General features: G+C 37.3%; 6 protein-coding genes across 10 annotated transcripts; 2 read left to right on the forward strand and 4 right to left on the reverse strand.

The window, feature by feature from the left end:
• Positions 1–11,577: 11,577 nt before the first annotated feature.
• DCL1 (dicer-like 1) lies at positions 11,578–20,443 on the forward strand. Its single transcript, XM_089611232.1, has 20 exons — positions 11,578–12,763; positions 12,859–12,972; positions 13,242–13,452; positions 13,554–13,948; positions 14,040–14,268; positions 14,533–14,705; positions 14,809–14,931; positions 15,044–15,204; positions 15,331–15,564; positions 15,647–15,797; positions 16,059–16,241; positions 16,546–16,704; positions 16,777–16,872; positions 16,954–17,573; positions 17,671–17,771; positions 17,867–18,057; positions 18,295–19,218; positions 19,326–19,490; positions 19,577–19,947; positions 20,047–20,443. The coding sequence occupies exons 1-20, from the start codon at positions 11,918–11,920 to the stop codon at positions 20,222–20,224; spliced, it is 5,625 nt and encodes a 1,874-aa protein (XP_089467358.1). The 5' UTR covers positions 11,578–11,917; the 3' UTR covers positions 20,225–20,443.
• A 1,782-nt stretch (positions 20,444–22,225) lies between these two features.
• Positions 22,226–24,656, reverse strand: PPA1 (pyrophosphorylase 1). Of its 2 annotated transcripts, none has more exons than XM_089611782.1 (9): positions 24,489–24,656; positions 23,956–24,085; positions 23,841–23,869; positions 23,601–23,666; positions 23,360–23,467; positions 23,217–23,282; positions 22,937–23,057; positions 22,707–22,788; positions 22,226–22,604 (listed from the first exon to the last, which is right to left on the reverse strand). In XM_089611782.1, the coding sequence occupies exons 2-9, from the start codon at positions 24,080–24,082 to the stop codon at positions 22,562–22,564; spliced, it is 642 nt and encodes a 213-aa protein (XP_089467908.1). In that variant the 5' UTR covers positions 24,083–24,085; positions 24,489–24,656; the 3' UTR covers positions 22,226–22,561. The 2 variants fall into 2 exon arrangements, with proteins under 2 accessions (XP_089467908.1, XP_089467909.1); XM_089611783.1 differs by having other exon boundaries at positions 23,956–24,099; positions 24,489–24,642.
• Positions 24,657–26,994: 2,338 nt separating this feature from the next.
• LOC149400226 (Protein kinase superfamily protein) lies at positions 26,995–30,314 on the reverse strand. Its single transcript, XM_089613407.1, has 4 exons — positions 29,561–30,314; positions 29,020–29,109; positions 28,321–28,953; positions 26,995–27,666 (listed from the first exon to the last, which is right to left on the reverse strand). Exons 1-4 carry the CDS (start codon positions 30,312–30,314, stop codon positions 27,245–27,247), a joined length of 1,899 nt encoding a protein of 632 aa, XP_089469533.1. The 3' UTR covers positions 26,995–27,244.
• Positions 30,315–34,121: 3,807 nt separating this feature from the next.
• On the forward strand, positions 34,122–39,051 carry LOC149400227 (Protein kinase superfamily protein). Its single transcript, XM_089613110.1, has 13 exons — positions 34,122–34,695; positions 34,784–34,901; positions 35,104–35,162; positions 35,549–35,613; positions 36,017–36,110; positions 36,214–36,294; positions 36,414–36,525; positions 36,771–36,825; positions 36,942–37,078; positions 37,179–37,528; positions 37,999–38,272; positions 38,355–38,425; positions 38,516–39,051. The coding sequence occupies exons 1-13, from the start codon at positions 34,450–34,452 to the stop codon at positions 38,747–38,749; spliced, it is 1,896 nt and encodes a 631-aa protein (XP_089469236.1). The 5' UTR covers positions 34,122–34,449; the 3' UTR covers positions 38,750–39,051.
• A 780-nt stretch (positions 39,052–39,831) lies between these two features.
• On the reverse strand, positions 39,832–46,456 carry LOC149400228 (protein LATE ELONGATED HYPOCOTYL-like). Of its 4 annotated transcripts, none has more exons than XM_089613026.1 (8): positions 46,216–46,455; positions 45,786–45,811; positions 45,339–45,527; positions 44,957–45,068; positions 44,607–44,668; positions 42,009–42,233; positions 40,553–41,884; positions 39,832–40,470 (listed from the first exon to the last, which is right to left on the reverse strand). In XM_089613026.1, the coding sequence occupies exons 3-8, from the start codon at positions 45,375–45,377 to the stop codon at positions 40,096–40,098; spliced, it is 2,145 nt and encodes a 714-aa protein (XP_089469152.1). In that variant the 5' UTR covers positions 45,378–45,527; positions 45,786–45,811; positions 46,216–46,455; the 3' UTR covers positions 39,832–40,095. The 4 variants fall into 4 exon arrangements, with proteins under 4 accessions (XP_089469152.1, XP_089469151.1, XP_089469150.1 ...); XM_089613025.1 differs by having other exon boundaries at positions 45,339–45,660; XM_089613024.1 differs by having other exon boundaries at positions 45,339–45,663.
• An 8,622-nt stretch (positions 46,457–55,078) lies between these two features.
• LOC149400229 (importin subunit beta-1-like) lies at positions 55,079–59,707 on the reverse strand. The gene is made up of 3 exons (XM_089611317.1): positions 59,494–59,707; positions 56,490–58,908; positions 55,079–56,399 (listed from the first exon to the last, which is right to left on the reverse strand). The coding sequence occupies exons 2-3, from the start codon at positions 58,901–58,903 to the stop codon at positions 56,201–56,203; spliced, it is 2,613 nt and encodes an 870-aa protein (XP_089467443.1). The 5' UTR covers positions 58,904–58,908; positions 59,494–59,707; the 3' UTR covers positions 55,079–56,200.
• Positions 59,708–70,938: the final 11,231 nt, after the last annotated feature.

Raw genomic sequence — 70,938 nt, forward strand, 5'->3', positions numbered from 1 at the left:
AATTTTTTTTTTTTTTATATTAAAGGTTAAATATGAAGAATAATTTTATTATTATGTGTTGTATGTGAGTTACATTTCTATTATAATTACATATATAATTTGAGAGTCAATAAGACCAAGTCTTACCGGCGTCTCCGAATAAAGTGAGACATTGTTTAAAGATAAAATCATATTATTTATTTTTAAATCCAAATAAATATTAGAATATTTGTTGTATATATGTGTTTGTATATATGTATATGAAATTAATGTAAATAGTTGTCTCCACTGTTACGGTTAATTAGTTATCAAAATAAATGATATACATATGTCTATTGATGTTTATATATATATATATATATATATATATATATATATATATATATATATAACGTATACATATGTATTCTGTTAGGTGTGTTACGTTTTTTGTGCCGATATACTTTCTTCAAAATTATATTTATGACTAGTTTTTAGACTTTTTGTTAAGTGATGAATATATATATATATATATATATATATATATATATATATAGTAAGAAATATACAGAGAAGAATTAGCGGCTTTCTTCCGAGAAGGTATATTGTGTATATAATATTGTACGTAATTAGAGATCATAAAGTAAATCTTCTTTAAAAAGAAAGCCGTAACATCTGCGTGTTAATCTAGCAATATTGTTGAAAATTTCTAATTTTCAAGAAATTTTCAAGTTACGGGATAATAAATATATTCTCAATATATATATATATATATATATATATATATATATATATATATATAATAATTCGCACTTCCTCACTCAGTTAATCTCCAAGCCTCTCTCGTCTTTTAAAAAAAATGCCCTAGAAAACAAGCCTCTCTTTTCTCTCTCACGATTTGCCACACATCCCCAGGTATGCTTACCCAAATTTTAAAAAAATAGCTATACATTTCAGTTTAGGTTGAAATTTCAATACGCTATTCATGATTATGTCTTAGATGTTGGTAAACATTCATAACCCTATGATTAGTTTTTTTTTTTTTTTGTTCGCAATAAATTTTACAAAATCGGCTGATGTTCTTAAACTCGGATTTCCTTGATCGGGTAGTTTTTAACAAAAAAAATAAAAGATAGTATACATCTCTGATTAAGAGGTAATTATAGTATGTTTGACTTCGCCATGTAAGGCATCTACTACTTTAATTTCTTAGTTGTATGACAAATTTTCAGATTGGAATGAAATTTTACAAAAGAAGTCGTGATCTAGAATTTGAAATTTGCACTGCTTGTTTTTTTTTTCGCCATGTTTTAAAATAGTAAATCATCTCCGATTAATCCCAAATTTTTTTTATATGTTATTGGGTGAAGAGTTTAAAATTCGTTCTCTTGGATTTTATTTTATTTTATACAGAGCTTGTACTTTTTTTTTTTTATATAAAATCCTCGCGTGGTCACATTATATTGTTTATTTCTTATTAATACTTCGATGAGGGTTTGGCAGTGTTTTTATCAGAACAAAATGATCAAAATGTTTCATTCTATTTAGTGGAATTTTGGCTGAGCAATTTTAGTCAAAATATTTCTAGTTTGAAAGAATTTTCGTGTATTTTGTAAAACGTCATATTTTATGTAGCTACGAATATTATTTTAATATGAGATATTTATGTACGAATATTCAAGATGTTTTTGAAAAACGTGTTTAAAATTATGAAATTTTTAGATGAACGGTTTTTATTTTAAAAATCATATACAATCGATCCGCAGACCAGTTTTTCACAAGTTTTTAAAGTAAGATGTTATATTTGTTTTATTATTAATAAATAGTTCTGATTTTCTTTTAGCCGTGGTGCCTTAACAAAACTTCTCAAAATCACATTTTATAGTTACTGGAATTTTCACAATAGTTTCACCAGAGTTTTAGTTTTTCCCCGAAACCCTAATAGCGAAGGGTGTTTTCGTAATTTCACGTCGTATCTCGTTCGGAAAATTTCCAGAAATCTAAAATATGTCTTGAATCATTCCATTAGCTGATCCCCGGTAGCATTTTATCTCAATTAGGTTCCGAGTCGTTTTGAGCGTCCAATTCCTTCGACGATGTACGATCGTAACCTCCGATATCCAGGTGAGAATAATCTCACTGCAACACAGATTAGTTCAAAATAAAATACGATAAGTATATGATCTGAATGAGTTAATAATATTTTTATATTGTTATTATGTGATTGTTTACATATGTGTGGTATTGTATGATATGATAAATTATGAATGATATGTTATGTATGCGGAGTTTATGATATGATATGGTATAGTATGATATGTAATGATATGATATGATATGGTATGGTATGATAAATTATGAACAATGTGTTATGATATGCTGAGTTTATGATATGATATGGGATGTTATGCTATGTGATGGTATGATATGTTATAAATTAGAATGCTTATATCATGTTCTTTTTCTAGTCATGTTATCATGTATATTTTATGTCATACGTCATTCGTGCATGTAACGAAAATAAAAAAAGTGAAAAGATAAAGATAAGCAAGGGAGTCGTACCGCCTCGAGCTACGGAGGTCTTAAGGAGAATTTCTCGAGCCGACTTACGGGCCCAAATGGAGAAATTTCTCGGGCCGAGGCCCTAATATGTTTATTAGATGGAGCGAAGTGTGGGACCTTGCAACCTCATATCTTCGTCTCTAAAGTGCGCACTGAAATAGGTACGACTACCCTAGGGGCACCCCGAACTAAAAGTTGATAGAATCAAGAAAAGAAAGATCAAGTCACGAATTAGTTTTAAAATACTAATAACCGGTTCATGCATTGGATTACTCTTTTTTTTGTGAGCTTTATATTTTTCTCGCTGAGCGTAAGCTCATCTCTTCGAAAAAAAATATACGTCTGTGTTGTAGGTAAACAACTTGCAAGGAACTGAGCAGGGCGGACAAGCGGCGTCGATAGCGAGAGGGTTGGGTCATGGTTTCCATTCACGAATTAAGTCTTCCGCTACAAGTTATTAAGAAATAAAGTTTAAAGTTTTGTTTTCGTTATTAGGAAATAAGTCTTCCGCTACGAGTTTTTAAGAAATAATTTTTAAAGGTTTTTATTTTCATTTACTTCGAAGTTTCAAAGAGTTATCTATTTTAGTTAAGACTTAGAATATGGATTATGTTTTAGTATTTTTTTGCCGTTATATTTAGTTTCAAATTCGTATTTTCAATTTTGGTTAAGTACTTCTCAGGAAGTGTTCAATATGCAATCTTCATATTTTTCTTAAATGCTTTTGTTTCTTTTTAAGATCTTTAAAATTTTAGTCCGCCTTGATTTGATGTGTTTTAAAAAAAAAAATTCCACCAAGTTTTCTAAAGAATTTTCTAAAGTTTAAAAATAAGATAAGTAAGACGGTCCGAAAAGTCGGGTCGTCACAGTTGGTATCAGAGCAACGAACCTATGACCCCCTTCGCTATTCGATTGCACGGCTGCCCCCTACTCAAGTAAGTTAGTAAAAAAAAATTTTTGTTTATACGTTAGGTATTTTTTTTTTTTTTACTTAGATGGAAAACTTTCAATCTACTCGTGGACGTGGTAGAGGAGGAGCACGAGGCCGAGGTAGAGGAAGAGACAGAGTTGCCACGGAGGTTCCAGTGCAAGATGTTCCTCATGCTGCTCCATATCCCGAATAAGATGGCGCACATAATCCCCATGGTCCCGCCCATGTACCTCAACCAGCAGCCCAACTTGACCTGGCGGCGCTACTTACTACACTGCTGCATTGTATCGAAGCTCAAGGAGCTGAGATACAAGAGTTGAGGAACCAAATTCCCCAAGTGAATGAAAATTTGGACGAAGGTCAACAAGCACCAGCAGCACCTCCTCAGGATGTACCTCGTGTGGGACAAGTCATTGTGATGGATGATCTCTTCGAGAAGTTCAGGAGGATGAGAGCCTCGAATTTTGAAGGATCGACTGATCCTTTGGTTGCCGATGAGTGGATGTTAGAGATTAAGATGATCTTCGACTTCATGAACATATCGGAGACCGAGAAGGTGATATGCGCTTCATTTGTCATGAAGGAAGATGCACGCTATTGGTAGGAGACAGTAGCTATGAGAAGAGACACAGGCGCTATGTCGTGGGATGACTTTGTCGAGGAGTTCAATAAGAAGTATTTCAACATGCGCGCGATGAACACTCAACAAAAGGATTTTACAGAGTTAAAGCAAGGCACGATGACTGTGACTGAAGCAGTGAGGAAGTTCAACCAGCTGGCAAGATTTTGTCCCAACCTGGTTCCGACCGAGTCAGAAAGAGTTCGGAGGATGATGAGAATGTTCCGACCGGAACTGGCTCTAGCTATTGATAGTGGAAGTCATCCATCATCCACTATTGCAGACTGTCTCGAACGTGCAATGCGTTCTGAATACCATTTGGTTCAAGTGGAAGAGGAGCGAGATATGTACTTCAAAGCACGAAATGAAGAGAAAACTCAAAGTAGAGGACTAGACAACAATAAGAAGCCGATCAACAAACCTATCACCAGCCTCCCCACAACCAAGTCGGCAGTGCGCATTATCCCGATAGTGAAAACAGGAAGAAAATGAGTCATCTTGAAAATGCTGGTAACGCCAATAACAAAGTCAATACAGAAGGAACAACCTTTCCAATATGCAAAACTTGTGGAAAGATGCACCGTGGAGAATGCCGAAGGGGAATCATGTCATGCTTCAAGTGTGGTCAGCTTGGTCATTTCCTTAAGGACTGTCCAAAATAGAATTATGCTCATAATGGACAGTATCAACAGCAGTAGAGTCAGAATGGACGACTCAACTACATGCCAACCACACTAGATGGGCCGCAAATCTCATTGGGTCAATTGGAATAACCTCCAACCACCCAAATGCCAACACCACATACAGCTCCTATCTACACCTACACCAACGTTGATGCACTAAGCAACTCTTCGAATGTGGTAACAAGTCAGCTTTCCTTAGCTCTTTTTGACGGTTTAGTATTGTTGACTCTGCTACTGCGCATTTTTTTTTTTAAACTAGATAGGAAATTAGGCGATAATGTAGTGAAAACTCAGAAGGTTTTCATGATAGCATTATCTCTTGATGATGTGCTGTTATCATATTAGAGTCTAGAAGGAGTATCGATAATAGTTAATGGTATGGAGTTAGGAATCAATTTCATCGTTTTGGGATACCTGTTTTGGATGCTATTTTGGGACCGAAAGGAACACACGAGAACTCAATCTCTCAAGTTTTTAGAGAAACTTAGTATGTCCAAGTAGGAGTTTTTATGACAACCCTTGACATTCTTATTAATTTTCGGGACGAAAATTTCAATAAATAGGGGAGATTGTAAAATCCCAACTTATTAGAAAATTTAATTTTTTTTTTTTATATATTAAAGGTTAAATATGAAGAATAATTTTATTATTATGTGTTGTATGTGAGTTACATTTCTATTATAATTACATATATAATTTGAGAGTCAATAAGACCAAGTCTTACCGGCGTCTCCGAATAAAGTGAGACATTGTTTAAAGATAAAATCATATTATTTATTTTTAAATCCAAATAAATATTAGAATATTTGTTGTATATATGTGTGTGTATATATGTATATGAAATTAATGTAAATAGTTGTCTCCACTGTTACGGTTAATTAGTTATCAAAATAAATGATATACATATGTCTATTGATGTTTATATATATATATATATATATATATATATATATATATATATATATATATATATATATATATATAACGTATACATATGTATTCTGTTAGGTGTGTTACGTTTTTTGTGCCGATATACTTTCTTCAAAATTATATTTATGACTAGTTTTTAGACTTTTTGTTAAGTGATGAATATATATATATATATATATATATATATATATATATATATATATATATATATATATATATATATAGTAAGAAATATACAGAGAAGAATTAGCGGCTTTCTTCCGAGAAGGTATATTGTGTATATAATATTGTACGTAATTAGAGATCATAAAGTAAATCTTCTTTAAAAAGAAAGCCGTAACATCTGCGTGTTAATCTAGCAATATTGTTGAAAATTTCTAATTTTCAAGAAATTTTCAAGTTACGGGATAATAAATATATTCTCAATATATATATATATATATATATATATATATATATATATATATATATAATAATTCGCACTTCCTCACTCAGTTAATCTCCAAGCCTCTCTCGTCTTTTAAAAAAAATGCCCTAGAAAACAAGCCTCTCTTTTCTCTCTCACGATTTGCCACACATCCCCAGGTATGCTTACCCAAATTTTAAAAAAATAGCTATACATTTCAGTTTAGGTTGAAATTTCAATCCGCTATTCATGATTATGTCTTAGATGTTGGTAAACATTCATAACCCTATGATTAGTTTTTTTTTTTTTTGTTCGCAATAAATTTTACAAAATCGGCTGATGTTCTTAAACTCGGATTTCCTTGATCGGGTAGTTTTTAACAAAAAAAATAAAAGATAGTATACATCTCTGATTAAGAGGTAATTATAGTATGTTTGACTTCGCCATGTAAGGCATCTACTACTTTAATTTCTTAGTTGTATGACAAATTTTCAGATTGGAATGAAATTTTACAAAAGAAGTCGTGATCTAGAATTTGAAATTTGCACTGCTTGTTTTTTTTTTCGCCATGTTTTAAAATAGTAAATCATCTCCGATTAATCCCAAATTTTTTTTATATGTTATTGGGTGAAGAGTTTAAAATTCGTTCTCTTGGATTTTATTTTATTTTATACAGAGCTTGTACTTTTTTTTTTTATATAAAATCCTCGCGTGGTCACATTATATTGTTTATTTCTTATTAATACTTCGATGAGGGTTTGGCAGTGTTTTTATCAGAACAAAATGATCAAAATGTTTCATTCTATTTAGTGGAATTTTGGCTGAGCAATTTTAGTCAAAATATTTCTAGTTTGAAAGAATTTTCGTGTATTTTGTAAAACGTCATATTTTATGTAGCTACGAATATTATTTTAATATGAGATATTTATGTACGAATATTCAAGATGTTTTTGAAAAACGTGTTTAAAATTATGAAATTTTTAGATGAACGGTTTTTATTTTAAAAATCATATACAATCGATCCGCAGACCAGTTTTTCACAAGTTTTTAAAGTAAGATGTTATATTTGTTTTATTATTAATAAATAGTTCTGATTTTCTTTTAGCCGTGGTGCCTTAACAAAACTTCTCAAAATCACATTTTATAGTTACTGGAATTTTCACAATAGTTTCACCAGAGTTTTAGTTTTTCCCCGAAACCCTAATAGCGAAGGGTGTTTTCGTAATTTCACGTCGTATCTCGTTCGGAAAATTTCCAGAAATCTAAAATATGTCTTGAATCATTCCATTAGCTGATCCCCGGTAGCATTTTATCTCAATTAGGTTCCGAGTCGTTTTGAGCGTCCAATTCCTTCGACGATGTACGATCGTAACCTCCGATATCCAGGTGAGAATAATCTCACTGCAACACAGATTAGTTCAAAATAAAATACGATAAGTATATGATCTGAATGAGTTAATAATATTTTTATATTGTTATTATGTGATTGTTTACATATGTGTGGTATTGTATGATATGATAAATTATGAATGATATGTTATGTATGCGGAGTTTATGATATGATATGGTATAGTATGATATGTAATGATATGATATGATATGGTATGGTATGATAAATTATGAACAATGTGTTATGATATGCTGAGTTTATGATATGATATGGGATGTTATGCTATGTGATGGTATGATATGTTATAAATTAGAATGCTTATATCATGTTCTTTTTCTAGTCATGTTATCATGTATATTTTATGTCATACGTCATTCGTGCATGTAACGAAAATAAAAAAAGTGAAAAGATAAAGATAAGCAAGGGAGTCGTACCGCCTCGAGCTACGGAGGTCTTAAGGAGAATTTCTCGAGCCGACTTACGGGCCCAAATGGAGAAATTTCTCGGGCCGAGGCCCTAATATGTTTATTAGATGGAGCGAAGTGTGGGACCTTGCAACCCCATATCTTCGTCTCTAAAGTGCGCACTGAAATAGGTACGACTACCCTAGGGGCACCCCGAACTAAAAGTTGATAGAATCAAGAAAAGAAAGATCAAGTCACGAATTAGTTTTAAAATACTAATAACCGGTTCATGCATTGGATTACTCTTTTTTTTGTGAGCTTTATATTTTTCTCGCTGAGCATAAGCTCATCTCTTCGAAAAAAAATATACGTCTGTGTTGTAGGTAAACAACTTGCAGGGAACTGAACAGGGCGGACAAGCGGCGTCGATAGCGAGAGGGTTGGGTCATGGTTTCCATTCACGAATTAAGTCTTCCGCTACAAGTTATTAAGAAATAAAGTTTAAAGTTTTGTTTTCGTTATTAGGAAATAAGTCTTCCGCTACGAGTTTTTAAGAAATAATTTTTAAAGGTTTTTATTTTCATTTACTTCGAAGTTTCAAAGAGTTATCTATTTTAGTTAAGACTTAGAATATGGATTATGTTTTAGTATTTTTTTGCCGTTATATTTAGTTTCAAATTCGTATTTTCAATTTTGGTTAAGTACTTCTCAGGAAGTGTTCAATATGCAATCTTCATATTTTTCTTAAATGCTTTTGTTTCTTTTTAAGATCTTTAAAATTTTAGTCCGCCTTGATTTGATGTGTTTTAAAAAAAAAAATTCCACCAAGTTTTCTAAAGAATTTTCTAAAGTTTAAAAATAAGATAAGTAAGACGGTCCGAAAAGTCGGGTCGTCACACTATTAATTTGTTATGTAAATAATAATCTTATTAAATAGTATATTATTTTTCTATATCAATAATATCAAATTAATTTATAGTAATACTAAATACTATGTTAATACTAAATACTATAAAATTAATATATAAAAAATCACCCTAAAAAAGCAAAGGGGTAATAGTTATAGAATAAAGATTACATCAACATTATATTTCATACGTAAGTTTAATATGTATTTCATACTACTAAATAATAGTTTTTTCAAGTAATTTGTATTTTTATTTGATTATGCATGCACTTGTATTTTTTTTTCTTTCTATTATGTCGTGTTTGGTAAGTTTAATTTTTATTAAGATTATATTTTATTAGTATAATATGTATCGTGTTTAATTAAGGAAAAATGATATGAACTAGCCAATTCCAAACTATTGCTTTTGCGAAATAGCCATAGTTTCATTTGTTTGGTAAAATAGCCATCTCTCAAAAACTTTAACCAGATGATTGAATTGGCTTCGTCCTCATCGACGGAACCGGCTTCACTCTCGCCGCCGGGGGAATCGACTTCGTCCTCATCGGCGGAATCGGCTTCGTCCTCCTCGACCACCACTCCCTCCGCGATCTCGCCGCCCTCGCCGTCTCCGTCATCGCCGCCTCCGGTGACGACGTTGTTCGGAGAATCGTCTTCGAAGAAGGCGCCCTAAGACCGTCGAGTCTTCTCCCGCAGCGATCCGGTTTCGCCGCCGCCGTCGGAGCGATCGGGAACATCGCGAGCGTCGAGGACACAATAATCGTGTCGCCGAAGAAGGAGATGTTTCGGTTCTGCTTCAGATCCTCGATTTCCAGATTGTCATTAAATTTAATTCTGCCTCGATTAATTTTAATCCAGCCGTCATAAACCTTACATTATGTCTTTATAATTCGTTGGGATTAAATTTAATCTAACCTAAATTAATCTTACTTTGGCTAGTTTGCTTATAATTGACAAACTATGGCTATTTTGCAAAAGTTTAAGTTCTATTTGGCTATATAGCCGTTTGACCATTTAATTAATGAAATTTGTAAATTATTAGCCCATTCCAAACATCACGTTTGAGATAACGTTTGAAAACTTTTTGAAAAATAACCCAACATATGAGGTGACACTTGAATAAGCCAGCCAAATTTCCTATTTTGTCATTCCAATCGTTTTTTTTGCTACACTGATTTGTCACTTTCTCTCTCATACAATTTTTTTTTTTGGCATCAAAATTTAAAAAACCCATATCTTCCTCATATGAACTCGAAATTGAGTGATTCTAAATCCTACGGATTCGTAGCGAGAAGAGCTTCAAAAATAGACTCATTGTGTTGGATGAAAAATCATGTCTACTACTGTAGATTTCCACCGGAGTTCACCATTAGTACATTAATTGTCATTAATCGTCGAAATTTTAAATTATTTACATTTTTTTTGTTAATTATAATATAAGGATATTTAAGTCAAATATAATTGCCATTGGCTATTTTTCTAAAAGTTTGCAAACGTTGGTTACATCCCAATTTTATAGTTTAGTTTTGACTATAAATCTACAACGCCCTTAATTAATTCTATGTATTTTATTAATGTTATCTTATTTACTCTTTTGTATTATTATTGATAAGCAAAATGTTTTTATAAATGATTTAAATAGGGTTAAAACTATAAATTAATATTTGTTTGGAGATGAATTAAAAATTAAAAATTTTGTTGCACCAAAATGGTGTGAATGAATAGTGTAACATCAAATTTAGTGATACACTATTCATCATACCATTTTTTACACCACTATTTTGGTGCAAAAAGTAATGTGGATTGGAGCAAAACACACACTATAAACACCACTTCTCACATAAAAATAGTGCGAGTTGAAGATGCTATAAGAGAGAAAACACAACAACAAGAAAACGAATGCTAAAGGGAAAAGTATAAATACAAGACAAAGATAGAAAATTTTAAAAAATTTAAGAGATCGGTCACAAATCCAAATAAGTTCATGAATAAATAAATTTTGTCAAACATGATATATATATATATATATATACATATATACTATTTTAAAACAACAATTTTGATATATTTTAAAATAACGGTTATTTTATAAAGTTTTCAATTTTCGTTCTATTCTATTCTATTATAGAGGACAAATTTAGTCCACTTTAGCTTATTTATAGAATTGGAAAAATATCAACAATATTCACAGTATTTAATCGAAATGCATGATTTATTCCCCAATTTTCAAAAATATAATTGACACATACCTCCCATAAAAATATGTTATATCGTAAATATCAATTTTTTCGTTTATTTTTTACATAAAAAAATAGCTCCTTAAAATGTCATTAATAAAATAAATATTTATTTACTATTTTGTTAACAAAAAAAAAATCAAAATCTCTCTTTATAAAAAAAATTGATTTAATTTTTTGATATATAAAATAGAAAATCACGAGTTATTTTATAAATGGTATTTTGAGGAGTTCAAAAATAATTTTTTGTAAAACAAACAAAATAGTGATATTTAGAATATAATATATTTTAAAAAGAGATATGTGTTATTTATATTAAATTAAAAATAGATGTATGATATTTTTGAAAATTGATGGAATAAATCACGATTATACACGTGACATAACATTTTCCCATATAGAATTTAGTTCACTTTAGCTTAGTTGACTATAACATAAAAATTTGATAAAAAAAACCCCATAAAAATAGAATTAAAGAAAAGGAGGAAAGCACAAAAAAGGCATTTTTATTTCATATAAAATGAAAACAAAACCCAAAGAATCTGAAAGACAAGAAGAGACGAGGCTGGACGCTTGTCTTGATGTTGTGAGCTGAGAACTTCCCGGTCGTCGAAGATCAAAGAATATAATTTTTCTTTCAATCATATTAAATAACGCCTTCGATAGACCGTGGAATCTAATCTCAGTCTCACCAAACCGACCAACCAGATTTTAGGGTTTTAGTCCAGTTTCCTCTTCTTCAAAAGCTCTACACTTTCCACTTTCGCAAAGCTCTAAGTTTCTACCAGAAAATTCTTTGAAATATTAAAGAATACAACTTTTTTCTTTTCTTTCTATATACAATTATAAATTGTTTATTTATTTATTCTTCGTATTTTTTAGAGTAGAGAATGGAAGGTGTTTCTAGGGCTTCTCTGCGATCGCCGGCGGTGGACGAGGTCAGGGTGTCCTCGTACTGGCTGGACGCGTGCGAGGACATCGGCGACCTCGTCGAGCTCGGCGGCGGCCACGACGACGAAGGAGGCCTCGCCGCCGCCGGCGACTTCTTCGGCGGGATCGACCACATTCTCGACAGCTTCAAGAGCGGCGACGGTCTTCCTCGCCCGGCCGGCGTTTCCGGCGCGGAGGCGAGCAACGGTCCGGCTCCGGCGCGGGCCGGGCCGGCCCATTGCTCGGGTCCGGCGCCGGCGAAGAGGCCTCGGGTGGGGGATCGGAGGCAGCCGTACCAGGGCAGAGAGAGGATCGGCGGGCCCCGGAAGAGGGGCCGGGACTGGGACGAGGGTGATCGGAGATTCAGGGACTGCGTTCGGAGGAAAGACCACCGTTCCGGGAACGGAACATTCCGGAGGGACCGCGAGCCCAATGGGTATTGGGAGCGGGACAAGGCGGGGTCGAGCGAGATGGTGTTCCGCCACGGGGCGTACGAGGCCAGAGACCCGAGAGGTGGGACCGGGAGCGAGAGAGGAGGACGGGATTTCGATGGGAAACAAGAGGGCAACAAGGCCGAGGAGGCGAAAGAGAGGGCGGCGGGGCCGCCGGAGGAAAAAGTCCGGCAATACCAGCTGGATGTTCTTGAGCAGGCCAAGCAGAAGAACACGATCGCATTCCTCGAGACTGGGGCGGGGAAGACTCTCATCGCCGTTCTACTGATCAAGAGCCTTAACGACGATTTGCAGAAGCAGGGCAAGAAGTTGCTCTCCGTTTTTCTCGTCCCCAAGGTTCCTCTTGTTTATCAGGTGAGAGTTCAAGACCTGGAATGTTTTTGGTTATGGATGAGTGCGTGTTGAGCCTTTTTTATTTGGTGTTTTTTTTTCGCTGTTTGGTTTCTCAGCAAGCCGAGGCTATTCGAGAGAGAACTGGTTACCAGGTGGGTCATTACTGTAGCGAGATGGGTCAAGATTTCTGGGATGCTCGAAGATGGCAACGGGAGTTCGAATCGAAACAGGTGGTCTTTAATGTTTCTGTTTGTCCCTTTTTGATATAATGCTACATCCTTTTTTATGTTTTGTCCTTTCAAGTTTCCTCTGGCAGTATTCAGTTCTTTTTAATATCTGAAATTTTGCCCTATGTTTGGTGGAGGTTGGAGATTTCAAGATTGGTTTAATACGCTCTGATGTTTAGAGAGTTGAGACTGGAAAATGTAGATTCGGACAGCATAAATGTTGTTATTGTTGCTTAATTTGTATTTTTCTTGTCCGACATTCTATCTGGCAGGTTCTCGTAATGACAGCCCAAATTCTCTTGAACATTCTGAGGCACAGTATCATAAAAATGGAAGCAATAAATCTTTTGATTCTGGACGAGTGTCATCATGCTGTGAAGAAACATCCGTATTCTTTGGTAATGTCTGAGTTTTATCATACAACATCAAAGGAGAAGAGACCGTCTGTTTTTGGAATGACCGCTTCTCCTGTTAACTTAAAAGGTAGTATTGTTTCCTTCACAATCTTTTTGCTTTTCTTGGCAACATCTTGATCACATCGTATTACGTAATCTTCTGTTTTTTAATTTTTTTTTTTAATTCAGGTGTATCCAGTCAGGTAGATTGTGCAATCAAGATCCGTAATCTTGAAAGCAAGTTAGATTCCACAGTTTGTACAATTAAAGACCGCAAAGAGCTTGAAAAGTACGTCCCTATGCCCTCCGAAAGAGTGGTGGAGTACGACAAAGCCGCCACCTTGTGGTCCCTACACGAGCAGATAAAACGGATAGAAGTGGAAGTCGAAGAGGCCGCGAAATCAAGCTCTAGAAGAAGTAAATGGCAGTTCATGGGAGCCAGAGATGCCGGGGCCAAAGATGAGCTGCGCCAAGTTTACGGCGTTTCTGAAAGAACAGAGAGCGACGGTGCTGTAAATTTAGTCCAAAAGTTGAGGGCTGTCAACTATGCCCTCGGTGAACTTGGTCAGTGGTGCGCTTACAAGGTAATAATGGCGGTTCTGACATATAGTTAAAACTCGTAATATAGATGTATTGCTCCATGTAATTATTTTGTCAAGTCCGTTTCTACCACAGGTCGCACATTCTTTCTTAGCAGCTTTGCAAAGTGACGAGAGGGCCAACTACCAGCTTGATGTTAAGTTTCAAGCTTCGTACCTCAGCAAGATCGTCTCTTTGCTTCAATGCCAGCTGTCAGAAGGAGCGGTCTCTGACAAAGAAAACGGCATTGACTCGGTTGAGGAAATTCCTTTCTTAAACACTGACCAGAATGAGATTGAGGAGGGAGAGCTTCCTGACAGTCATGGTAATCATCTCGGTGACTGTTTGCAACTGTATCAGTAAAATGATTTTTTTTTTCTTCTTTCTATATATAACAACCATTAGACTAGAACTGTGGCTTATGCTTGTTTGAAACTGTTATAAAATGGTGATTTTCAAAAGTAGGATTGAATTATTTGTTCCACAGAATAGTAGTGTATTTATGTTCTTTGTTTGAGTTGAGTTCATGAGTAGTAGTCAAAACTCGTAACCAAAATTCCTTCTAAATTGCCATCTTTGTACGGTCCAGCGGTTTCTGGGGGAGAACATGTGGATGAGACTATAGGCGCTGCTGTAGCTGATGGAAAAGTGACACCAAAAGTGCAATCTCTGGTTAAGATTCTTCTTTCGTACCAGCACACGGAGGATTTCCGTGCAATCATCTTTGTCGAGCGTGTTGTGTCTGCTTTGGTTCTTCCGAAGGTTTGTATGTGTTGACACTTCATATTATGTCGCTTGAAATTTTCATTATTAAGTTTTGTTTCAGTTAATCACTATAGGTTGTTGTGCTTTATCAAGCGTGCAGGTTTTTGCGGAGCTTCCATCACTCGGTTTCGTTAAGTGTGCCAGCTTGATCGGTCATAACAATAGTCAGGAGATGCGAACATCTCAAATGCAGGACACAATTGCCAAATTCCGCGATGGTCGCGTATGTTCAGAATCTGTCCTAGACTTGATTTATTTATGAATCATCATTGTTATCAACTGAATAATCATCTGTGGAAAAGTTGCCTCTTTTACCTGAAAGTGTTCTTGCACAGATTACATTGTTGGTTGCCACTAGTGTGGCCGAGGAAGGTCTTGATATACGGCAATGTAATGTAGTTCTACGCTTTGATCTTGCGAAGACGGTACTGGCTTATATTCAATCTAGGGGTCGTGCTAGAAAGCCTGGGTCAGATTATATCTTAATGGTAGAGAGGTAGTTTGTTCACACTCAGTCTCTTATTTTGGAGAACAAAACTGCAATTGTTTTTGTCAATTTTGTGATCTTCCCTAAGAATAATCCTTGAAATCTAATCCCCTCTTTTACTGTAATTCGTTCCAGGGGGAATCTATCACATGAAGCATTCTTAAGGAATGCCAGGCTCAGTGAGGAAACCCTACGGAGAGAAGCAGTTGAGAGAACCGACCTGAGTCATCTTAAGGATACTTCGAGGTTAATTTCAACAGATACGAAGCCAGGTACGATGTACCAGGTTGAGTCGACCGGTGCTGTTGTGAGTTTAAATTCTGCCGTCGGGCTCGTTCATTTTTACTGCTCTCAGCTGCCCAGTGACAGGTGCTTCTTTGAAATTTCACGTCATTTTCGTTCTATCAGGTTCCTTAAGAACATGTAACAAAAAAATCTGTCGGTGTGCCAGGTATTCTCTACTTCGTCCGGAGTTTGTTATGGTGACACATGAGAAACCAGGAGGCTCAACTGAATATTCATGCAAGCTTCAACTTCCTTGCAATGCCCCATTTGAGACGCTCGAGGGTCCCGTATGCAATTCCATACGTCTTGCACAACAGGCATGGTGTTTTCATTTTTTTTTCTTTTGAAGAAGAGACCACTGTACGATTAATAATTGGTAAAAGAAAGGGTAAATAAGCTGCTTCCAAAGCAGGTTAGAGACTCTTGACAAAAGAGTTGGCCCAATCCCATATAGCATCTGGAAAAAAAAATTCTTTAAAAATTTCTCTACTCTAAATCAGACGATCGAGGCTACATTATGATTTCACTAGATTCATAGACTGGAGTTATTTATTTATGTTGCCTTTGTGCTTCTTCAGGCTGTATGTTTGGCTGCGTGTCAGAAGCTCCATGAGATGGGAGCGTTTACCGATATGCTGTTGCCTGACAAGGGAAGTGGAGAAGATAAAGAGAAATCGGACGAAAATAAGGAAGAAGATCAGCTTTCTGGGACTGCTAGGCATAGAGAGTTTTATCCTGAAGGAGTAGCTGATGTTCTCAAGGCAAGTTACTTCTGCTTCTTTTTAAGAAACTTAGTCGTTTGACTTTAGTACAAGGGAGCTATAGCTTGTCTAGGACTAGGATAGGAGAAATGGTGAAGTGTTCTGTTGCCATACTCGCTTTCCTCGAGAAAATTGGCCCGACTTCCTTGATTTCCATGGACGATTTATGGGACTTCAATGAATCCGGTTGTCACTACTTCTATGATTAGTTATAAAAATATTGTTTCTTTTGGTATTTATTATGCCAAGCCGCTATGATAAATCACAATGCAATATGGATTGCTTATTTTCTGTACTGTTTCAGGGTGAATGGATCTTATCTGGAAGGGATGTTTGTGACAAACGCAACTTGCATTTATATATGTACGATGTAAAGTGTGTAAACATAGGCTCTTCTAAAGATCCGTTCTTGACTCGGGTTTCAGAGTTTTCAGTTCTATTTGGCAATGAGCTGGATGCAGAGGTATTTATTTGCATCTAATTACTCATCTTGAGTAGTATTTATATCTAATTTTACTATTTTTATCGTAAATAGGTGTTATCGATGTCGATGGATCTATTTATCGCTAGGACCATGACTACAAAGGCCTCCCTTGTCTTCAGGGGTCCGATAGATATAAGTCAGAATCAGGTATATCTGTATCCCACTGATACTACTCTCTGAACTAATTTAAGCTGTTGATTCTCAAGACGTAGTTGCTGTTATGTGCAGTTGGAGTCCCTCAAGAGTTTTCACGTAAGATTGATGAGCTTTGTGCTGGACGTGGATGTTGAACCTTCAACCACTCCTTGGGACCCTGCAAAGGCATATTTGTTCATCCCTGTGGTTGGCGATAAACGCGTAGATCCGATTGAAGAAATCGACTGGGATCTGGTTGAGAAAATCATCAACACAGATGCTTGGTCCAACCCGCTTCATAGGGCTCGGCCAGATGTTTACCTTGGCACAAACGAGCGCACGTTGGGCGGTGATAGAAGAGAGTATGGCTTTTTGAAACGACGCCACGGAATGGCTTTCGGGCAGAAGTCCCATCCCACGTACGGCATCAGAGGAGCGGTTGCCCAATTCGATGTTGTGAAAGCCGTTGGACTGGTTCCTGATCGGGGTCCGCTTGAAACGTCAGACGTGCCCAAACACAGACTAGTAATGGCCGATGGTTCCACCAGTGCAGAAGAATTGGTGGGGAGAATAATAACGGCTGCTCACTCGGGGAAGAGGTTTTACGTGGTTTCGATATGCGACGGTATGACTGCAGAGAACTCTTTCCCAAGAAAGGAGGGCTATCTCGGCCCTCTGGAGTACAAATCGTACGCAGATTACTACTGCCGAAAGTATGTAGACATCCATCCTTTTTTTTTCTTAGCTTTTTTCAATGTTCCTTTTTTTTTGTCCACTTGTTGAAATTTCTCGCCTTTGAAATTGGTGAAGATACGGAGTTGAGTTGGTGTACAAGAAACAACCTCTAATAAGAGGACGGGGTGTTTCCCATTGTAAGAATCTTCTGTCTCCTAGGTTTGAAAATCCCGAAGGTATTTTTTTTTTTCCTCTTTCTTTCTCTCTTCTGATTTGGTACCCATGCTTGGCAATTACATGAGCAAATGGAATGTCCTTTTTTGTTTGGTAGGTGAGTACGGTGAGAGTGTGGACAAAACATATTATGTTTTCCTGCCTCCTGAGCTGTGTTTGGTACACCCACTGCCTGGTTCACTTGTTCGTAGTGCTCAGAGATTTCCCTCGATCATGAGGCGTGTTGAAAGCATGCTGTTAGCTGTTCAACTTAAGCACGTCATTAATTATCCCGTCCCTTGTTCAAAGGTACACCAATTGTCTTGCTTTTATTTATTTTTTCTTTTTTTTTTCCAACCCCAAAAGGTTGGTCTACTGGTAAGGGCAATTCTTGGGACCTTGACAGTCCCTGGTTTGATTCCCCCTGGACCCAACAAATTGGGGCCTTGTGGATTTTAGTCGAGTCTTACATGAACATCACGGTTACAAAATAAAAAAAACCTAGCAGTCTATCTTCTACCATAACCTTTTTGTTTTTATGCACAGATCTTGGAAGCCTTGACTGCTGCTTCGTGCCAGGAGACATTTTGTTACGAGAGAGCTGAGCTTCTCGGGGACGCATACCTGAAATGGGTTGTCAGTCGGTTTCTGTTTCTCAAATATCCTCAAAAACACGAGGGACAGCTTACTAGGATGAGGCAACTAATGGTGAGTAACATAGTTTTATACCAGTTTGCCCTCACCAAAGGGCTTCAGTCGTACATCCAAGCGGATAGCTTTACGCCGTCCCGATGGGCGGCTCCGGGAGTGTTGCCTGTCTTTGACGAGGATACCAAAGACGAAGAGGACTCATCATCCTTGTTTGATCAAGAAGGAAGAACAGTCCCCGAGAATCTAGAGGGAAAAGAAAACGGATATGAAAACGATGATCAAATGGAAGATGGGGAGCTCGAGGGCGACTCTAGTTCTTATAGAGTCCTCTCTAGCAAAACACTTGCAGATGTTGTGGAAGCCCTCATTGGGGTCTACTACGTAGAAGGGGGAAAGAAAGCCGCTAATCACCTGATGAGATGGATCGGGATCGATATAGAGTTTGATTGCGACGAGACCGAGTGCACAAGGAGGCTTGAAAACGTCCCCGAGAGTGTGCTTAGGAGCGTTGACTTTGACTCTTTAGAGGGGGCTCTGAACATCAAATTCAAAGACCGCGTTCTGTTGATAGAAGCCATCACTCATGCTTCCCGGCCATCTTCTGGAGTTTCGTGCTATCAGCGCTTGGAATTCGTTGGTGATGCGGTATTGGATCATCTCATCACAAAACACTTGTTCTTCACGTACACGAATCTCCCACCTGGCCGATTGACTGACCTCCGAGCCGCTGCTGTGAATAATGAAAATTTTGCTCGTGTAGCTGTAAGAAATAACCTCCACGTACACCTTCGCCACGGATCTAGTGCCCTTGAAAAGCAGGTATCTTTATTCCCCTCGTGATTGCAAACCGAACCAGTCAGTTTCTTCAATTCTAGTTATGTTTTAAAAATCATCGATGACAAGTTTCTCTCGTTTACCTAAAACAGATTCGAGATTTTGTGAAGGAGGCTCAAGTCGAGCTATTGAAACCAGGGTTTAACTCATTTGGTTTAGGAGATTGCAAAGCGCCTAAAGTTCTCGGCGACATCGTCGAATCCATCGCCGGCGCAATCTTTCTCGATAGTGGACGTGATACCGCAACTGTGTGGGAGGTCAGTTTCTCAGGACCCAATTGTCCGCCCCAGTTTTCTTAGAGATGAATTTACATATGCGAGTTTGTTTTGTTTTTGCTCGTCAGGTCTTCAAGCCTCTATTCCACCCAATGGTCACACCAGAGACGCTCCCAATGCATCCCGTGCGCGAGCTGCAAGAGAGATGCCAGCAACAAGCCGAGGGGTTGGAATACAAAGCGACCCGAAACGGAAACGTGGCGACGGTCGAAGTCTTGATCGACGGAGTCCAATTAGGAATCGCTCAGAACCCGCAGAAAAAGATGGCTCAGAAACTAGCGGCCAGGAACGCCCTCGCCGCCCTAAGGGACAAGGAGACCGAGAGAGCGAAGGAGAAAGACGAGGAGAACGGAAAGAAGAGGAACGGGAACCACACGTTCACACGCCAGACACTGAACGATATATGCCTGCACAAGAACTGGCCTATGCCATCCTACAGGTAATCGTCTCGTATTTGAGCCAGCCAAGTAATACGCTGTGTGTGTGTGTGCGCGCGTATATATAAATATTGTATTTGGTTGATGGGATCGATTGGCAGGTGTGTGAACGAGGGTGGGCCGGCACATGCGAAGAGGTTTACTTACGCGGTGAGAGTGAATACGGCAGACAAAGGATGGACCGATGACTGTGTGGGCGAGCCTATGCCCAGCGTCAAGAAGGCCAAGGACTCGGCCGCGGTGCTTCTCTTAGACCTTTTGAACAACTTGTACTCTTGATAAAGCTTATGGTCAACAATATTATTTAGTTTACTCAACTCACAATGGGTCTCTTCTTATAAACTATATTATTAGGACAGTAAGTGACTGAATTTTGTTGGGGTACTCACTAGTAGTAGTACTACTACCCCCAACAAAATAAATAGAATCAAAGTTAATATAGACGGGTTATAAAATATTAATATTTATTCAAATAATGTATCTATCTTTAGGATCGTTTAATTATTAGTATTTTTTTTTTTTTGAGAATTGCACACAGCTTTCATTAAAAAACGGGTAGAATACTCATCGATACAGACGAATAACATCTTAGACACGACAGACTTGGATCGGAATGAATCTAACATTAAGTATATGTGTTCGCTCATATTGTGCATACTTCCAACAAAAGGAAGAATAAAGAGCACATTCAAAATTGAGCACACATTTGGTTCTTTCGATAAACCCACAATGGTTGATGGAAAGATCCGAACAACCGTTGTCCGATGACCATGAAGAAGATGACTCTTCAACATGCATAGACACGAATCTAACAGGAGATCCACACTGGGATGGTGAAGGACGGCTATTCCGTCTCCAATAAAACAAAACATACATATTACTGAAACCAAACAAAGTCTTAAAAAACAGTAAACTTAAAAAAACAGAAATACAATTGGAAATCAACTTTGGTATCACGTGTTTGCTCGCGGAAAGCGAGAGACAATCGAACAAGCGAGAAAACCCCCACACTGCCATTTTCGGTGACCATCGCCAAGCCCCCGCCATCTTTAACAAAGACCGACGCTGGATCATTGACGGTGGAGACACTTTAGGCAGTGACCCCTCCGGGAACGGAACCGAAGACCTGCTCTGCACCTCCGAAGACGGAACCCTGCAAAGCACCACCGGCTCTGACGACTCACTCCGTACCACCGACGACAGAAACACACACCTTCGCACCACCTGTAGAGGACCCCGCCACGCCACCACCGAAGACGTTGCACGCCGCACAATCACTCCACGCCGCAACACCGTCGTCGATACTGCAAGCCGCAACACCGTCGTCGCCGACGTTGTACGTCGCACCACCGCCACATTCCGCAAGACCCTAGTCGCCGGAGACACCTCGCTAAATCGTCTTCTCGGGTTTTCCGATCGCAAAGACCACGTCACACGTTCGTCAAAGTCCATGTCTATCCTCTCCCGGAGCCGCACGCTGGACGGCGAGTGGCTGAGATCCACTGCCAGTAGCAACAGCTCCGGAGGAAGAAAGGAAGACTTAGATCTGGATCTAGATCTGGTTCAGAGAGAAAAAAACTTTTCGTTTCTAGAGAGAGAAAAAAACCTAGCAGATTACATATATATTTAATTATTAGTATATTTAATTTTATGAATGGTTTTTTAATTACTTACCAGACATAATATCAATTATGTTTATATTAACTAATGAGAATCATCAACATATTTAGATGTTATAGGTTAAGTCAACTTACACTTCTAAAGTTTAGATTTGGACATTTTAATCAATTCAAATAGTTTGAACAGCGACGTAAATTTATCAGTTTAAAACCGCCCAGAATCCATTCCATTTAGTACAAACAACTTTAACTTTATATAAACAACTTGACATCTATGATTTCAAAAAAAAGTTATTTACCCAGTCTGGTCAACTTAAGTATTTCGTTAGCAAACTTGTAGTGTTATTATATTGATTTCGCTAAACAAGCTCGTAGACTAATTTATTCTCGTTATTTCTTTGAAATTTGAACCCCTGTTTTTGCTTGTCAAATCTTTTGGGCTCTTGTAATAACTTTGTCCCAAGGCCTGTCCTTTTTTTTTTTATTTTTTTTTTAAATTGAATCTTAAGACTTGGTGTTGAAACCCCATTAACACAACTCATTTTCACTCTGACAAATCTAACTTCATATTTCTAATTTCATGAAATAATTACTCGCAGACTAATATGACTTCAAACATTTGAATTGACAACTTTAAAACCGTTTATTGAATAAACTCATCTGCATATGTGGTCTTCTGATATTTATAATATTTTAAATAAATAAGAGAAGAAACTAAGATCAATTGCTGGTCCAAGAAAAGTGATCATCTTTGAAGATCGACCCCTCATTCTCGAGGAATTGCATCAAAAGAAACAGTGGACCTCTCAAGAACATAATATTCGGAACATCGACAAAACATTCATTAGCAATTGTTTCTTTCTTGCTAAAAAAGAACACCAATTACTTATTAACCAAAATGCAAATGTAAAACAAAAAACACTAAGAAATCAAACTTCTTTTTATCTCTTTTGAAATCATGTTTGATCAGCCAAATAACTTGTGGAAAATTGGATCTCTATCGCCTTAGGGTGTGCATAATGTACTCTCCATACAGGTCCCTGTAAACACAGCATTGTCACACAACACATCAACCAAAAATGTTTTTTATTCCTTCTTACGTAGCGAGATTATTTCTTGATAAATAGGGGATTATGGCTCACATCGAGTACTGGATGGCATCGAGGGCAGTTTTCGAGGGAAGAAACTCGTTCACAGCGACTTCCTTGTTCTCATTTTTCTTGTCTGCAACAATTCGGTTAAGGATCCAAAACTCTCACACGAATGTTGAATAAAAATAAGAGCTCACGGGTCTGAATTCTTTGATTTTTAATTTTTAATTTTAATTTTTTTTATTATTTTATATATATTTGTTAATTTCAAGTAAGGATACAGTCTTCAAAGAAACGGCGGATCTCAGTGAGGCGATGAGGGGCGAGCTCTGAGATGTCGTTGTAGTGCTTGTATTCTGGATCATCGGCGCAGACAGCGATGATCTTGTCATCTTTCTCTCCCTGATAAATTTAAAAAATTAATATATATATTTATATATATATATTTATATATATATATATATATATATATATATATATATATATATATATATATATATATACACACATACAGAGTAGTTCCCAAAAGAGATTCAAATTGTTACCGAGCTATAAGGTTACCTGGTCAATCATGGGCATTAGGCCAATAGCCTTGGCTCGCAGAAAACAACCGGGAAGAATCGGCTCCTACACAAGGCATGAAATCGGGTGAGTATTGCTTTGAATTGTCTCAATTGGTTCAATAATTTGGGAAAAAAAATAACCTGCATGAGGACCAGAACATCGAGGGGATCGTTGTCTTCACACAATGTGCGAGGAATGAAGCCGTAGTTGTGTGGATAGACGACCGACGAGTATAAAATCCGATCGACCTGGGAAATTGCGTCCAACGATAAGAAACAATCTCAACAAGTAGATAAAAAAAAATTAAAAAAAAAAACCACTTTGTTCAAGTGGCATCATTAAAAAATTTCAACAGAAACATGTCAAGTCCTTTTCGCTAACCTTAATCAGTCCTGTTTTCTTGTCGAGTTCATACTTGACCTTGCTTCCCTTGGAAATCTCAACCACCTGTATCCCAATACCAGAAGATATTTCAACAAAAGATATGTGCCCTAGTTCACTAATCAAAGTGAAAACTAATACAATGTTTAGCATAGCTCCTTGGCCATCGCATTGAAACCCAAAGCAATAAAAACTAACACCGAACAAACAGTATCAAAATGCAGAGTTTCGTGATCATACACAGTTGAAGATCAGCGGAGCTTGAGGTCCTGCACAGAGGCCCAACATGGTTAGTTTCGTGATCCTATATGTAACTGTGTATGTATTGGAAGGAACAGAGAGGTTTGTGAAGTACCGATCTCGAGGTCGTGCCAAGGATGCGCAGCAACGGATCGGCGGGACAAAGACGAAAGAATCCTCTCGTTCAAACGAGGGACTTGGCGCTGTGGCCTGGGCTGCTCATGATTCGCTTCCTCGCTCATTTTCTACAGACAACAATCTATCAGGTGTATTTGAATCATGACCCAACAACTTGTGACAAAACGTGGCAAACAGAAGATCAGAGATCTAGTGCATTAAATTGGGAATTTCTGGGTTTATTCTTTCATTAAACTTTTTCTTTACGCCTTAAAATAAGCAACAAAAATATGGATTTTGGTTATGGTAATCTCAAAATGATGACCCAGATGGGTCTTTTGGGAACTAATCTCAAAATTCCAATGAATAATAAAAATAGAGCATCGTAATGAACGAGATTTGGAATCTATGAGTGCGTATAGGCAAAGCAGCAGAGACAAGCACGAGATTTGAAAGGGAAAACTAGTCTCGATGTTCATCAAACTAAAGGAAAATCGGGAGTACCAAGAAAAAAGAAGAAAAAAAACGTACCTTAAGATTTCCGAGAGATTCGCAGAGGGAAAGGTGGCTCAGACTTGAAATGAGAGAAATGCCTTAAACTTCACGTCCTTCATGGGCCGAGGTGGTGTTTTTATAGTAATCTCGGAAGAGAGAGAAAGCAGAGAGTATTGACCTCTAACGTCCGTTCTTTGGCTAAAATGGTATTTTTAGACAAGTTGGTAGAGAGAGAGAGAGGAGAGAGAAGAGAGAGAGAGGTTTGTACACTTTGTATTGGTCAAATAATGATAGAAATATTATTTCCTAGAGAAAGAAGGTAGCTTCTTCCTAAACCACGCCCACGCGTCATACGAGAATTTTGATTATTATTAAGGATAATTTACAAGAATCCCATAAACTATTACTCGATTAACGAAGTGCACCCTCAACTCGGATTTTCATCAAAAATTACTCTGAACTCGTATTTGTGTTCTCTTTACTAACTCTGTTAACAATTTTATGACGTGGATGTCATATGTGACTTAAATTAATACCCTCTATTATTTATTTCAATTTCTTTTTATTATTATTAATTCAAATCTCTATTTTATTTAAGAAAAAAAAATATGTTGGGAACAATAAAAATAGATCATAAACTAATAAACAAAAACTAAAATGATTATTGCCCATATAAATGATAAATCTTTTTTTTTCATTAATCAAAATTGATAATATGCAGTTTACACCCAAAAAGTAATGAAAAAAAATTCATAAACTAAGAATAAAAATACATAAAAAAAAAATTATTTGGAGCCTTGACTTCTAATTTTGAAAAGAAATTTTTTTCGATAAAACGACAACGATGACAACGATGGCAAGTTGTGACTAGCTGGTTGTGGTGATTATGCAATGATGGTCAAAAATGGTTCACGACGATGGGTTTGTTATAATTTTGACTATGATTTTCGAAAGTATAAATATGTCGTCTTTTTGTAAGAGAAAATGTGAACGTCATTAATGTTGATGTGTAGAGCCTAATTGATCGACTATGACCACTGAAGATCTTACTACGGTGATTCGCGGATTAAATTGTAAGAGTTATCAGCCGAGAGTATTTTGGAAATTTTAGGTCTGTCTGTATGTCCTAATTTTTCTAGATATTGGTTGTAGAGCGCAAGAAAGATTGTAAATATATTTTCTCCGTGATTTGGATATCACTGAAAATATGCACTGACAAGAGTGGACGTAACTTTCGTATTGAAAGTGATTCTATATGTCTTTATTTTTTTGTATTTTGTGTGATTCGTTTTCTAGTTTTAAATTGGATTTGGGGTTTAAATTCTATCATTAAGACGTTGGTTAGGTCAGGGGTGTTATTGTCCCAAAAGGAAAAAGAAGTATGTAATTTGCAATTTTAGTTGCGTATTTTTTTTTTATTCTTTGGCACCGAACATAGACCCATACTTTTAGATTTAAGTGGGAAAATCGTGCTTTATAAGTTATATAAGTTATATGATATCTTGAGATTGTGAATTTGTGATATAGACTGATGAGAAAGAAAAAAAAATATTAATTCATTCCAAAATGCTTATTAATAATTAATTGTATTATTAGTAGAAGGAGACAATAAAGTAAAATGGTATGCCACTACGCTAATTGGTTATATTCCATATATACCCTTCGTATAATGTAAGCAACAACGAATATCCCGATTTTCCAGTGTTTGGGGTTCTCAAGTAAGCAATAACGAAGAATATGCTTGTTAATTTTTCACTTTTAGAATATATATAAGGGGTTTTTTTTTTTTTTTTTTGGAAAAAAATATATAGGGGGGGTTCTATATCTAAAAAAAGTACAAGGGGTTCCACTAATAATATATATCATGAGGGGTTTTTTTGACCTTCGGTGCAACATATATGCTTGTTTGTTAGTTTTTTTAATTATTTTATTTTTAAACGAGTCGTAAATTTTTTCATATTTCAACATAAGTTAGTTGAGAGCACCCATTAAAATATCGATACGTATAGACTATAGTGATACCACCGATCACTGGTTTTACTAAAATATTGACTTGTATGTCCACAAGTATTTCACAGTTATTTAGAATATTGATCTCAGTTCTCTATCGATCAAACTTTACTAATATACAGATGAGTATTCTATTTAAAAAAAAGCATAGGAAAATATAATATTTATTAACAATATTTAGTGATTAATTTGCTTTTATTTTAATACAAGATCTACATAATGAGAAACTTATCATAAATATATATTGTAAAAAAAAAATACAAAATTAAGCTATACACAGTTAGTTATTGTTGATTTATTGCTGAGAGAAGTGAATTATTGTTATTAGTGAGAAGTAAATTTTAGCTTTGGGACCGACTTGAGAATGAGGGATGCGACTCTATGCTGGTTGAGGAAATCTTGGGAACATATAATCGTTGAAGACATCCAAAAAAAAAAAAAAAAAAAAAAAAAGAACACGCGACATTTGTAATCCACCGCGTATATCACTTTCCACCATTTAAGGATGACTAGACAGAGATGGAGATCATGGGTTACACCACTGCAACCAATAATGAAACGGCCAGCCTTTCATTTCATACAAGGAAAGTCGTACACAGCTACATAACTCATCGTGTAGGCTTCAAATTCAGAGACTACCAAACTTATATAAAAAAAATAATAATAATAAAAAAGAAAAACGAAAAAATGGGCTACACAAATATACCTTAAAACATTATTAATATTCCCTCCCCTCTCCCAGCTCGTCGTCTCATCATTTCCACGTAAGCAAAAAGCAGGAATCAAGGAAGATATATCGAGTCAGGAGACATAGATATCATCTGGAGCAAGCTGGAGTTTGAAAAAGTCTCTTCCAAACCCTGTCCTCTCTTACTACTCCCACTGCTGCTACAACCTCCGCCGCCGCCGCCGATACGCACGAGCTCCGTCGCCACGTCAGCCATCCGGATGGTCCCGTGGCGATCGAACATCAAGCACCTGGCCGCCAGGTCAGCCACGCTCTGGACCTGGTCGCGGCGGGTCCCGGGCATCTCGTGGAAGTACAAGCCCGGGTCCACCACCTCCTCCACGGCCACCCTGCCGTAGCTCCTCATCCGCTGCAGCGCCGCCGCGTGGCACGCACGCCCCGCCACCATCTCCGCCAGCATCGCCCCCATCCCCCACACGTCGCCCTTCTTCTCCCCCTCCTCCACGCTGCCGAGGCCTAAACATGGACATTTCATCTGGTCGTTAAAATTAATTATATGGTTAATTTATAGTTAACCGCAGTAAACCAATTATTTTTATTTTTTATGCTTCACAAGTCAACTAACTAACATAGTTAATCAAAACAATTAATTTTAAAAAAAAAAAGATAATCTAGCAACATAACTGATTTCAAACATAGTTTTAAAGATAAAACCAACATTTGGTAAATTTTATAATTTAGTCATTTACAGAAATAAACAGTTAGAATATATCGAAAAAAGCTTTATGTAACATAAATCATAGAAATCAAAATAAACGAAAATTAATAAAAAAAAACTTGATATCGCAATTTATTGGACTAATAAAAAAGTAAAAAAAAAAAAAACTTTGGAATAAATCAAGCTAACATGTATTAATAAAGCTGTATTATTTGATTGCGATCAAAATGTCGAATACTAATAAAGGATAATGTAGTAATTTGTTAAATGACTAATAAAGCAACGCCATCATTTATGGCTACATTTGAAACTTATATGAAACGTTGGTTAGATTGTAATTCCAACATTTCATGAAGTTTAGTCTGTGTAATTAAAAAAAAAAAAAAAAAAAAAAACCAAAGCTAACCGGTTTTGAACGGCTAATGAGTAATCGGTTTAAGTATTTTGCGGACCTTTAGCGAGGCTGAAGCCGGCAAGCTTGGCGGAGAAGGCATCATCGAGGAAGACGGAGGCGGGGCGGAGGGCGCGGTGGGGCAAGGGAGGGTCGGCGTCGTGGTGGAGGAAGGCCAGCGCGGCCGCCACCTCAGCGGCCACTTGGAGGCGCCGCGGCCAGTCCAGAGAGGGGAGGCGATCCTGGAGGGTCCCGTTGGGAGGGCGCTCGTAGACCACCACGGGGGCCGCGGGGTCGTCGAGGCAGCACCCCAGGACTCTCGCCACGTGGCGGTGGAGCAGCGGCGCCGACAGAGCCTCCACGCGGGACAGGACTTGGACGAGCTCCGTCTCGCTCCCGCAGCAGACCGTGTGGACCGCCACCAGCGTCCCATCCGACAGCACGCCTTTCGCCAGCTGGCGGCTGCTCATCTCTTCTCGTTGTTGGAAGCCTTGCGTGGCTTGCTCGAGCTCGCTGCGGGAGAATAGGCGGGCCCGGCACGCTTTCCGTAGCCACGCCTCGTCCACGTCGCCCGGGAATCTGAAATTGTTGTTGTTGTAGTCGAAGGGCTCGCCGATTTTTCCTTGTTCAGGGTGTTTCAGGAGGAAGGATAGAGCGGCCAGTGAGGCCACTATAAAAGCCGATGAAAGAACTCCTGCAAAACAAACACAAATTTATAGAGGCAAACGAAATCAATTTTATTGCATATATGTATATATACCTGCTATGATTACAAACTTCTTGTCATTGTTGTTGTGCTTTTGCTGCTTGCATTCACTGCCATACACTTCTCTTCTGTCCTTGATGCATGCTGTTTATAAACAAATATTCCAACATAGTATAGGGGCTAAATTTTCAAACCACACATTGAAAATGTACTTGGTATAGTATCGCAATGAAGGCCTCTAGTAATAGTAACATAGTATTCCAATAAATAAATATACATTGTACAAGTGCGTTGACCAAATCCTCAAGCCTTAAAGACTTCCTTTGGAACCGAGAAAATAGGGGAACAAAATAACGTAATCCCTCGAATTTTCTTTGTGTTATTGGACGAAAAAAAAATAGAAGGAAAATAAAAATAAGAGAGAAGTTAGGTGACAAAATCTACATCAAATGTGAATATTATTTTCCATATTCAAATTTTTTTTTAGTAGTCTTCTTTCTCACGCATTTTCCGAGTTCTAAACAGAACCTAAAACTATTAATAGCTATGAGATATTGAATCAGAAAAAAGAAGGGCCAAAAAACAAAAGACTTACAGCTCACGCAACCATTTCCCATGCGAAACCCGTCCCCAACAAACCCTTCTCGGCACAGACACCTCACTCCTCCCGTCACGGCCGTGGCATTGACGACCGAGGCGTTCCCGTGGCACACCTGAGCCCCGGGCGTCAAGTTCCTTGGGACGGCCCACTCGAGCTTGAGCCCGGGCCAGCTCGAGAATCCTCTGCACCCGAACCTCCCAAAAGCCGAGAACCCCGCGTCCCCGGCCCGCCACACGCTGTGGTCCGACAGCGGGTAACAGCACTCCGGCGATCCTCCGCCGCCGCCGCCTTCGCACTCAGCTCGGCACACTGACGTGTCCTCACAGTCGTACAGCCCCAGCACGTTGTCCTCGGACACCCCGAAGAACCGCCTCGCCTCGCTCCCCACCTCGAACGAGTTCAGGTCCTCGTACCGGCGGCGGCGCAGCAGAGACGAGGAAGACGACACGTCGAGAAGCAAGCCGTCGGAGTAGAACTCGACCACTCTGAGCCTGCTGTCCGGTGAAGAGTGGTCGCCCACTGCGAGGTAGAGCGCGGCGGAGGTGGCGTTCTCGGCGCAGGATAAGCGAAAGGCGTTCAAGGATGATGACGTGGCGGCGGGGCAAGAGGAGTTCAGGTGGAATGGGAATGGGATCGCGATGTCGCCGCAGGTTTCGTTGCAGCGGTTCGGAAGGAGAAGAGAGTTGGAGAGTGAGAAGTGTCTGAGAACTAGGAATAGAAGGTGGAGAGTTGAGAGAAGAGGCCACATTGTTTCAGCTGAAGAAAAAGAAATGCGGACAAGTAATATTTTATATCCTATAATCTGTCTATATCTAGCTAATTAATAACTGATCACTTTATGTACTGTTAAAGAATATCTTGGATTTGTAGGTACGTGGCTTTTTCCCCCTATTTTTAGAGGGACGCTTTGAAAGTTGAGTAGTATAGAATAGTAGTGCATGGTATATTAGCTTCCAATTTACTCAAGTTGTATAGATTTAACGTACAATTTTTATTTTTATTATTATCATGCATTCGTGGCCTTTTTTTTAATGCATGTACTATTTGCTTAATTTTATTGAGTTCAACTAATAATGAAGCATACATATACCAATCATATGCCCTTGAACGGACTTTTCAACCAAAAAACAAAAAATTAATACAGGTGTAAATATAAATGAATTTTCAAAATATTATTTGTTGGAAAAATATTCTTCTGTCAAACTATTTGTTAACGATATTTTTCTTCAGACTTAGTGACATGTAACACTTGTCAAGCAGAGCGTGCCCTATGATCTTGCCACATCAGGAAGGGCCTACAGAAAAACCTACCCTTGAGATGGCGTGGCAAGATCAGGGATGTCAAGTGTAAATGAGGAGGGCATTGAAGTTGGGGAAAGTAGAGACAAATGGTCTGTGGAATGGGCTACATTTCGTACCTATATATACGCGCGTATAGTATATATAACTTGTATATATAGGACGTTGTGCACTTGGTGAAGCGTGGACGATGTGTTTTGAGGATTCCTATATTCACTTCAATGGCTTTTACTTGGCAATATATTAATCACAATTTGCATGGCCTTCGAGATTTGGTATTTACAATGCATTACGTTGAACATACATAAAAATATATGTATGTATCGTTTGGGAGTTTCGGAATTTCAGATCTGTTGTGTCAATCTCAACGCCAATGTAGCCCTTTTATATATATACTTGCGTGCGTCTACACTTTTTTTTAATTATTTCTTTTGCTGAGAACGAAAGCAAGCTGTACTTCAGGGCCTAAACCACCACGCTCAGGTGGTCTTTTATATATATATATATATATATATATATATATATATATATATATATATATATATATCTTACCGGGAATTGAGGTCACATTTGAGTGTCATGTGTACATATATGTTTTTCAATGGTGCGTTTCTTTCATTCCCAATAAAATTGAAAAGATACCATTTGAAACAATATGTTTCTTTGGTTCTTGGTAAAGTTGTGACCTTTGTGTGGCTAGCTAGTCTAGGTTACGTACGTGGCGTGATATCATTCGATCGTAGTGTATTGAAAATGTATATCGCGAGGAATACTTGGGGTAAATTAGCCTCCGAGGACTTGTGTGAATGTGTGCATGAACATGTGAAAGTACCGCCAGATAATGAGTATCCCAGACTAATGGTATAAATTGTATTTGTATAGTATATACGACCATATTACACACAATCTAGTTAGCACTTATTCATAGATCTTTCAAAGTATTCACAATTAAGAGTTAAGAGCGAGACTACTTTACAAAAAGGAAAGTCTCCACCAGCAAATAACAGAGCATGAGCGGACTTCAAAGGTGCTCATAAAATGATTTTTATGTGATAAAAAAATTAAATGATTTTTTTTTAAAATTTGACGGTGGTTGACCTCAAGCCAAGCACAGCTCAGCGAAGTGCTAGATGGAACACTACTACAAAAAGGGAAAAAAAAAATCGCCCAAAAAAACAACGCTTGTAATATTGAGCGACGTCCAAAAAAATTTTGGCATCGAAAAAAGATGTGGCATCATCTAAAATGTGCCACATGTACTAAATGGAGCGTTTCTTTGTATAAAACCGACGCCCCATTCATTAATCCCGCCAAAATCAGGCGGGGAGGATTGAGCGTCGCTTATCGAATAAGTGATGCTCAAATATTCACGTAGTCCAATTATATGCTGACATGTGACGGGGCGCCGTTTGTTTATCGAGCGACGCCCAAAATTGAATGCTATATCTATTGCATCGCTCATAAAATATGAGGGGCACCCCGCGACAAAAAATAACGCATTCCAATTATATAGTGACATGTGGCAGGGCGTCGCTTATTTAACGAGTGACGCCCCACTTTGATTAAGCGGAAAATTTGACGTGGCACCACCTGGGGGCGTTGCTTTTGAAAAAGCGACGCCCCAGACTAATAGCGTAGGCCGATATTGCGTCGCTCAGAAAGCGACACAATTTTCGTAGTGCGTTACTTTTTGAATGCCGCAAAAGACCCATTTTGTAATACTGGAAGCGCATCACTTACAGTTCAATCATATCCAAAGTAACTAGGGGAGGTGGTCTCAACAACTCGTAGCCCCGAGTATTGCTCAATCGTAAATTAATATGCAACACATAGAAGGGGGATATATGTGCAACATCAACCTTTATGGATAACCTTGTCCACATACAAAAATGCATCGCGCGATAACATCATACAAATATTAGTTTAAGTTTATTTCAAATTATCATATAATCTAGTCCAACCAATCGTATACATAAATGTGAGTTGTAATATGAACAAACCATAAACTCAGTAAACACAAATTCAGATAGTAAACCCATATACCCTACCTAAAGCTTACAAATTTAATCTAACAAAACTCTCACGTAGAAAGAGTAATGGGACCCCTATATGCTCAGATGCCAAATAAGACTAAACAAAAGCTAGGCCTTATTCTCTTGAAGCACGTGTGATCTAGACCGATTGACCATTTGATTGGATAAGCATCTTAAAGAGAAAAATACGTGGTTGCACTCAAATCATGAAAAGATTCAAGTGGTCTCGACTCGACAATCACTAGACCACTGTTGATGACGGTAACTCGGCGACACTATGAATGAGGCAGAGGCATCAATTTGTGAAGCTGATAAAGTTTATTCAAGATCCTTAGATAAATAACTAATGAGGTAGAGCTCCTCTTCAAAGAAACTCTACATTGGCGCAAAATGACACTAAGTATGATAGGTACAGTCTCGAAGTTCCTCTACGTAGTAATATGTGATTATTTACAAACTCGCTTCACATGTGAAGCACGTTTCAAATTCGTGGATACTAGATGTTATTGTGGATATGTCTTAGCTAAATATAACGAATCGGTTTCGGATAAAAAAATTCATCCCTCCGAGATGAAATTGTATCCTCTTCTTTCTTTCTTAAATATCAATTTGTCATCAAGGCTAATTATCTCGTCCTCGGATCCGTTCAGTTGGTTGATCATATCATTCGCGGTAATGCGTGATGAGAAGCCACATGTCTAGAGAGAAATGCTATAACTTTGTTTGGTAAGATGGATAGAAACATGGATAAATAATTAATTATAAGGAAACACAAAAGAAAATAAAAGATGGGATGATATATATTTTCACGGTTATGATTGGTATGATGAAAATATGAATGAATTTAAATAATTTATGTATTCACTTTTTTGTTAAAAAATAATAGTAGGAATTTTTTTTAAATCAAAGAATACAATTGTGAGTTTTAATCAAGTTTTTGTAATCCTTCCATGGATTTGTAATCTTCTAAATTCATTGATTTACTATCCATCTATCCTACCAAATACACAAATCATCACAATCCATCGTTTTTTATTCAAAGCCTTAAAATAGAAAAATGAGTAAACTCACAAATCTAATTCTTAAATTTTTGTTGACTTGAACAAGTCTGAATACTCTTGATTCACGTTTATTAAGTTCAAAAGTATAGTATTCATAAAGTAAAATGGTATTTTAGCACCCATTTTTGTCGTCTCTCTTCAGAAATTCCCTTTCCGAAAAATGACCCAAAAAGGAAGAAATGTTTTTGGACAATAAAGTTTCAAGTCTCTCTCTCTCTCTCTATCTCTCTCTTCATTGGCAACAATAGATCAGCGTGGTCGTTTCCTGGCAAATAGCATAGCACTGCCGTTCTATCTGTCGTCTCGAGTCTCACCATGCTAGCTCTGCCGCCATTGATAATCCTCACGAATCTCTCGAAACCCAACGCCCAAAAACCACCATCGTCGTTCGTGTTCAGCACCCACTAAAAGGATTATATTCTCGACGACGATGGTACTTTCCTGAGACGACACAAAAACGACAAAAAGAAGAAAAGGAGGTGTTTTGGGGATGGATTTTGGTGGACCCGCAGAGACCCGTCTAGTGGGAGACTACATACTCGGTCCTCGAATCGGGTCGGGCTCGTTCGCCGTCGTGTGGCGGTCCCGGCACCGGAAATCGGGCCTCGAGGTCGCCGTGAAAGAGATTGACAAGAAACAGTTGAGCCCCAAAATCAGAGACAGTTTGCTGAAAGAGATTTCCATCCTCAGCACCATCGATCACCCCAACATTATTCGACTCTTGGACGCCACAGAGGTATCTATATATATACATACACACACAAAGACTTTTTAAACTCAATTGATTTATGATCTTTGTGTTTTGTTGATTGGCTTATGTTCAGAGCGAGGATAAGATTTACCTGGTCTTGGAATATTGCGATGGTGGTGACCTCGCGGCTTATATCCATCGACATGGCAAGATTTCTGAGAGTGTTGCCAGGCACTTCATGAAACAACTGGGTGAGCAATATAAATATCTTTTTTTTTTCTTTGGGTGCTTAGGCTGTGTCCGTACAGACGAAAATTCGGCTATTTTTTTGTGGCAATTAATGACCATAGATAATGGTAATATATTCTGTTGTTTTGGACTTTGGTATCTATAGATATACTACTATATTTGTTGGTGACCAAATATTGAAGCCTTTAATTATGCCTTGTTCAGCTGCTGGATTGCAAGTGCTTCAAGAAAAGCGCCTAATCCATAGAGATTTAAAACCGCAGGTATTTTTCTTTCCTCATATTGCCGAAAGTGTACAACTTTGTGAAATTTAAGAATTGTGTTGTTTTTTTTAGTCTTAAGTTTGCGCCGAGAACAGGAGTTCTGATCTTTTTCATGTTTAGAACATTGAATAGGTTTGAGAGTACATCACAATCGCTCGTTCCACTGGACTTTCATTCTTCCTATTCAATTTTGTTTTTTTAGGGTGCGGTAGCTATTCAGCCATTACAAAACTTAGTTGGTTATAGTGGTCAAGTGGCTTATTGGTCTCAAATTTGTAATTGAATTCTGATTGGTCAAGTGACTTTCATTCTTCCTGTTAATGGTCAAGTGGCTTATTGGTCTGAAATTTGTGATGATTAGCATGCTCTTTTCGTCTCATTTGCAGAACTTGCTCTTGTCAGTTAATGGATCCACTCCACTGTTGAAGATAGGGGACTTTGGTTTCGCAAGGTAATATATTGTTTGATGATAAACTTATTGATTTTCTACGTCTTTCATACGTTACATTTGTGACATGTTTGTTACTGTAAGACTTATGGATCACTTTATAGTTTACAAAGCAAGATAATAGGAGTATGACCTAGGTATGGTTCGCGAGAACGTTTAGGTGGTGTTTTAGAAAGAAAAAAGAAAAATTATTCACGTGATGCTTTAATAGCACATATGCCTTCACCAACTAGGAACATATAAAAAAAAATTATTTGAGTTACGTCATTGTAATGGTAGCGCGAAGAGATTTTTAAATCTCCCACTTCTCAACTCTGCCATCCCGTTACTTTGTTCCTCAAGAAGAATGAGTCTTATCGAAATGTCTCCGTTGTGTTTTGATTGCTTACCTCTCTATTCCATTCAGATCTCTTACGCCTCAAGGTTTGGCTGACACACTGTGTGGTTCACCATTGTACATGGCTCCGGAGATTATTCAAAACAAAAAATACGATGCAAAGGTGACTTGATGAGAAACACAGAACAAAACTCATCTTGAAATAATCTGTAGTTATAAAACTCATTTCTCGTAATCTGTCTTTTTTTTTTTTTTTTTTTTTGCAGGCTGACTTGTGGAGTGTTGGGGCGGTTCTGTTTCAGTTGGTGACTGGGAAGCCACCATTTGATGGAAATAGTCAACTTCAGGTTTGTGAGAAATTTTAATACTTTTCTTGCTGTGTCGAGGTTGACCGGTAATAAAGTTCGTAACTTTTTTATAAGCTAGTTTGAGTTTGTTCCTTTCTGATATATACTTCTGTGTACAGCTTTTCCAGAATATCTTGGCATCTACTGAGCTTAAATTTCCCGTTGGTGCCCTTGAAGAACTACACCCAGATTGCATAGATCTCTGTAGATGCCTTTTACGTCAAAACCCAGGTACTTTTTTTTTAGTGAGAGTTGGTTTCGGTACCATTATTATTTTGTACATTTCCTAAGTTTCCAGAGACTATGGGCATCTTTGCTGACTACATTACTGGTCTTATGCCATAGGGATTGCAATTTTTTTTTTTCCATTTTCTTTCTTCTTAGTGATTTCACAAAGGAAAAAAGATCGTTCCTCAAAACAGGGGGAAAAAATTAAACGATCAAGATTAGTGTAACTCAAAGCTCATTTTTTGCAGTCGAGCGACTATCGTTTAAGGAGTTCTTCTGCCATAACTTTCTTCAGGAACCAAGGTAATGTCTCATATGTCAAATTCATGCTACTTCGAAGTCTGATGTGAACTTCTACTGCTGAACATTGACTCACAATTAATAATGTCTATACTATATTCTAATTTCTACAATTGTAGGGATATGCTTAATGTAAAGCACCCTGACACCGCGAACATTGTTTCTCAAGAATATGAGGGTACAACAAGTACTAAGACTGTTTATGGACCTAGAGAGTCTATTGAGCACAAGCCAAGCTCACTAAATCAGGTTCAAGGTGTGTGCTTTCTTTATCCAAGCTGTTTCATTTTTCTGGAGTGTCCAGATATGTTATCTGTTTGACATATGTTTTTGTTTGTTTTGGATTATGCATCCAGTATCGGATTCCTTGGAGGAAATCGAGAGAGATTATGTGCTCGTTAATGCTCTGTGGACATCTATAGAGTGTATCTCTTATTTTCGGGATACTTCTCCGCAATCGGAGTCCAAAACTGGATCTTCCGTTGATACGGCAAAGCAGATTGAGCAGCCTAAGCCAACGGACATGGCTTCCAGCTCTACGAATCCCATTGAGAGTTCTAAGAGCTGTCGAGCAGGTTCGTTTCCGACATCAAGTACTTCAACGATGCTTAGGGAAGTGCAAGGACTGTCGATATTGCATCCTTCTACGAAGCTCAACTTGTTATATCAGTATGTCAAAGCTCTTGAAGAACTATCTCAACAGAAGGTGCGTTATCAAAGCGCTTCTACAGACATGTTCATGTTAAGACCCTTTCACAGTTAAATATTTAGTTGATTGTGTTTAAGGTAAGAAATGGTGTTATAAACTGTTAGTCTATTACTAGATATTATTTATAAAAAATAAAAATAAAAAATCATTTAGAGGATTGAAATGGTATGCAAGTTGCTTAAGCCTTTAGGGAGAGTTCTTGGTCTCTTAGATACGCTTTTATTATGTATTTCTTTTCGCTTTATCAATTACAACTCAAAGGGAACATCTCAAGTAATTGAAATGACATAGGCCCATAGATTTAGATAGAATATTCGCATCTTGGAAACCACCAACACTTTGCCATGGGTAAAAGATACGAGTAGTTGGCATTATTATTTGCGAGAAACTGTAAATTTTACCTTGTTTTTTTCTTACAAATAATTGGTCCAAGAAATACACATCTTTTGTATGTTTATATTACACAGAATGACACGGGACTCTATCTGGAGTCGTTTTCGGTTGAACTGGTTATTCTGGCTGTATGGAAGAAAGCTCTTCAAATCTGCAATACTTGGTTGGCCGATGAAGAATCTGCAAGCAGCTCGGCCAACAAACTTTTCCGGGAAGAGAGAGGTTTATCACCAAACACCGAAGAAATCCCCAGCAACCCGTCGAGCGCGTCTTACTGGGCAGAAAAGTCTTTCCTTGTCGCTTTTGACCGCGCAGAAAAGTTGGAACAGCACATCCGAGATATCGGCGGTAAGCGAATATTTTGCAGACTTTCGTCTCCGATTTTTTCCAATTTGAAATTTTTACTTGATGTAAACGGCACGTGTTTCAGGCACAGCCGATATGCCTGACGCGATGGAAATCGTATTCCAGAAGGCCTTATCTTACGGGACCACTGGCGCTGTAAGCTTCCTATATATACCCACTTCAGTTTTCGATTATCCATTATCAGCCGTCGGATCAAAATCATTTTCTCGTGTGTTGTTTTTTCAGGTGGACGAGTTTGTGAATGCGAGTACGGCAGCGGAGTTGTATTCGAAGGCGCTGCTGTTACTTTCCTTCATTTTGGGAGAAGCAACGGCGCTCTCTCTGAGCCCTCCTTTCGAACTAACCCCTGACAATAAGAAGAGAATCCAGCAATACATCGTCAACTTGCATTCGCGGCAGACTAACTTTCTCAAGTCACACCCGTCTCTCAAGCAACGATACAACTCACCCACAAAGTAAATATAAGAAAGACTGCTTTTTTTTTTTTTTTTTTTTTTTTTTTTTCCTGTACAGCCTTAAATTCCTTGGATCTTTCTCGGGCTGGATATCGTGACCCGTCCCACAAACCCCATGCACCAGGCAGTTTTTTTAGTCCGACCATATACATGTATATGTGAGGGGTTTTTGACACCATGTCTCATTGTGAAAATGGGGTATTGTGCTAGATTTTATTGGGACTGTGGAACAACGACAGTCAGTTGTCTTCATTTATTTGAGTATATCTGTAAATATTAATGTAAATATTTCAGCATTGCTTTTTCCATGGCGTGATTCATAGATGTTTCATGGGCTAGATGAACTGAAACTATTAATAAAAATATATTTCGGTAATAATATGACAGAGATCTTGTAATTAACATTGAAGACTAAGAAAAGCCTTACTGGACAGACGACTTTTTTTTTCTCAAAGTTTAGTACGTCCGCTTATGACTTTCTTAGGGAACAAGTGTCTGCCTTTACATCCGAAGTAGATTGCATGATCCAAGCAAAAAAAAAAAAAAAAAAAAAAGAAAAAAAAAGTAAATTGCATAGAAAATTTGATTAGTCGTCTTTTCATTCAAAATGATGCATAGTGGTGTCAGGGGGAGAGAGCAACCGACATATATAAAAATAAATTTTAGCAACCGAATCAATCTCTTGTGCATAATCAGAGCCAAAGAATAAATAAAAGTTTATTATATGTATTTAATTTTGAAGTTTGAATAAAAGTTTATTATATGTATTTAATTTTGAAGTTTGAATTTATTATATATGTTTAGAACTTCTTATATGTGTATAGAACTTATTTTTTATATTTAAAAATATACAACATTATTTCCATCGCAATTTTCATGTTTTGTCGCAATTTCCGTCGACATAATTTTTTCAAATTTTCACATTATTTTCATCGGCACAAAATCGGCCGCCGACATTTCAAACCTTGAATAAAACTGCTGTGCATAATGCAAGCAAGTAGCTATGAGAGAGAGAGAGAGAGAGAGAGAGAGAGAGAGAGAGATTCTTTCACACATACAAGGAGTAAGGACACTTACGAAGGAAAATGAAGAGAGTAAAACACACTATTTACTTATTCGACTGAAAGAGTCTGTCAAGGGTCTTTTTAGGAGCAGTTGCACATATGTCCATATTAACGAGCAACGTAGACGAAATAATATGGTTACACACCTACACGAAAAGTTCCGTGAGCTTCGAGTCATAATAAATTGTTTAAAAAAAAAAAAGGGGGGATAATAGACATAGGGGAAAATTAAGAAATCACATGCAAAAAACGACAAAGGTTATCCTTAGCGTTTTTGCACGCGAAATCAAATATTCAGGTGAATATCCCCTTCCAAGCGTAACCTCTTGTTTCCTTGCTCTTCAAGTTGGCTTCCCGGGCTCGCCACGCGGCTCTCCTTGGCCTCGACCGAGCATCTCTTGTAAGGCTTGAACCCCGTCCTGCGAGCCTTGACCTTTCCCGTCCCGAGCCCAATCGTCAGAAGCCCCTCCTCCGAGCTATTATACACCGCTCCGATCTTCTCCGGCTCTTGTTGACTCCACGCCCTGATGTTGAGGTCCAACAACGATGTCGCACCATCTCTCTCTTCGTTCTGGTTCGGTATGTTGTTCTGGTCAGGCGGCGGTGAAAAGCTTTGGGGTAGCACATGTCTCGAGAATAGAGCTTGAAACGCCAGTCGTCCCTGAGGAAAGTAAAGGCCGTGGCAGTCAGGGTGATGCGAAACCTATAAATAATGTGTTTCAATAAATGAGTAAATAAATTACCTCCTCTGACACCTCTTTCCACGAGTCGCTCGAGGTGCTGGTACTTCTACAGCGGCGGATATTGGAATCCGAGAGAGAGTTGTTGTTGTTGTCCTCGTCGTTATTGTTATCTGATGCTTGTAATTCTTCCTCACCATCAGCTTTCTTCTCTAAGGCATCAGTTTCTATGTCGCTGCTAGAACCAGTGTTTGAGCCGCAGGACGAGCGGTCAACCTGCTTTCTTACCTTTCCTTTATTCGGATCGTGAAGCTCTGGGGTTTCTTTTACGTCCGGCTCATCGGTGATAGCATTCAAATTAGTACCCGGCTTTTTGCCCCCGTTCGGCTCTCCATCCGACGGCGATCCTTTGGAATCGGAATGTTGGTCCGGCAAGCGAGGGCTGAGAGGGTTCTCTCCTTCTGTTTTCTCCGCAGGTGAAAGTGCTTGGTCAGTCTCTTGCGGTGGAGATCCACCGACGGACGGAGGATTGTTGCAAGAAAACGGGGCGGGGAACGGAGCGCACATCGGGAGAAGCCCGTGCGAGGCCCACCATGCGGTCGCTGCCGCCACGGTGGCGCCAGCGATGGCCGCCATGCTCGGGGGCGGCGCGGAGTTCACTTGGTTGCTGAGCGCGGGAGAGTCGGCCGGAGTTTTTCCATTGTTGGGGTGGGGCCAAAACGTGGCAGCAAAGCTCGCCGCCGCGTGCGCCGCCGGATTCTGGAGCAGCGAGGAAACGAGGAGGCTCGGGAAAGCGGAGGACATGTTGAGGAACGACTGGTAGTCGTCTTGACTCTGGCGGATTTCGGAGACACGAGGATGAGGGTTGAACGGATGGAACGGTTGGTGGGCCGACGATCTTGAAGCATAAGTCTGATGCTCGGTGGTGGTTCCCGATACGGCCGAGCTTGCAAAGAGGTTGTTGGGGTGGCCGATGTTCGGGCCTTGGAATGGGATATTTGGGCAGTGAATCCCAATGCGTCCATCGAGAATGTGCGCGGGCACGTGCCTCAGGAGGTTTTGAGTTGCATGCACGTCCTTGGAAGCGTTGGCGTCTCCTAACTTTTGGCATTGGCTTGGATTAGTATCTTCCATTTCCATTTCGTTGGTGTTGTCTTTCTGGGTGTTTCTACGGTCGTTGATCTCGGTGGTGACGTGAGATCCGCTTGCATCGCCGTGATTTTTCCTTTTGGTGGAAGGCACAAACTCCCTGAAACTGCAGACGTTTCCGAGTCCCAGGGCTGGCTTGGGCCTGAAATTGTTGTAAGCCTGAGATGAGTGGGCTCCTTGAAGCTGGGTCAGACCTTCTGAACAATCATCTTCCCGATGCACTGGTTTTCTTTCTCCCCCGGTTTCCTGATCAAGAGAAAAAGATTCAAATGAAACAAGTGCAAGAATGCAGACACTGCTTTGTGTGTGTGTATGTGTGTGTCCGCTCGCACATAAGAGAGAGAGAGAGAGAGAGAGAGAGAGTAATGACCTTGGGAAGTGGTTCTTTCCCTAACTCCTTTACTTGCTTACAGTCCGAGGAGGACTCTGACGAGAAATATTTTCCATCCTTTGCTCCAACCTGGGATACAGGCACATTCGCACAGGTCTTTCGAGGATAAGGATTGTTTGGTTTTCTTTTAGGGCGTGGAGGTGGAATGTCAATGTCGATTGCTTGTCCAACTGGAATGCCTTTCACGAGCGCCTCCTTTTCCAGCTGAAACAGACACATTCACATTCACGTTCAGTCTCATTTTACTGAGCATTTGAAAATGTTCTATTTCTAAGTTGTTGTTTCCAACCTGTTTATATATACACTATAATAATAATCTTAAAATGTTGTGTAGTTAAGAATGAGAATAAAACAATAATTTCTACCAAAGACGGATGATTACACTACAAACAAATAATTACAAATAAACTCTGGTAGTTATTTGTTCTCACTGGCTTAACCTCTCATTACAGGCCCACAAGAAGAGGACTTTACTGATAAACAAGCAAAAAGAAAGGAAATATAATACATTAGTTTCTCGAGATTCAGTATCCGAAATCTCTCTATTATATTTCATGAGCAGCTGTGCATTAATTTAACATCCTGATGCCCTCCGTCAGTTTTTTTCATATAGACACTTCACCAAGCTGACTAATATTTTTAGAAGATGATCATCGAGTTTAAGGTGTACTATTGTAATGTACACTCTAGTATCTTTTTGACATATGCACTGAAGTACTCACAAACAGACTCGGATTTTACAGTGCAGTACAAAATCTTAATATTTTGACTCTACACAGGAAGCACAAAAACTCTTTAAAATTTACGAGGTATCAGGCTCTGGGGAATAACTTCCCAAAATCACAATGGATGCAAATTACAATCCTGACAGAACTTGTCCCTCGGTGTTCTTGCTTGGGTACATACCAATTAAAAACAAAAACAGGTTATATCTCACACTTTCTCTCCTTTTTTTTTTTTTTTTTTTATCTGATCCAAGTTTCTTAATCTTCTAATTTCATAAACTATAAATGCATCCCTTCGTGAAAATACAGAAGCCTATTATATACCCGTGACACATATAGCACATTAGAGAGAAAACCCATCGTGATTGACTTATATGGAAAGTCTATAGCCAAATTATAACGCTAAGGTACTAGACATCTCTAAGCCAAACAACAGAGGACACCCCACCAAAGCTTTCCAACCAATTCTTGACTAAACTCCCAAGGGGCTTGTGATTATCATTATGGTCACTATTGACCCTGCAGAGGAGTGCCTCAAATAAAATTCAACGTACTTCAACCTCTAAGCCTAGTAGATTTAAACATCTATTTCCACTGTTGCAGCTACACTCTGATTCTACTTTATACCTAACAAACACAAATCCCAATCAGCCGTGTATCTGTATACCGCTATGGATGAAAAAAAAAGAGGGCTGGTCTGGCCTGCTGCCAAACCAACTCCCTTTTAATTTAATGTGGAAATCAAAGTGGAAATCCAGTACCACCCCCTTCCTACTAAGTACTTATATTATGACCTCTATACTAAATTAAAGCAGAAATTTTGCATAGAGATATGAATAAATTGATGGAGAAAGTTAACAAAAATAAAAATTATACGGATCTATTCTCAACTTGTTCATTGAGCTTCCTTTCAGTCATGTAGTAAGATGATACACCCCTAGAAATAGTCTAGAATATTCTAATTGAGTTAGTTATATCAAATGCTTATTCAAAAGGCCTTAAAGAATTGTAATAAGTTATCAATAAAAAATGACAATTTCCCTCTCCAATTCTCTCTTTTCCCTACTAAATTTATTTTGCTACGGAGCCGACACTCGCGAAGAGTGATATCCAACACTGATCACCGGATTCTCGCCGGAGGACGTATCATGAGATTGAAACTTAATCCTATATTTCTGTAGGGCATGAATTACAGTATAGTATGAAGATGTATACACATATGGTCAGAAGTCTTATCCTGTGAAAAATTGAGAAAGTTACCTAAGTGTAGGTTACATTTAAAATTTCTAATCGGGAATTGTTTATAGTTCTCTGCCATGTTTCATGTGATACAAGTAACATAAAAAACAATGTGATTTTGATATGATATAATTGTAAGTTTTTATTGTCTAATATTTTGGGGTCTTTCTATAACTACACATGTAGAGTTTCTTATAGACGAGTGAGATCACAGACCAGCAGCGTTAATTTCCGATCAACTAAAATATGCAGACAAGGCATTCAGTTATTTTTTATCCAAAACAGTAGCTGATGTAATGTACATCCATGGTCATATTTGGAATTGACCTCTATAGCATTATTTTTTAAAAGAAACTCGCAGATAAAATTAAAAAAAGAGGAAAACAGAAAGCTTCTACTATGAAGAAGCAAAATACAAACTAGAAAACACTAGGCCAATCTCTGGAAAGAGCCATTAGACCAAAGCATATGGAACTACAAACTTAATTGAGTGAAAACGGCATTTGGTTGAGACATATAGAATTTGCAAATCACAAAAACCAGAAACATTGATGCAACATAAATAATCAGCAAACACATGGACGTGAAATTACAAAGTGAGAGGGTACTTAACCTTTGAAAAGAATTTCTGCGCATGACTTCTGATCTGTATAGCAGTTTTTGTTCCTATATGATCTGTGAAAAACAATAAAAAGAGAAAAACATCAGCAATAAGAAAAGAGGCAATAGCATTCGATTACAATGCAATTCCGCAGACTGCTACTCAATGGATTAAGCAAGCATATCATTCTTCCTTTTTCCCCCTTACAATGTCACTTATAAACAGTACTATATATTTTTTAGATACCCATAAACAGTACTATATATACAACATGAGACACAAGACAATTGACTTACTGGTTTAAAACCACAAGAAATAAATTACAACCACCTTGGAAAAGTTACATTCATCTTAATTCTGACCTTCGATGCGCTGCCAAGCTCGTCCATGGAGTTTTAAGGCCTCGAGGAATCTATTATGCTCTTCCTCCGTCCATCGCTCTCGCTGCTTTGTGATAGTATATGGTTTTCTCGTCTGACATCACAAAGAGTTCATCAAGTCCAACTAGTGCTAGAAAAAAAAATAATAGTAAAAAAAGAAAAGGAAGAAAAAGAGAGAGAGGGAGACTGTTGAGGAAGAACCCCAGCAATTTCTAGAATAAGGAAACGTTTCTTCTAAGAGCGCAGTATAACCATCACGTATCAATTTGCGATTTTCTATTTAAAGAAAACTAAGTCGAACCAATGTTTATTTCCTGCTATTACATTAAACCCAACAGCACTAGCGCTATAAATTGTGTATCACCTTCATAATTAATTCTTCTCCGGAAGAGTATGCGTCCATGATCGGGCCGGAGCAGCGGTCGCTGCTTCAAATCCTCCCTGACGAGCAAGGGATAGGACAAGAATCTTCCATCGCCTCTCACCGAACAAAAAGATAGAAGCGCTAGAGCCGTCGTGGTACTTCTCAGTAACACCTGATAAGGAATTTCTACTGCAAAAAACAGAAAAAAGTAACAGAAATCGGTAGTGGTCCGTCTCGGTTTCTTATTTCAGCAGTATGAATTGATTCCTATTTTCTTTTTTGATCTTTTTTTTTTATCTTCTTTTCGCTAGCGCAGGAGGTACTACTGAATCAAGAAAAATCAGAATTCACCCAGAGTTAATCATACTTATACAAATTCTAAAACAAAATTATCAGAATCCACTGTAATAGAGCGGCAAGTTAATATTCCTTATTTCAGAATCTCACCAAAATGAACCCGAAGACGCCAAAACCTTAAGAAAAGAAAAAGGGCACAAAACAAAGAAACAAGAGACACGGAAACTTGAATCAGTAATAAAAATAACAAATAACAAGCATCACTTCTATATCCAATTTTTCAACAATGAATCGATACTATCCGTCTTTTACAATGCTATTTTCAGTTTGGTTACCGGGAAAAGAAGTGGGATAACAAATAAAGAAAGCCAATCACTTGAAAAATAATATTTTTGTTCTGTTTTCCTTCATCAAATCAGTAACAAGCTGTTTTTAGCTCAGTAAAACACTTGTATGATCACTCGACCGAAGCCTTCCACAATTTTCCAAAACCACCATTTTTTTCCTTCCAAGTTTCCCGGCTACCAAACATGAGCACCAAAAACAACAAAAAAGCCCTAAAAACCAGAAATAAACGTACCTCTCCGAAATGACATGGCCAACGAACAGTGCTTGATCATGCATTAAATCAGCTCATCTCACATCCAGAACAGAACCACTCGCCATCGTACCTCTCGGCAATTGGGGACCAAAAAAAAAAACTCACAAATCTGAATCTCCGAGAAACAATAAGCTCTCGAAAATTATGAAGCGAAAGAAGAATATCATAAAGGTGAGAGAGCTGATTTAAAGGTTAAGAAGAAGAAGAAGAAGAAGATGAAGAAGAGTGAGACCCAGCCAAGAAATACGAAGCATTTCGGAGTGATCAATCTCAGCCACTATTATTTGTGTGGCTCTAAAACAAAAATAAATAAAATTAAAATGGTCGACTAATATTTGAGGCTGAGAAGCGTTTCGAGCATCTAGCAGAGACCAGCGAGCTCAGATATTGCGCCAAGTGTCACTTATTTAGTGGCTTGTTACACTATCAGTCAAGCTCTTTCGCTTTTTGCCTACTTCTTTTCCGTTCTTTATTACTTCTTATTTATTTATTTTGGCCCTTGCTCTTTTTTATGTTTAGAAAATTGCCCCAATTTTTTATTGGGGAATTGTGTCACTTTACAAGTAGTGTCTCTTATTTAGGTTTTTTTTTTTTTTCAGCTGTTAATTATTGTAAGACTGGGGATAATATTTATCCTGGTAATTGTAATATATCATCTTCCTATAGATAAATTATTTAATTAAATACATGAGATCTACAGCTTGATGTATAACAAATTTACTGGGTCGCGAGAATAATAATAATAATAGCGAAGCTTGTCTCCGGAGGTTTCTCTCTAGCCCTATAGTTATTCTTTAAGTGTCACTATGGAGTTGTTTTTCAGAGGTTGCATTGATGGAAACACTTGTAATTGTTTAGGTATAATTTTAGGATTTGAGAAATACTAGTAAGAGGATTTTATCCAGGAAGAATTGTGTGAGAGAGTTATTGTCCAGGTTCAAGTGAATAGTTATGGGGTTTTTTGGGAAAGCACCCAAAAATAAAACCGTGTGGGTTTGGGTCTAATCGGACAACACCATACTAGTGTGGAGTTATGGTGAGGTGGCAGCTCAATGAGGTGGAAGAACGAGACCCTACAAATGGTAGAGTGGGTTGCGTTTGCGATGTGGTGAGAGAAGCCATCAATGTGATGACATTGCGATAGGAGTGCATTGTTGCGAAATTTTTCCTGATAATGTTGATGGTTAAGCGGCGTGTCCCGTTGGTGGCTGACGGCGGTACAATTAAGATGGTTTCGCTGGAGAGTAGGCTACGTATATGTGGTCCTTGATTTGAAAGGAGGATTGTTGATGTTTTCAAGTCCTACATCAAAAGAATAGGCAAAGATTACCTTAGATATAAGTGCTCCACCAACTTCTTTAGTATGAGGCATTTTGGGAAGGTAGCCAAAAAATAAAAATCGTGCAGGCTTGGGCCTAAAGTGGACAATATCATACTAAGTGGAGTTATGGTGATGTGGCAGCCCAACGAGGTGTAAGAACGGGGGCCTACAAATGGTATCAGAGCCAAAGGTTCAGAAGCACTAGGTGACTGGACTGTGGAAATACAAACCCTCAATGTGATGACCTCGCGATGAGAGTGTCTTGTGTCGAAATTTTTCCTGACAATGATGAAGATCAGGCGACGTGGCCCTGGTGATTAGCAGCGGTACAAGATGATTTCGCTGGAAGGGATACCACGTGTATGTAGTCTTTGGTTTAAGGGAAGGATTGTTGGGGTAACAACCCAAGTCCCACATTTGAATAGTAGGCAAGGATTGCCTATTGCCTTGGATATCTGTATTTCACCAACTCTATTAGTATGAGACCTTGTGGGAAAGTAACCAAAAATAAAACTCTACGAGTTTGGGCCCAAAGCGGATTATATCATACTAGTGTGGAGTTAATGTAATGTGATAGCCTAACGGGTTGGAAGAACGATGACTACTACAAATCAGGACCAAGTTATGCAAACAACTACCAATGAATGATGATCCCGATGCATGTGATTAGACCAAGCAAGTGAAACTTAATGAGTTTATTCTGTCAATGATCCACAGAGATGGGCCTTCAAATCGTCAAATTGTGGTCGTCAATCGTCCAACAAATAGAAACGTTTAAAAGGACTCGGCGCCAATGCACGTCATCAAGTAGGGCGACGGACTCTTCAACGACAATCCACATCAAAGACTGAAACGAGGCCCTGACATAATCATATGGGGAATAGTGCACTCATAGTTGTATGTTTACCAATACAACTACATCGCTTCACCCGTAGTCACACTAATACGCCATAGTGGTCCAAAGTTGGCAAACGACCTTAAACCCCACCACACAATTTTTCAATGCTTTCAATAAATTCGCATAATGTGCACAACAAACATCTTCTTATAAAATAATCAATTTTTCTTTTGCAAACAAACCCATGTCTTGGGTTGTCTTGATATGGCCGAAGACGCATCCTCTTCCTTGAATTTATGGTCTTGATATGGCCGACAATGTATATGTTCCCTCGACTTTTTAAGAAAAATTATACGGACTAAGTTAGTTGAAACGTTGTAATTGCAATCTAGGCAACCTTTCAACTAAGTTTCTAATGCAACCACGAGTGATGATGTGACTTTATTATTCTTCTAGAAAATTACATGCTTATCATTTATGTAAAATTCGGCAAATTATGTAGCCAACATTAGGCGTTTTGACACACACACACACATATCATAAAGCTTTATTCCATAATAATTTATTTCTTAATTTGTAGTCCAATTGGTTGCTTTGTAAATCGGCTGAATAACATGTAGCCAACGTTTTGTTGAAATATCATCGCTTTAATACACGTTATATGAATTTATGTCATGATATTTTTTTTCTTCTTATTTTGTAGTTCAAATAGTTGCTTTGATTGATGAATTTGATTTTCATTGACTTTCTCTTTTAATCCATACAACTTTATCCCCTTAATTAGGGAGTAGTTATGTTTTTTTTATCTTGAACTATGAAAAACGTTTATAGTAGACATCGCATAAAATTAGAATTGTTATAGCCCCAAAATATGAAAAATGCATAACTTATAAACAAAAAATAACCAAAATTTATGATGATTAATAAGTAAAAAAAACCTGAAACCATATAAAACAAGCACCTATTACCATTAATTAACGAAAATTTACTAACGATTCACAAGTAAAAAATATGAAAGTATACAAATCAACATCTATTAACGATAATTAGCAAAAATTTATTGACGATTTCTAAATAAAAAAATTTATTGGAACTAAGCTGATAGGCACTCGGATTTTATTAAATTCATGAATTAATACACTGCATGTGAATAATTTCATTACTTATTTTAGTCAATATTTAATTTATTTTCTTATATTATAATCAATATTGAATTGCCTTTTAAATATTTGAAATTTAAATCTCAGGTATGGATTATAGCATTTTTAACTGAGTAAGTTGACTTTATTTTTTGGCTTGATGAAACGTTGGCTAGCGATTTGTTTCCATGAGTTACGCTACACAAGGATATTTATGGCATTTTTTTATCGGTTTGTTTCAATAAATAGTTAGAGTATAAAATTTACCAAACGTTGGTTAGATTCTTAAAACGACATTTGTAATTGATTACGTTGCTAGATCGTCCACTTTTTATTATCAACGTTTAGAATAATAACAAGTACGGACATGTACTGGTGCACTTATTACGTTAATGTACCGACGTCGAAAAATACTTGTTAACCTGCACCCATTAACCCATTTTTTTTTCTAATGGGGCGGGAACAAGTATCAAAATGTTCACCCGTCACCCCTTAACTCGTTACTCCAAAAATAAACTCCATCCAACAATGTCTAAATTAACATTTAAAATCCCCATAAATAAACATCACCCAAGCCCAATACACAATTTGAAGTAAGAAAAAATAAAGGCAATTTGAAATTAAAAAGTACAAGGGAGATAACAATAGTAGAATGATTGTATTCTGAAGTTGATTGGTTTATATCGGGCGTTGATGAAACCCCTCCTTCATTTATGACTAAACAAGGAATAAGCACAAACACAATAGCTATTTTATAATTATAAAAAGAAAATAAAAAAGCTACAGATTGGTTACTCGATTAAACGGAAATAATTAGTGAGCACAGTCTATTTTTTTGCTTAAGCTCATGGAAATGTAAGTCTTTCGATTCAAAATGACTTTAGCTTATGAAATTCGTAAATATAAAAATAAAAATAAAAATAAAAAACTATAACAACAACGACAAAAAAATATAGTAGATCACAAAAGATATTGTACAATTCATATGATTTGTTGATGACAAAATCTTACGAACAACTGCCTCAGCGAAAACAATAAAATCTCATTTCAAATAATCAAATTATTACAAATTAATTATTTTGGTCGGATTTTCTTATACAAGATGATTCTTCAATACAATGAGTAAAATGAATCCACTAAGAAAAATACGATGCTTGAGGGTGTGTGTGCGTGTATAAGTGTCCAACCTTTTTCCTATGTGTCTTTTACCATTTATAGTCGTTGATAATTGAGAACATGGGTTGATGAGATCCACGTTTGAGCGGTTATCATGATAATCGTTTATCCACATTCTATTGTGTGTATAAGGAGTGATAACGGCTTCTTATATCAAGTTTGTATGTTCATAAATGCCTTCCATCGTGACATGCGTGGTTATGTGGTGGGATGTGATCTTTTCCCCGCAAATTAAGTGGTTGACTAATTTTGAAGTCTTAACTTGTCCGATCTCTTTGATTATGTTCAATGGACTTCGAATCTTGCCTTATGGTCTTGTTCGTTTCTCTATTTGGCGTCAACTCTCTTCGGGGCCAGACTTTTATTTATTTATTTTGTGTATCAATCCACTGCCGGTGTTATATATATATATATATATATATATATATATATATATATATATATATATATATAAATCACTAAATAACACCATAAAAGCTCAAAAATACATACAACATTAGATAAAATTAAGCCCAAGATATCTATAAACATTCCGACCATTAAATAAAAATTAAATAAATAAATCATACAATCAAGCTATTAAAATACAAAACAAAACATAAACAAAACTCTATGAAGGAAAAAAAAAATGTGCATCAAACCATCAAACAAAACCAATCTAAAACCATATACCATTCCATTCTAGCAATACCATTCAACCAAATAAAACATGTTGACACCAAGGAAACAAACAAAAGTTTGATCACCACTTGGTGACGACGACAACGAGATATGACCGGCGATGAGTTGATGGGGAAGGACACGGGGCGGGACGAGGGCAAGGCAACGAGCCATAAAGGTTGGTGGGTTTGAATTTCTCAATGTACTATAAACTTACGAATTGTAAGTGGTATATCATATATATGTATCTAGATTTTTTTATGTTGACATGTCGGGTTAATAAGGCAACATGATATAATCGGGAAGATGTTAGTGGAAAATGCTTGTTATCCCGTTTAATGGAATAACAACGGAAATAATAAATGGATCTAATTGGTAGAAAAAATATGTGTTAAGTTTATTTAGATTGATTTATTAAGTCTATGTACCCCAAGTTAACTTTGAAAAGATGGACAGAGATGATCCGTAATAATATTAAACTAGTTACAATCTCACTTCCCAATTTAACTCTAGCACATTTCGTGACATTAATTAATTAGTAATACTAACTAAAATTTAAATTATATTCTATGATTCATGTCATGACTTTTGATTCCTCTATTTTAGCAAATTAGTTGTCTCTCTCGTATTATTTTATAATAGTTTATAGTGATTAATTTTTACGAATTTGTCTATGAAATATAGAACACGCTTGAATATAGACGATTTATAAACAAAATTACGAAAACAAAAAATGTGATGAAAAAAATATTTAATAACCACATCTATTGTTAACGACCTAACAATGAATTAATATTCAAATCAATGGCAATTTCATCATTGGGTTTTTTCTAAATTACATTTAATTTTATTTGACCTATTTATATTTATTAATAATTTATATACAATTTTTACATAATTACACTGTCACGCTTACTTTTTATCGTTGAAAAATTGGATGTGGGGGGACTGGGGTGGGATCTACTTTATATTTCATATTTTATTCTCTTCCTTTTTTATTTTTATTTTTATTTTTTTCGGCTGCAAATATTCTCTATCTCCTTGTGACCTCAATTCTCATCCACAAACTCAACTCAATGAATAAGGGGCTTAGGAAGACGCTCTCAAAAGCTCTCCAGTGGCGTGGGGTCCACTGGTAACGACGTGGAGGATGAGACAATACTCTAGTCACGTGTGGACGCCACGGACGCCAAGTGGGAATTACAAATATACTAATATACAAAACTACAAATATTAAGAGAGATTCAGGGGTACCACGCGGAGCTCCGTTGAGATTTGAATGGCTGAGATGAGAATCGGAGAGATCCAACGGCTATAAATGATTATCGCCTGGTTCATTAGAGATGAGTGATGGTATTGAGCAATTAGGAGAGCATATAGTGGCACGTGCTAACATTCATGTACCCTTTATTTTTTTCTTTTTAAAATTGAGATACTCTTCACGCCACCGATTCACTGATTCATAGCCTCCGGAAATGGTTAAAATCTGTGCATATTCATCACTGTTGACATACTTGTTGCGGCTCTGCCAAATCATGAAGCACATAATCATAAACATTTCATTCTCTCTTTTTTTTTTCCTTTTTTTTTTTTTTTGAAAGGAAAATATTTCATTCTCTGAATCTGTGAAGTTTGACCAACACCCAAATGACCACGTTCAACACATGCAACTCCATCGTGAAGAGCCAGTTCAAATAATTTACCTTGCGCCAGTTCAAATAAGTTGGACCATCAGAATTTTCTAATTAATTGCCAAATATAAATGGACTCATATTTTAACTATCATATTTAAATTGCATGTTCTCATTTGAATTTATTTTTATGATGAAATTTAATTGTTTTCTATAACTAAAAAAAAAGTATTGATAATGGCTTAAAATACGAGTTTAGGTAAATTTGAAAACCTTTTTCATTTAATTGTACTCATCGCGGACAATAGAAATGGATATTGCGGAGTCAAATGAGGTAGATTCTTGAGTCTTCGTAGTTTTCCTTAACGTTTATGTTGATTTTCGTAGAGTTCCATTAATAACAGAAGAAGATGCTTGACTCTTCACTTTTGTCGTCTAAGCTTAGAGCCGCATCAACCTCTATAACTTCGATGAGATGATTTTTGCATGTAGAACACTATCAATGTGATATTAGTGGTAATGATGTTAAAAAGTTGCTTATTAAAATAATAAGAATGTATATTAAGAAAAAAAAATCCTAATAGATATAACTTTTTTGGCATTTTTTTAAAGAGGGTTATCGCAAATTAGACCTTCAAAAATTGTAAAAGTAATTACCATTCATTTTTTTAATATATAATTCCACATATACTCTTAATATTAAAGAAATTATCTCAATTAAAATTGTAGGTCAATTAGTTAAATATTAAAAATATAGCCCAAAACATACCCCTATCTCTCGCATAGTACGATGCATGCAATGTGTCTTAGTTTGAATTTTTTTTAATTATTAGATAATTTGCCTAAATTTTCAGCACATAGAGTCTAATTATGCCACATCTAGCTCTACCCTTAATATTTGCGGCTGATTTGTATGACTTCGTAGATGTAAGTCGTTAGTTTTGTCTGTTTCTATTTTATCGTTCATATATTACAATCTAAAACTGTCTAATCAACTAATATCTCCACCGTTTATAAACTAAAAAGCTATACAAAATAAAATTATTTATGCATTATAAACCATCCTTTATATATTACTATAAACTACCTTTTATATATTACAAATCACTGCTTGTAGATTATAATTCAATATTTAAACAATCAACTATGATTAGGAGGCATTAACCGGTGTCAAAATAATTATCTTTTCAAGACTTGGTGGTGTTACAAAATTTGTCAAGAACAATGATCTTAAACAATAATTATAAATTTTCTTGGATTTAGTAATGGGAGATAAAGAAAAATTATATAACTAAATGAATGGATCTACTCTTGTAAGCTGAAAACAATTAAAAAAAATAGTTAATTAACCATGTTTAAAAAACATAAAATATTCACTTATTGTTGGCAATAAATGAAGGGAGAGTCGAGTATATAGCTTATATAAATTGCTATGTTAAAATTCTAGCCGAAGTTTCTAAAAATTAAAAAAAAAAAAAACTCAAACTTAAACATTTGAATAATTGGACTATAATTGAAAGTAGCAATTTAAATAGTTACAACACTTTCATAAATAAATGGTGGCAGTACCCTTTTCTAAATAACTGGTTTGAAATTACCATCTTGTATTTATCATCGATTCACCCGTCACCTCCTCGAAACTATTGATTTATCATAAAAATAGTAAGAACATGAAACTGGAAATCAAGACCTGTTATGGAAATGGGAACTGGAAATGGGGACAGTCATGTAATTCTTGGCTTTAGTCGTTCGCTTCATTTTTTTCTGATACGGTGGCTTGCCTAACATGTAAGTTAGGTAGTTAAGAAATGCTTTAATGGTGTTTGGCTTAACAACTTTAGATTTGGCCAAGAACAATTCTAATGCACATATTTTTACTTTGGAATCTAGATTTGGCCAAGAACAAAATGATCAATACAAATGTTTCAGCATAACGGATTTTAGAATGCTCCTTCACAATCACAATCACAAGACAGAAATTGTATATTGCTGAAAATTTGATTAAAAACCAATATACAAAATTAAAAATAAACTTCACCTTATTATAAAAAGGTGGTTATTAGGATATGAAAACAGCTCCGGCAAAAAATATAACATATCTATAAACAAAAGCTTAGATAAGTCTCTGCTCCTTCACAATCACAAGACATAAATTTTATATTGTTGAAAAATCGATTAAAAAACAATATACAAAATTAAAAATAAACTTCACCTTATTATGTGACCATAGCCACAGAAATCAGCAAGTATTTAACTGCTTGAAAAAATCAATATTTGTAAAAAGCAAATACTTGGCCAATAAAGTGCAACGTACTAAAGAATGATCATCCTCTAATCACCCTATTAATCTGAGATTTTACCCTACAAGTGTAATGTACTACTCGATAGAACCCCAACTCAGACACTGGCTAGAAATTCAGCCACGTTTTAAAAAAAATAAAAAATAAAAAGTAATAAATATGAACAAGAGAGAGCTCTTCGAAAATAGCCTAGAATGTACAGCTACACCCAACACATGTATGCGAATCCAATGAAACACCCAACTTAAAGGAAAAAAAAAATTGGAAAGATGAATAAAATCCGACACCATGGTAATAATATGCACGAAACTGTAAATGATACTATGTGGTTGACACCTCACAAATGAGAAAGTATACAATATGACTACAAGCCCAAAATATATTAAAAAGACATTGACCGAACCATGTGATAACTGTATGTGACAATGCAAAATGATGCATGGCACCGAATTCAGGTGACTAAAATGAAATGAAAAGGAATTAAAATTGACAAAAACTTCGCAGTAAACATGCAGACAGACTTGACTTCAACCCAGAAAAAAAAAAGAAGCTATTTGTGGGGGGGCTAATTGAGTATTTTCTCAATCTTAGTTTTCCATAAGATAACTAGACCTGTATCTCCTTCTTTTGTAGCTTGATGAGCTATTCCTGCCAAGGTAGCAGAAACTCAACTCAGCCGTCAAGCACTGGACTTACTCCACGACAATGCACATAAAAATGGAAATTATGAAAACGAGACCCCGAGCTGTGCTGGTCGTTAGTACTCGCTGCGCCACCAACCAATAACTCATTTCCCCAAAATGTGATGACTCGACTCATGTATGCAAAAATCTCAGAACCGACTCATGATGGTATATGCATGCAAAGAAAAAAAAACAACATGCCAAGCAACAGCAACCTCAAAAAGATATTGCTCGACTGACGGCCAACTTAGCCCACTCAGCGGATTCCTTAATCAAATGATCGTCAGACGACAAACATTCATTTAGAAAGTCTTTGCCTGAAACAGATTGCTGAATCAATGGACCAGCATTACTGCCCAGTGTATCAGCTAAGTCTCCAAGTACACCAATGGCCGTCTTCGTCACCTGATCGTCCCTGCAACAACATAGAAAATGATCAGCTTCAAATTAAAACCAACAATATTATTAGTGGATTCAAAGGACCAAAAGTCGTATTAAAGCTTACATGTCCTTCTCCAAAAACAGACTATCCAATAACTGCAGGATGTGGGACGCGTATGGCATCAACAGCTGAATCTTTGCGGAGCCCTTGAATCCTTGAAAGATCCCGGAATATGCCTCAAGAATTCCGTTCCTCAAAGTGTTTGCATATTCTATCATGTCCTCGTCAGCAGTGGCTGACGTGTGGAGAGACAGCTCAGCAGCACCCTGAAGCATGGGCATAGCATAGACCAAATACTTCTCAAAGTTCTCTCCAATTGCCAAAGCAATATCACCAAAGCATGAAAAGATCGGGGGCTTCACAGATCGATGCAGCTGGTTGCTTGACAAGTTCTTGAGGAGCTGAGTCATTATCCCATCGCAGTAAGGCAAAATACCAGCCTCTAGTGCCCTGCAAAGATCCCCCACCACACCGACCGTCGTGGAACAGACCTGGTAATCCTCGAAATCTTGCAGACCCATTTCCAGATATCTGTAAAACTCGGACATGTACTTTGCAAAATCAGGGCCAACACTGTAAGCAAGAGCTCCGATGACCAGCATGGCCTCCTCGTGAGCCGTAGCATTCTTACTGCTAAATACTCTGAGAAACAGTGTCATCATCTGATCAGAGTACTGCAAAAGGGCACCCTTGGTCTGCGTTGATGACCCGAGCTTTTGTATCATGACCTGCAAACAACCACAGAGGAGACCTTGAAGTTCATTTTGGCCCTCCCTCTCTTCATTTTGTGCAGTGAGTGTCTGGTTCAGTTCATTGATGATCACAGGAGCCAAATGCATAACCAATGAAGCTGTATCGTCTGTCGAACACCTGACAACTTCGTTCAATGTCTCATACGCTGCTGTACAAAGGCGCGACTCACTGGCATCAGGGCGGCGAGTTACGTTGAGGAGACCCTGAATAAGATCTTGAAAATACGGGGTCAGCGGAGAGGATGAATCTCCCACATCCTCATAGCCCTGAGCCAGAAAGTATAGAGCGCCACATGCTTTCTCAGCAACATTTGGTACATCGTTCATGCTGTGAAGAAGAACCTTGATAATCTGCTGGCAATTCGCTGCTGTGATAATTGGTGTATCCAAAGTTGAACCATGCAGAAACTCAAAAATTCTCCCGAGCGTCCACCCAGTAGTGTCCTTCACGTGATTACTTTGATCTGTCATCAGAGCGTTGAGCATGAAATTCAGGCCCACATTAACCAGAGGCATGAGCTTGTCCGGCGATGGGCCTTCTAGAATGGACCCAAATGCATAAGTAGCTGCCTCCCTTTGCCTCCAATCTGGTTTAGTAATGTTCTCTTCAATGAAAGGCATTACAAGTGGGACAATATCATCGCCAACTGTCCTCGCCACCAAGCCCAGGCATGTTCCACCAGCCATTGCAATATTCCAAGCTCCTTCATCCTGATCCTGATCTTCCTCCTGCTTAAGCAGAGTCTCCAACAGCAGAGGGACAATAGCAGGAAGAGCCTGCTTCACAAAGTTAAAGCATGGAATTTCAGAATCTCCACTGAAATCGCCTCCGTACTCCTCTAAGATATCTGTCTCTTCGTCACAAATTGAACTCCAGAACTCAATGGCTTGCAGTGCAACAGGCTCTTCATCTTCCTTGATAGCCTTCGCTGTAATGTTGAATATATCTTGAATGTAAGGAGCCAGCTTCTCATAGTACGTTGACGAGATAGCAACTAGACACTCAAACGCAGCCTGTCGAATCTTCAGCTCGGTACAGAGAGTAGCCTCACACACGACTCTCATAATGTAGTCTCGCTCCATGTCATTGGAAAAATTTGCTTGGGCAAAACCCAGAGCATTGAGCAACGCATGGGTTGCGGCGAGCCTCACATCATTGTTACTCTCAGAAGCATTCATTCCCTGAACAACTGCTGTCAGTATCTTATTCACTTGACCCTGATCAATCACATCGGGAGAGACTTCCTCACATATGTACCCGAGGGTTTCAAGAGTAGCCTGTTTTGTATGGGTCGAGATCTGGTGAGTGTTTGATAGGAGAACTTCAATCAGCTCAGGCCATTGTTTATGTGGCAGTTCGATCGCAGCAACCTTCGCAATAACTTGTGATACAGTTGACCGAGCATCGGGTGAAGAAGCTGATAGAGTCTGCAGCAAAAAAGCTTTGATCTGGGCCTTCACAGCTTGATCCAGAGACAGCCATCTTTGCACAAGTTCATGCTTCCGGCTATGTTCCTTGGCGTCGAGTGCGTTCTTAAGGATCAAACCAGCAAGCCTACGACTTTCGGCCGGCTTTTCGTCATTCGCTAATTCTCCAGCAAGAGAGAATAAGAAACTTGGAAGATTTTGCTCCTGGAATTGTTTGAGACTTTCTTCTGCATGATTGCGGACTGAACTGTCCACCGCTTGAGCATTTAAGAGAATCTGAGTCACCTCTGTCGCCATTGAATCTGAGATAACAAACAAAAATATTATAATTTATGAGATTTTCCAATTGAACTTCAAATACAACTACCATGGGCATGTATAAATGATATTTGGAAAATCTCAGACATTAATTATAGATTATTAGTTATTTATTGAATAAATAAATATTAAGAACAGTAAATTGATACTCAGAATTGTATCGTAATAGTGGAGCAAATGAATATAATTTAATACTAAAAAAAAAACTTGTTTTCTTCCAAAGTCAAGACATCACTGCCTGTGATACAGTCATATTTGAATTAAGCAATAAAGCAACTTTAATCCAAAAGAATTAGAATTAGAAACAGGAAATAACAAAATTATATAACCAATCGTGCTTCTTCTTATCTGACACTAAAAAAACCTCAAATCTGATATTCAAATTATTTCAACACTTTCGTTTTGCCATTTAATCAGATCCCAAATAGACAAATCCAGTTAATAAAAACACGATCCGATTATTATAGATCGAAGAATCAGATAATAATGAAATCTCTGAATCGATCTTCCAAAGCAATCAGTTATTAGTATTACACACACACAGAAAACTAAAATATACAAACACTTACAGTGTTGAGTTGACTCAGCGACAAAAGAGAGAAACGACGATGATTCCGAATCGAGTATAGGGACAAAAGAAGCTGAAGAAGGCAAGGGAACGGAAGAAGAAAGACGCGGCGATTGTGAAACCCTAGCAGAGAGAGAGAGAGAGAGAGCGCGTCGAACAAATATTGTTTGTAAAAAGCTGTGAGACAAATTCAAAAAAACAAATTGGCCCAAAGTCTGTGGTGGGTTACACGGAATAATTATATTAGAAATAATGTATTAAATGAAGTTTCACTTGTTTTATATTATAAAAAAACAACAACGAGATTTAATATAAATCCTTTTATCTTCTTATTTTGTTTTAAAAGTATACATGTATTTAAGATAAATAAAAAGATTTACTTAAAAAATCCAAGATTAATTTTATACACTCCCATTTTTCGTTGATATAGTTTTTTGTGTTTAATTTTTTAGATGGACTATATGTTAAAATAAAATAAAACATTTCCTTAAAAAAAAAAAAAAAAAAACAACCGTTTTCCTTCTATTCTAATTGTTGGAACTTGGGAAAGTCTGTGGATAGCGGTATATGAAACATGAGCAGGATCAAGATTAGGTGTACCGTGACCATATTACAAATTATTTAGATTTAATCTTCAACATTATTTAAATGTGGTTACGGAGGCGATAAAGCTTTAAAGCTTTTGTGGGATATCAACGGCAGCGACTCTTTGTTCTTTGCGAGGGAAACACAGGGGCTCGCGAGCTAGATAGAGAAGCTTTAAAATTTGACACTATTAATTATTTGATATTTTCTTCATGCATTGATCATGTTGTGTGTTTCTCATCATAAGAAGAAAAAAAAAATGGCTTGTAAAAATTAGTACATTTTTTTTTTTTTTGACATATTTGTTATCCACACGAAATTATATTGATAATAGTGTTGTCCATGTCTAATGGGTGGAGCAATTTCTAAGAGGAAGTGGCTTGGTTAGAGCCTCTTTAATGGTGCAAAAAGAGGGAATTGCTAGTAAGTAATAATCATAAAAAGTTTAAGTTATTAGTTTAATCATTGTTGCACATTTTAGCTATTTGCTTCGTAGAGCAAATTAGCTCTATATAGCAAATTGGCTCTAAACTCATCCTGGCTATTGGAAAGGAAATGGAAATTCCATTTTCAATAAGCCACCTTCCATTGCTTATTGGAAATGGTATTTCCATTAGTCATTTTGGTGCCTTCCATTGTTTATTGGAAATGGAATTTCCATCAAAATTAATGGAAATCTAACTTCCAATAAGGAATTAAAAAAAAATAAAAAATCAAATTTAATGGTAAACTTAATTATGTAATAAAAATTTTTAACAAAAATTAGAATATAAACTTAATTATGTAATAAAAAAAATTAAAAATTAACTATATAACAAAAATTAGAATATAAACTTAATTATGTAATGAAAATTTTAAAAAATTAAGTATATAATTTATATGAAGAGATTGTTGTAGAGAAATATTTGTAGAGAATTGGAGAGGATTTGAGAGTTTGAGAGAGAAGAAAGTTTGATTTGTGATTAAAATGATTAGAAATTGGATGTATTTATAGGAGAAATAAATGAACGGGTTAAAATTTTATAAATTGTGTAAATTCAGAGGTTTAATGATCAAATAATGGATAAATTTTTCAATCGTCCAAATCCAAACAAATGTTAATCTAATGGCTGAGATTTAATTAAAAAAAATAAAAAAAAAACCTTCAGTGACATATATTAACATTACAATGTATAATGAATTTTCACTGACATATATGATATATATCACACACGACACACACACAAGTCACACAAGATTGGCAAAATATTAATGGTACAATATATACGTTTACTCACACACACATGAAAGGCATAAAGCAACGGAAATAAAAGCCTGACACTCGCCTGACCCACTTCCGAGCTCTCAGTCCCGCTTCCGACACATGGCGGAAATCCTTCTTCCGTTACCGAGACTCACGGTACACGGCAGTACCGTCAGGCACGTGAAACAGACGGAAGACCTTCCTTCCGTGCTTCTGCCGTCCGACAAGCCAGGGTGACTCTAAACTAAGCTCATGGGTCCCACTTATTTTTCAACCAATGAGAATGCAATAAAATGTAAAAAAATATATATGATTAATATTTAAGCAACAAGATGGAGATTGACTTACCACTAAAGAGCAATGTTGGTTAAAAAAAATTGTAGTTTAAAAAATTGATTTGACAAATTAAGCTAATGTACCATTGAAGATGCTCTAAGTATATGATTGGTGATATATAATATATGTTAATGCGAAAATTTGATCAATTTTAATGAGCTCCACGTGATACCTTGCTATATTAATCGCTAAGACTTTATAAAGTACTCTATAGAAGGCTTGGCGACTAGATTCGGCCTTGAATTGTCAATCCAACATCAACACCAACAACAACAAGCTTTGAATTGCCAATCCAACACCAACACCAACAACAGCGACAAAATCTTCCAACCTCTCAATACCTTCACCACCACACGGAAGCTTTCGATACCAAACTCGGCGGAGGCGGTTACTCTTTCGACTTCGAAGATTCCGGTGAGCGAGGACGACGAGGAAGGCATGAGTAGCGGCGGGGCGGAGATGTCGCTGCCTTGGGCCTCGTCAAGATCCTTTTCCCCTGTCAGGCTCAGGCTCTCGCTGTCAGATGAATTCCCGACCACGTTTGTGTCTCCTTCGTCCTTCCCACGAGATCTCGACCAGAAATCAGAATAAAAAAGTGTATATTAAATTAAGCATATTACAATGGATATTTATTTGAATAAAAAAAATAATACTAAAACTGGAAGAGAAAGCTTCAATCAATTTTGTTAAATATTTGATGTTTTGATTTTATTCAATCGATTTTTGGATAAAATTAGTTAATTATTTAATGTTTGATTTTGGTACATTATTAACTGTTAACAAAACATATTTAAGGGTATATAGGTAAATTCAATTTCAGACTTATTCATATGCTGCCACGTGTCAAATTCTGTTAAAAAATTGACGGAAAGACTATTTGTGAAAAATTTCAGAAACACGAAATAAATAGTTGAAAAAAAAAACTAGGATAGACATCGTTACAAGCGTAAAATTTATCGACATAGGTGAATTTTAACCATTGCGACTCAGAACCTACATGCTATCGATTCTTGTGAGTGGAGGTATTCAACACTTGAGTTACTCTCCCTACCAATTAGTTTAGATTAGAAAAGTCATTTTGTCCCACTTTTCCAAACTAGTTGAGTGATAGTGAATAATTATCATTATTCCACATTTATTGGATGGTTAGTGGCTCTCTTCCTCTGGCTCTAATAAATTTAATATTTTAGCCATCCTTCTCGTTTCAACATATACTAGTGACGAAAAGTCAATCAGTTATGGGTTTTAAATAACTAATTATGATAATATATTTAAATATGGTACAGTGGAAGCAAAACTCAATTCATACATCGATTATTTAGTATTTTTTTAATATGATAATATCTAGTTAGTAAGTCTATTTCAATAAATTACCATGCTTAAAGTCAATCAAATTATTAATTAAAGGATACAAAATTCAATATTAAAATAGTTGTTGAGATTTGTATTGTCAAAGATATGCTTGGAAAATTAAATGTCAAGCAAAGATAAACGCTGAACTAAAATTAAAAGAGACACAAGATTTTTATCGAGGTTCACTGAATAAACTTCGGTTAGTCCTCTGACAGAGAAGTTTGTCTACTAGTATTGATCCAATTACACGCTCTTCCTCACACAACTCTCACCGTACAAGAAATTACTTACAACTCACACTCAACCAAAGCCCAATAGAACATCGAATAAAACTTCGTTCTCGCAGCCGAGAACCCAAAGACACAAGCGTCTATCACAAATCAAATTACTCACAAAGTACTCCCACAAGCTCGTGCAATTTCATGGTACGAGAGAGAGAGAGAGAGAGAGAGAGAGAGAGAGAGAGAGAGAGAGAGAGAGATGTGTTAGGATTCGACACACAAATCCTACCTAAAATCAGAAAACGAAATCGCAAAGAACAAAAGATTAGCATACACAGATTTATAGTGGTTCACTTTCAATGCAGAATCTACGTTCACTTTGCCGCTGCAGATTCTCACTAAAACTCAAATCGGGAGAAAATGTGTTTACAACTCTCTTGCGCTCTATAAAGAACATCGACACATAGGATATTTATAAGAAACACATTAGGGCTATCAGACAAGCCTGGAATTCTAAATACCATCAACTAATGACCCTTACGAATAATCGTCGTAAGGTCTTCAGTCGTACCTCGACGCCGATTAGGCTCCACAACTCTAACAAGATGAAGGGTTTTATCATATTTTTGTCGTCACTCAAGTGTGATGGATGTATAATCAATTCGGTGTGAGTGAATGAATATGAGAATTTCTTTGAAGATTTATTGACATTTGGAGATTTTATTGATATTGTTGTCAAAAGATCTTCAAATAAATTTCGAGTATCTTCAACAAAAATTCCAGAATCTGAGTTTTTCAAAAACTCACGTTTTCAAATTTATTGATATTGATGTCAATCAATTTTGCACTTTATTGACATTAATATCAATAAATCTTCACTAAATCTGGGACTCGTGAAGGCTGGTGAACCCGATCTTCGTCATGGTTGCAGTGACCAAGATTTTTTAAAAATTACTACTAGACTGAATTCTTACTTCTTCCAAACTTGATCTCCAATGTCGAGCAAGTTTCCGCTGCTAAAACTCTTTCAAACTTTCGGTGGAGCAGCTGATGGCGGCGGAGGAGCAGTTGTCGCAAATATGAGCTCGCCGGAGGAGCGTTGTCGTTAGGGTTCACGAACATAATAGGCTACTCACGGAGTTGTACCGCTCACAGAGTCGGTGTTGACTCCAACTCGTTGTGGATTTACCTTTAGGTTTGGGTTTTGATTTTAGGGTTTATTTTGTCATTTTTTTTTGTTGAGTAGAGAATCAAAGAAGAAGATGAATAGTTGCAAAGAAGAAGATGAATGGAGAGGGAATGAAATGACAAATGAGTGGGAAAGAAAAAAAAAGGGGGTAAAATAGTAGATACACCAAATGATAAGTCATAGTTTGAATTAATTTGAACATATTGGATTTTTGTCCAAAACTATTGAAGATGTCAATAATCCCATTTTACAATAAAAAGAGAATGGGATTTATTCATAAAGTATGATCTCCACACCAATTTTTGACCAAAATCCATTAAGTCCAAATTAATCCAAATCTATGACTAGATAAATTAGGAAATTACTTTTTAACCCTCTTTCTCTCTTTACCCAAATCAACGCAAAAAAAAAAAAAAAAAAAAAAAAAAAAAAAAAAAAAACCAAATCAACAGAGGAATACCATCTCCAAGAATAGCGTCGTTCTGTGACTCATCGGCGTCGGATCCAAGCATCTCAATCCACGACCCAATCGTCCTCTCCGCCGCTCTGGAGATCCTCCGACGCTAGGGAATTTTGAAAACCACCTTCACTACTCGCCGGAGACCTACCTCTCGGCCGCGCTGCATCGCCGGAGTTCAGACGACGCTGAGAGTTCCGGCGGAAGACCTCAACGCCGAGGCCATCGCGGCGGTGCTTTCCATCGGCGGCGTCCCCGCCGCCGTGACTCGCTCGAGCTTGAACTTCATATGGTGGCGAAGGTCCTCGCCAAGGCTCGCCGAGCCATGGATTTCGTGTTTGGCGATGGAAAGGGAGTTTTGATTTCGTTGACCGTTGTTGTTATTCTCATCGCCGATAGGATTCCTCAAGAGTTGTGTGCCGACGATAAGGCTAAATTATGAGTGCAGTCTGAGGATTTTTGTTTTTTGTTTTTTTTTTAACAATCAGATGAAATTGTTAGGGTTTAATTAGTGATTGATGGTATTTAAATTTTCCACTTCATCAAGCAATAGAGGGACTCTTTGTTCTCTTTTTCGTTTTCTGAAGCTACTTGGAGGATTGTAGCATATAAAATCGTTCATATTATTTGTTTGATAATGTAATGTTAATTTGTTTGGTTTATTGACATCGTTGACATTAATTTGTTTGGTTTATTGATATTGTTGTCAATAAATTGTTTAGTTTATTTACGTGGTCGTCAATAATCTATATGATTTATTGACATTGTCGACATTACGATTTTTTTTTTGGAAAAACTGGTAAAAAAAAATCTGGAAATTCGTTTGAAGATTTATTGACATTGATGTCAATAAATGCTCAAAGGATTTTCTCAGAATCGTTTGAAGATTTATTGACATCGATATCAATAAAAAGATAACGATGTCAATAAATCTTCAACGATTTTTCAAAAAAAAATTACGAATCGTTCTTGAGCATGGAGCCACTGAAAAATGTAAAATCCTTCTCAGTTAAGCAAGAGAGAGAGAGAGAGAGAGAGAGAGAGAGAGAGAGAGAGAGAGAGAGAGAGAGAGAGAGAGAGAGAGAGAGAAGAAGAAGAAGAAGAAGAAGTTGAGGAAAAGAACATTTTATTGAGGGTATTTTTGTACCAAAAAATACAAGGTAGTCATAGTTTTGGATTTAATTAGACATATTTGATTTTGGTCCTAAACTAATGTGGAAATCATAGTTTAGGAATAATCCCAAAGAGAATTACTCAGTTATTAGAAAGTAATAGAATTACAAAAGAGCCAATATTTTTCCCAAAATGAGCAAATTAGCTAAACTTATTAATATATTAAACTACCATATGTGTACATTTAATGCTGGAGAAACTATATGAAATAGCTAAACCGCTACTCTCAATTAAAATTAAAATTTAATTATTTAAATATTAATTATATAGCTTAACTTATACATACATCTTTTGTAGTATTACACATGCGACTTGGCTTTGTTTAAGCTATTTTCTTAATTTTTAAATAATTAGACAAGAATTTTAACATATAAAATTTAGGTGGGGTATATGCCCTCTCTCTCATAATTATTATACGGTAGACTTAAATTTTATTAAAGTACCATGCATATAATGTATATACAAAGGTGTATATTTATCTATACTTTGTACATAAATTTATATATAGAGGTAAACATTTTGTCAGTGTTTACATGTTGACTAGTTACTTCAAATTTAAAAACACTCGCTATCTTGTTAAGAAATTATACTCAAACCCAAAAAAAGATGGGAAATTGTCACAACTACTACCAAAACAATAACTTTTTCCAATTTCCCACAAAAACCATAATTTGGCCAAAAATGCCACTAAATCAAATGTACAACTACCCTTTTACCCTTCACTTAAATTTTTCTTACAACCCACACCAACTCTCCCTCATATCCTATATCACTCATTTTTTTCGCTCATTCCCATTCCCGCTCATATTTCTCCCTCGTTTTCTCCTCAAATTCTCTCTCTCCTCTTCTCTTCCTAAAACCCCCTAGTTCTCCTCATTTCCCGTCTAACTGTCGTCATTCCCACTTCTCCTCTGTCGCGATCTCGCTCTCTCACCCAACCCCCAAATCCTAACCCTAAACAGTCCAGGAAATGGACTACGATAACGACTTTCAATCACTCAAACAACCCTGGAAAAAACAAAATGAAGTTGTTAGACGGAGTCACCGGAAAAAGACGAAGGCGCCGGAGGAGTCGCCGTCTTCACCCAAACCGTCCCGGAAAAGAAAAACAACAACTTCACCCAAACCGGTGAAGAGTTCGGCGAAGAAACCTCGGCGTGGGAAGGTGAAGCCCATGCATGTCACGTCTGATGCCGAGGAAGAAGAGCAACCCCCCAAGTCCGCCAATATTCAGGTTAGTTTGGGGGTTTTCGGTTGATTTGTTGTTGATTGATGGACCTTGATTGATTTGGGGATAGACTTGATTTAATTTCGGTTTAGTTTTGGTTAACTAGTTTTGGGTTATCTCGGTTTGCATTGGGTTATCTCGGTTTTGTTATGGTTTGATTGAAGAGATATTGATGTTGAATGAATATTGTTGTTTTTGAACTAATTGTTGACATTGATGTCAACAATAGACGTCTATTGTTGGCATTGATGTCAACTGTTGACATCTAGATGTCAACAATTGACGTCTATTGTTGACATTGATGTCAACTGTTGATGTCAGTTGTTGACATCTATACGTCAACAAATGGTATGAATATTGAATATAGATGTCAACAATTGCCATCAACAGTTGACATCAATATTGAATATAGGTCAACAACTGGTATCAATTGTTGACCTATAGATGTCAACAACTGAAGGTTGTGTTTTGATTTTCTCATTCTTTTTTGAAATGGTTTTCAGGGATGGGAGAGGTTTGTCCCCGAAGGGGAAATAGTGGACCATAATTTCAGTTTTTATGGTTCACTAGATAAATTTGAAGAAGCCGCTGACATGACAGCGGAGGAGACGGCTCTTTTCCAAGAGTCTTGCTTCGGCCAGTTTCTGAAGCTTCCAAAGATCAACAGGTCGTCAAAGATAATCAACCACTTGTTGATGAGGGTCGGTCAGTATGAAGGGCATGCGAGTGAGGATGCGATCTTCATTGAGCTCGGGGGTGAACCTCGGGCTTTTACCATCCACCATTTCGCAGAGATCACGGGTCTTCGTATAGTCGACAACTACGAAGCTGTCAACTATACGGAAATTTTTGAAGACGGATTGTTCACGAGCGTCTTCAACAACGGGACATACAAGACTCGTGCCGTCCTAACCTCGCAGCTCAAAGAGAGCAAGGGTTGGCAAAATCCGACAAAGCGGGTGAAGCTCTTGCTTCTCCATTTTCTCATCAACGTTCTTCTCGCTTCCGCACCGCATACCAACATCCCAGACTGGGCGTACGTGAAGTTGGTAGAAGACCTAGACCAATTTAACTCCCATTCGTGGGGTAACGTGGTCTGGAAGTTCTTCTTGGAATGTGCCAGGAAGTACATAAAGAACGTCTCCTTGAAGTCAACCTCTAAGGGAAAGATCAACTGCCCTTCATTTTTGTATCCATTACAGATATGGGCGTTTGAAACAATGCCAGTGCTCACGTCTCTCTCGTATTGCGAGAAAGTTTCAGAGACGGCATCTCCACTGATGCGTCGGTGGAAATCGGTGACACATGTTGTTGACAACAAATTCCAACACATCGATTTCCAATCCGATGATTTGGAATTCAAACCTCTGGGCGACGAGGAGTACATCGTGAGAAAGAACACGACGACCAAGCCACTGCCGAGGGTACTAATTTCTCATTCCCTATTTTTTAATCAATTTAATACGATATTTGTCAACTATACAAATGTCAACAATAGATGTCCATTATTCGTAACAATTTTTGACATTTTGTTACAGGCACGGGTTGAGTCATGTGGACAAACATCCCATCCGTCGACAACAGCTCATTCAAGACTGAGCCAAGATTCTGAGGTATGTCAATTGAACACTGGCTCGGTTGTTATCTATAGCACTATTTGTTGATTTCCTTCAAGTATGAATAACATTTCTAACATCTTTTTAACACAGGCTCGGTTGAAAAATGTGGAAGACACAGTCAACCACATGAAGGGTGAATGGAGCTTATTCCGGATGGAGATGAGACAAAGTTTTCATGAATTCACCAAGAGTGTGAATGATCAATTGTTGGAGCTGTCCAACAAGAATTCTAAAGATAATCAACCAGAGGACAACGAGGAGGAAGAAGACCAAGAACAAGAAGAAGAAGAAGAAGAAGAAAAAGAAGAAGGAGGAAAAGAAGAAGAAGAAAGAGAAGAAGAAGGAGAAGAAAAAGAAGAAGAAGAAAAAGAAAACGAGAAAGAAAAAGAAATAGATGGTACGTACATTATGTCAATAAATGCAATTATTGACTATAATTGTTGACATTGTTGTTAACTGATACTCCTATTTCTTGTTAGATTCATCCCAAAATCTAACTGAATCACAAGCCAGATCGCACCTTCTACGACTGGATTGCGAGCAGTTTGAGAGAGAGATGTACGACGACAGCCAACTGATTTACATTGGCTCAGTTCCTGAGGGCAAAACCTTGGGGGATATGGATGATGAGATCAACGCTACAAAGGACAAGGAGAATCGGGAATCATGGGAGATCGTTCCGATAAACATAGACGATTCACCGAGAAGACCTGTCCGAATGACGAGATCTCCGGAGAAATACACTCCGACTCCTATCCCAAGGCCGTACTTGAAGTTCACAAAAAACATCGATCGCCCGATGAAGAACCCTCTCACTGGTCAGTTCGATTCAACGTCTCTTGTGGACGTACTCGTAATGGAGACTTGGCTTAAGATCGGCTTGAGGAAGAAGAAGCACGATGAAGGCTTATGGTATGTGAAAAGGGAAGATCATTTACCATGGAGATGGGATTTCACAGAGGTAGAAGTCAGGTCAAAGACTTTCTTTTACACCCTTTGGACCGAAGAAGAATGGTTGTGCGATCAGGTATGACTACTACTATCTACTTACTTTTCATATAACAAGATTGATGTCTGTTGACAATAGATGTCAACAATAGACGTCAATTGTTGACATCTAGATGTCAACAGTTGACATCAATGTTAACAATAGACGTCTATTGTTGACATCTAGATGTCAACAGTTGACATCAATGTCAACAATAGACGTCAATTGTTGACATTTAGATGTCAACACATCAATTTTTGACATCTAGATGTCAACAATTGATGTCTATTGTTGACATCTAGACGTCAACAGTTGACATCAATGTCAACAATAGACGTCAATTATTGACATCTAGACGTCAACAGTTGACATCAATGTCAACAATAGACATCAATTGTTGACATCTAGAGGTCAACAGTTGACATCAATGTCAATAATAGACGTCTATTGTTGACATCTAGATGTCAACAGTTGACATCAATGTCAACAATAGACGTCTATTGTTGACATTTAGTTGTCAACACATCAATTGTTGACATCTAGATGTCAACAATTGACGTCTATTGTTGACATCTAGACGTCAACAGTTGACATCAATGTCAACAATAGACGTCAATTGTTGACATCTAGACGTCAACAGTTGACATCAATGTCAACAATAGACGTCTATTGTTGACATCTAGACGTCAACAGTTGACATCAATGTCAACAATAGACGTCTATTGTTGACATCTAGACGTCAACAGTTGACATCAATGTCAACAATAGACGTCTATTGTTGACATCTAGATGTTAACAATTGACATCTATTGTTGATTTCTATTGTTGTATGTTTTTTTTACAATTGATCTTATATTATATTAATATCCCTCACCTTTTCATTGTTTTTGCAGCATGTAGATGTTGTGTCGTACTACCTGAGGAAGAAGAGAATGACATGTGAGTTGAAAGAATCGTTCACAATAATGAACAGTTTCTTTCATAACTACTGCATCCAAGGGTACGAAGCATGGCTCAACTGTGAAGATAAAGATAGGTTTGATTGGACAAACCA

This window comes from Urtica dioica, chromosome 4, assembly GCF_054948205.1.
Source record: "Urtica dioica subsp. dioica isolate 48M chromosome 4, U.dioica_male_clone48M_v1_H2, whole genome shotgun sequence".
Lineage (NCBI taxonomy): Eukaryota > Viridiplantae > Streptophyta > Magnoliopsida > Rosales > Urticaceae > Urtica > Urtica dioica.

Coding starts and splice junctions, on each gene's coding strand:
- DCL1 (XM_089611232.1), top strand. CDS start 11,918: ATGGAAGGTGTTTCTAGGGCTTCTCTGCGATCGCCGGCGGTGGACGAG. Junction 13,453..13,553: donor TTCTCCTGTTAACTTAAAAG/GTAGTATTGTTT, acceptor TTTTTAATTCAG/GTGTATCCAGTCAGGTAGAT. Junction 14,269..14,532: donor AGAGCTTCCTGACAGTCATG/GTAATCATCTCG, acceptor TGTACGGTCCAG/CGGTTTCTGGGGGAGAACAT.
- PPA1 (XM_089611782.1), bottom strand. CDS start 24,082: ATGAGCGAGGAAGCGAATCATGAGCAGCCCAGGCCACAGCGCCAAGTC. Junction 23,667..23,840: donor CTCCGCTGATCTTCAACTGT/GTATGATCACGA, acceptor ATTGGGATACAG/GTGGTTGAGATTTCCAAGGG. Junction 23,058..23,216: donor TAATGCCCATGATTGACCAG/GTAACCTTATAG, acceptor TAAATTTATCAG/GGAGAGAAAGATGACAAGAT.
- LOC149400226 (XM_089613407.1), bottom strand. CDS start 30,314: ATGTGGCCTCTTCTCTCAACTCTCCACCTTCTATTCCTAGTTCTCAGA. Junction 29,110..29,560: donor GGGAAATGGTTGCGTGAGCT/GTAAGTCTTTTG, acceptor GTTTATAAACAG/CATGCATCAAGGACAGAAGA. Junction 27,667..28,320: donor CGGCTTCAGCCTCGCTAAAG/GTCCGCAAAATA, acceptor GTCCATGTTTAG/GCCTCGGCAGCGTGGAGGAG.
- LOC149400227 (XM_089613110.1), top strand. CDS start 34,450: ATGGATTTTGGTGGACCCGCAGAGACCCGTCTAGTGGGAGACTACATA. Junction 36,526..36,770: donor CCTTTTACGTCAAAACCCAG/GTACTTTTTTTT, acceptor CATTTTTTGCAG/TCGAGCGACTATCGTTTAAG. Junction 37,529..37,998: donor AAGAACTATCTCAACAGAAG/GTGCGTTATCAA, acceptor TATATTACACAG/AATGACACGGGACTCTATCT.
- LOC149400228 (XM_089613027.1), bottom strand. CDS start 45,377: ATGGACGCATACTCTTCCGGAGAAGAATTAATTATGAAG. Junction 41,885..42,008: donor GGAAAGAACCACTTCCCAAG/GTCATTACTCTC, acceptor TCTCTTGATCAG/GAAACCGGGGGAGAAAGAAA. Junction 40,471..40,552: donor GGAAAGAGGTGTCAGAGGAG/GTAATTTATTTA, acceptor TACTTTCCTCAG/GGACGACTGGCGTTTCAAGC.
- LOC149400229 (XM_089611317.1), bottom strand. CDS start 58,903: ATGGCGACAGAGGTGACTCAGATTCTCTTAAATGCTCAAGCGGTGGAC. Junction 56,400..56,489: donor CTGTTTTTGGAGAAGGACAT/GTAAGCTTTAAT, acceptor ATGTTGTTGCAG/GGACGATCAGGTGACGAAGA.